The following is a 72,089-nucleotide window of genomic DNA, read 5'->3' as shown; positions in this document are numbered from 1 at the left end:
AGACCCCCCAAGCCAGTCACCTCCCAGGGCCCAGCAGCAGCGAGGCCACCGACAAGAAGGTCTGAACCTCAGTGCATACAGCATCCTCCGCTCCCAGGACTCGTGCCCCACCACAAAGGGCTTGGTTTTCTCTCGTTAGGCAGCATGGTATGCCCGCTCACAGACCCCTTGTCACACTCCATGACCTCCTCGGTTGGTGTGTTCTTTGTTTCCTCCCCTCACTTCAAAATGACTCAGGCGGCACAGCATTAAAGCCCCGCCAGGTTTTCATTTTAAATGCTACCCCTCTCTTGAGAGTCTTGGATGAGTTTTCTGGTAGGCAGGTGCTATGCTTTCAAGTTAGAAGTCATTGTTTTCGTAAATATTGTCACCTGTAGGCAGGAAAACAATACGCACAGTCTTCCCACAAAAAATCGGAGCCGTATTTTCCCAGGACACGTCCTACCAGCCCACCCATTTGGAATTATTTGTCTCCCCTTGACTTCGCTAGTCCCTCTTAGTACCTTCTCCTGCTTGCTCCCCCCACCCCACCCCTGCAAACCTAAAGTCCCAGTCAGAGTTCAATAAAATCAATTCACTGATGAAGGAAGAAAGTACTTAAAGAGACAGATTCTACCCCCACCCCAGCAGAAACTGGCAGCATAAATCACTGGAAACTATGAAGGGGCGGGGAGAAGTCTGGCGGGCTTCTTAGTCCATTGTGCATTCAGCAGGGAATAATGACCCCTAATTTATTTTAGCTACCTTACTCTTTGGTAGGGATGCCCTTAATCTCACTCTGAAGATTTCAGAATTCTTTTCTGATGTTCTTCTTGCCTTTAAACTGGGGAATCTGGCTTATTCTCTATCTGTTGCGTAGTTAATCTGCTCAAACATTTCTCCCCAGGTAACCATCTGTTCTACCTTGCGTTTTTTACCTCTTCACACTGTCAGCCTTAGCCTGCTCTCTGGCTCATTCAGTGATCTTTAATTTCTCCTCTGCCTTTATGTCTGGTTGCTTATGTTTTGGGGCAGACAATAGAGGTGATATAGGCCATTATTCATGAGCAGCGTCAAGGGTAACGTGAGAAATGCCTCATCTCCTGACCCCTCTTAGCATAAGAATTGCTGATAAAATTCTGAACTGAAAAGAGAAGTTCTTCTGAGAAAAATATCAGAGAGCTACTCACTCTGGAGCAGCTTTCTGGAGAAAGGATCTTGAGGGGAGGGGGTCTTTGAAATTTCTTTTTTGAAAAAACAACTGCATTTTTAAAATCATGCTTCACCCCAAGGAAAATATTGACCCTAGTTAAGACAATTTTCCACCAGCCATAACAACATCTGGGAATGGCAACACAAATTCAAAATAACACTGTAGCATCATGATAGCCAATAGTTTATGGGTTCATCTCTAATCCTAAAAAACTAGGGGTCTTTCACATGTAGCCAGGTGAACTCTTTTGTTTTCTCTCTTCTCAACTTTACTTGATTCAGCCTCAGAAGAGCAATGACAGGGCAGAAGGTGAGCAGTAGGGAGGAGAAACCCTAAATCCCCTACTGACTCCCTAATCACTGGCCAATTACTCAGGAGTTGCCAGTCAGAGAAGTGTGCCGACCCAATGAGATGCCTGGAACTGGTTCTTAGAGGAGCTTTATCCAATAATTATCATTTGTGTAATGAAAATCCCTGGTCTCTGCAAACACAGGCAAAAAAAGCAACTTCTCACTACCCATTCTCCGTGATCCATCTCTTCCTCAGACGAAGCTTCAACCTCTATCCTCTTGACTGATACTGCTCATTTACGTTCCTTTTGCCAGAGCAGGTCTCTCTCCAGAACACCAGACAGATACTTTCAAAGTCTCGCTAGACTTCTCCCAATGACACCCAGGAAAATAAAACTCAACATGGCTAAAAAAGAACTCATCATCAGCACCCTTTCTTCTCCCTCAATGCCTGAACTTATACAAATATTGCCACTCTGTCAGCAAAGTCAGAAACCTGGGAGTGACCCCCACTTCTTCCCTCTAAATTACTCTCCACTCCCAATAACCAGTCCTCCCAAATATCTCCAGAATAGCTCACTAACCTAGGTCACTTTTCCAGTGCCTCTGCTGTAGTCTTAATCTATAGCCTCAGTTGCTCTTGCCTAGATGGTAGTAGTATCTAAACCCTGCTTCCAATCCTTCCCCACATGAACGCCAGAATACTCTCATAAAATAAATAAACCTTGCATTTTTTTTCATTGTTTAAAATCACGAAGTGTTACTCTCTTCCTTTCATGTCCATCCCCTTAGCATGGCATACAGTCCCTTTGCAATCTGACTCCTCCTCTCTTCCTTAGACTCAACTTCTGTCAACCCCTCAGACTCTTACTGAACTCTAGCCATACAGAAGTACTTGCATTCCCTGAGTGTGTCATGTTCTCCCGCAATTCTTTCCTCTGTACACTCCATTCCCTCTATTTGCAATGTCCTTCCTCCTTCCAGCCTTTTGTCTAGCCAACACCAACTCATCAGTCAGGATTCGCTCAAGCATAACTTTGCCAAACTCTCCTGGAACTTAGGTGCTTCCGAATTCCTTCTGCATGCCAAAGCATCTTGCACTTGATTTCATTATTCATCTACAAAAATAGTTATTAAAAGCCTAGAACACTGTTTGTTTTTTATATATCTGTCTCACTCACTAGATGTGAGCTCTCTGAATACAAAGACTATACTATTCTTATATTTTCGTATCTTCAATGCCTAGCACAGTGCCTGACTTACTCTGGGTAATCAAGCACATTGATTGAATATTCTGGGCATATATAAACCCAAGATTAAAGCCAATGGTCTACTCTTTCCCTGGAAGAAAATTTCTTCTAGTTTCCCTCCAAGACCTTGAAAAACTGTAGAGTGTATTAATAAGAGCACTTGTCTTTGCATTAGAACAGCTGGCTTCTAGTCCATGTCTGTCATCAGGAATGCATAGCATCTGGAGCAAGCCACCAAAAAACAGCCAACACATGTTCAACATCAATTATGTGGTGGACACCCTGTTAAGCATGATACATACGTGATCTTATTTTTCCCTCATTGCCAACTGAGGAGATATATACTAATATCATGCACATTTTACAGAAGAAGAATTTAAGCAACTCAGATGCATGTTTGATCTTGTCTCCCTTCATCTAGATTATTGTGGGATAAAATGAGATATAGTGTGTAATGGAGCTTTATAAAGTATTGAGAGCTATACAAATATGTCACCATAATTGTGGAAAGCAATGAAGGTTGTCTGATGTTTTATGATTATAGTGATAAATAAGAAATAAAGATTTTACAAGATGAAGATCCAGCTTATAGATTTGAATTAAGAAGACTAGGCTGAAACACACTCCCAAATATTATAATATCATAGGCCACGGAACACAATGTGTACAACCTCTTCCCATTAGGCAACAGAGGAAAACCAATGTCCAAAGTTGCAGAAAGCCACACAAGTGATTTGTAGATAGGCCAGGACTCCTGAGTCAATACTACATTATTTTTTATCCAAGTTTGTAGAAAGAGAACATGCAGTTTAGAGAACGGGACTGATAAATCTGAGGCTTCCCTTTAGAGAGCCCTTGGGTATTTTAGAGCCAATATTAAACCCACACATGCTCCTGACATCTTTTCTCCTCATAGGCATTTTTAATTACCATGTCTTTCTTTACTAGGCATCCAACTAGTACCCCATGCAACAGGGCCAACACATAAAAAGTAGAAAGAACATTTATCCAGGAAACTGAGCTTAACAAGAAGCATTATGACGTACCAGAAAGAGTAAAGGGTATTGAATAAAACAGATGTGAGCCGAAATCCAAACTCTACCATTTACTGGCTCTTCGGTAGTTAAGCAGATCACTTTTCTGAGCTTTGGTTTTCCCACCTCTAAAATGAACAAAATGATGCCCAGTATTGAAGGAACAAAATCTTTGCTACAGAGTTCAATAAATGTTGGCTTCTCTTCCATTCATTAAGGGATGTTGATGCAATATGCGAGGCTTGGCCATTTTGCTAACTCAATGTAACTTTAATTCTCTACTTTTAAAAGTGATAATGTTTGTCTGGTATAACTACACATAAATGCAGCTACATCGAATATGTAAAACAAATATCATAGAACATCTTTATCAAGTGATAGATTTAATGTGTGTTTGGTGATGCTAAATTCTCCTGCATCACTTTTTCCAGAAGTGTAAAGAGGATGATCACATGTAGTGAAGAAAAATTAACATCAGTTTAATACACTTTGATGCCCAATTCTACTAAATGTAGTGAATAAGAGTCTGGGATCTGAAATCAGAATAACATGGGTTCAAATTTCACCCCGTCATCAACTAGCTTTCTGTTCTTAGCCAGTTACTTCTTCCTAGATATGGAATTTCTTTATCTGTAGAATGGCCAGAATAATGGAAGCTATGTTATAGACACGTGGGAATTAAATAAATTAATACATATAGAATAGTTAGCACCAGGCCCGACACATGGTAAGTGCTTAACAAATGCAAGCTGTTGTCAATACCTACTTTAGACACATTGTTAAGTGGGGAAGAAAAATATCAAAATAAGAGAAGCATAATCTTGATTCTATTGAAAGAGTTCTGCTTTTGTCTTCCTTTAGTTCTGCTAATTTGATAGTTGTTATACAAGACTATATCTGCTTTGTATGGGAAGTTTCTCAAAAAATTAACTGTTCACATCTCCTTCCATGTTTCTTAACTTACAGCATATACCTGGGAAACTCCCAAATCCCAGTCCATCATTCACCCATTGAGAAGCCTTTAAAATGCCTCCTCATTCCACTGACTCCTCAGTCCATGAAATCACCAAAGAAAAAATAGCAGCTTGTCCCAGTAATGCCTTATCTATAAATGACGTTCTAAAGACTGCTCCATTCATTTGAGGCCTCATCAATGAACTTTCCTTTGGTATCTATACATAACTGAACAATGTCCTCTACTTTCTCACCTGAAGCAACTGTAGTTTTGAGAAAATAGCACTCAAATTGGCATCAGGAGATTTGGAGCTCAAATCTCGGCTCTCTGCTCACTTTGACTTTGATGTAGGTACTTTACCTCACTGTGCCTCGTTTTCCTCATACGAAAAGATATATAATGACATCCAAAAAAATAGAATGTCATTCAACACTAAAAAGAAGGGAGCCATTAAGTCATAAGAAGACATGAAGGAAATATAAATGCATATTACTAAGCGAAAGAAGTCAATCTGAAGAGGCTACATACTGTATGATTCCAATGTATAACATTCTGGAAAAGGAAAACCTATGGAGACAGTAAAAGGATTGGTAGCGAGGACTGAGGGGAGGAAGGGGTAAACAGACAGAGCACAGAGGATTTTTAGGGCAGTGAAACTATTCTATATGATACTGTAGTGATAGACGCATGTCTTTACACGTTTGTCCAAACCCATAGAATGTATAATACCAAGAGAAAACCTTAAGGTAAACTATGCACTCTGGGTAATAATGATGTATCAATGTACTTTCATCAGTTGCAACAAATGTACCACTCTGGTGGGGGATGTTGATAGTTGGGGAGGCTGCGTATGTAGGGGGGAAGAGGGTATGGGAACTCTGTACTTTCTGCTCAGTTTTGTTTTGGACCAAAAAGCACTCTAAAAAATTATCTGTTTTTTAAAATGCTATGATATTATCATGAGGATAAAGCATGTAAACCTGCTTTATAGAGCATCTAGAACATTGTGTGTGCTTATAAATGTCAACTGCATTTAAACGTTCCCTGTGTATATCCTGCTAGACTGTAAATTCCAAGAAGGAAGGCACCACCTGTGATCACAGCATTCTAGAAAACACCTAGCAGAAATCTAAAAACAGGTAGTCACTACAAGTTGAGATTATAAAGATAATGATTACTCCATGATTTTGCAAACTGTATTGTATACATTCATTATCTTCTTAATCTATGCTCCCTCAAAGAAGTATGCATTTTCTCTATAATTGAGGCAGTTTCTGTTTTTTTACCCATTTCATTTGTTACCAGTGCACACACATTAAAATCCAATGAATTAGGGCTGGGACTAAAGTCAGGCGAGTGAGGTGCCTTCCTCAGGCACAAATTTAAGGTCAAGCCAAAACCATCTCAGTAATCAAGATAAATAATATTTTAATGCAGCATGATAAAAAAAAAATCCATGCTGAACACAATACAATTTTTTCTGAAGACAACGTCCGTATTACTGATTTTTCTTTTTCAGTTAGGTTTCAGTATGGCTCAGCCTGGCGACTGAAGCGGCACATGGACACTCGCCTCAAGTAGTCCACAAAGGTAAAACTTAACAAGCTCTTTTTCAGGGGCCTCAGCTGCATCAGTGACACCCAATGCATCACTAGTCCTTCATTCTGAGGACTGGTTCACTTTCATAATAACCTCCAAAACTACTCTTAAATTCTTGCGGTGGTGCCCATTAGAGGACATGGTTCCGACGGTGATTTTAATAAAAGACTAAAAACCAAGAGCCGTAAAGCTATCTGTCTCCAATTTCTAACTCTAGCTATCTTACTCTCTCCCCATAGCATTGTGGAATAGTTCGCTAGACTTTGTCATTTTTATCATAACCAAGAAAATATTCTTAGTCCCATAACACACCCTAGGTCTTTGGCTTGAGCAAAGAGTTCAATGGCTCCCTCAAGCACAAGCACCAAAGTAAAGTGAATAGCAGATGTTCATGGCTCTGCTATTTACTTCCGAAAACACAGTGACAGCAAGGAAGAACAGGGAACAAGTAGATAGGTGTGAGTGTAAGTATATTGGAGAGGTTGAGAGAAGAGCAGCTTGAAAGAAATGTCAGAGAATCTTCATGATCTCACATTTCTAGATAATACCTAGTCTCATTTGTCAACAAAAAAAAAAACCCTACAAGGACGATTGGCTGGCTCACTTTCTTTCCTGTGGAGATGATTCATCATTCCTTCAATAAATATTTCCTGTGCACCTGCTATGTGCAAGGCATTATGCTTCAAACTGTTCAGGAAACAAAGGGAAAGTGCTAGTGTTCAAGATGCAGGTCTGGCTTTCATAAGACTTGCAAACTAATATAAACGATAAAATATAGCAAGAGCCTCCTTACAATCTAGAGTTCTTTCACACATATACCATTTGTGCACTTGATCTTTATCATACTATAACAAAAGTTAGATAGGTATCTATCACCACTCTCATTTCAAAGATGAATAAGTCATTTTTGTTTATAAATGGTGAAGCTAGAATTAGAACCGAAATGTTCTGGCTTCCTCAATATAATTCAGTATGTGACAAGTTCAAAGTAAGTAGTATAAATCACCTAAGCGTTGTAGGGAAAGACTAGAAATGGTAGGATTACTTCCGAATTGTGTGGTACATAAAGGAATCACAAAGTGGATGTGAAAAAGAAGAGCAAGGACAGACAAGAGGACATGGGGAGAGAGTTGTAGTGGTGAGGATGGAAATGAAGAGGGCAGACCTTCCAAACTAAAGAGATGGACACAGGCAAAGGCACAGAGGCAGGCAATCAGCAGATGCACACTGGACATACTAAGCAGTACAGATGGCAACAGCAGAAAGTTTGTGCTTGGGAAGAAGTATTAGATAAAGCAACAAAATAACGTCATGGACAAATTGTAAAGCCTTGAATATATGGCTAACGATTTTGAACTTTCTTGGGTAGAAAAGAGAAATTTTAAAATTTTATACAGAAAAGTTGTATAAATACTAATTTTAGGAAGATTAATCCGCTTATGGATTGGATGCAGTGTGGTCTGGTGGAAAGAAACTGTGGATCAAGGAAATCCATTTGGAGGACATTTCAGGGGTCTAAGTAATAAGATCCTGACCTAGTGATGGAAATGGAGAAAAATCAAAGGGCGTTGGTGTCAGAAAACCTGGTTTCAATTCTCTTGTACCGTATTCATTCTCAAATGGACTGGGGAAAACTAGTACTGACGTGTAATTTGACGTATATTTTTATTAATCAAATTTTACAATTTACTGCATGCCAGACATTATATTAAGCATCAAGATACTGAGGTTAAAAAGACAAGTCTTTGCCTCTGAAAGGGCCATGAGAATGCTAAAGAAAGTACAACCAGCTGTCCTGGGGGAAAGTCAGGGAAGGTTTTCTAGAAGGATTGATGTCTGAGCTGATCTCGAAGCATGGCCAGAAAACAAATGAGTGAGCATATTTTGTAAAGAAGGAAAGAGAGAGAGAGTATGTAAAAAGATATTAGAGCAGAAATAGTATGTTGAGTTAAAAATTCCAGGTAATTTGGTAGAGCTAGAATAATGGTGAATTGGGGTTTTTTTCCAGCTTTATTCAGGGATAGTTGACACATAACATTGTATAACTTTAAGGTGTACAAAATGATGATTTGATATGCATATGTATTGTGAAATGATTACTACGATAAGGTTAGTTAACACATCCTTCACCTCACGGTTACCTTTTTTAATAGTTAGAACGTTTAAGCTCTATTCTTATAGCAACTTTCAAGTACAGAATACAGCATTTTTAACTATAGTCACCATGCTGTACATTAGGTCCCCAGAATTTGTGCATCTTATAGCTGGAAGTTCATACCCTTTGACCAACATCTCCCTATTTCCCCCGTACCAAGCCCCAGACAACCACCAATCTGCTCTCTGTTTCCTTGAGTTCAGCTTTTTTAGATCCCACATATAAGTGAGATCACACAGTACTTTGGTAAATTTGGATAAATGAGAGGAAGCAGGAGGAAAATGAGAATGTGGCTTATTATCCACACTAAGGTGTTGGGGCTTGCTTCTGAAAAGGAAGTGAGGCCATCACAGCATCCTAAGGATGGCATTGGCCCAATCAGAGCAGCGTCGTAGGAAGGCAATTCTGACAAGAACGTGGAGAATGGATGAGAGGAGATCAGGGCTGGAGACAGGGAGTCTGTTAGCGGAAATCTATCAGTCATCTAGGCAACAGCAAATGAGAAGGCAGGGCAGTAGAAGAAGCAGTGACAAAGTGATATTCAGAAGGAAGAATCATCTATTCCTTAAGGGATATGGCAAGATCTGCTAACCACGGAGGACAAACACCTCCTAACTTACATGTCACCTTCAATCATTTGAAGTTTCCTGGAATTTTTTGAAACACTCTCTTAATATTGGAGCCAGACCAGTCTTCAAAAGGAAAGAGTGCCATGGTGATCGACTAGTCCCATCTGCTGCAGGTGTGGCATAGGAGACAGGTGATGGACATGCTACCATATTTGTCATCTCTGACTGCCAGCCTACCCTCCCTCAGAACAAGATAAACCTAAACCCGGATAGACAATGCAATTTGAGCTTCTTTTAAGGACCCCTAGACAAGAAAAGCACGGTGTCACAAAAACTCCTGTCTCACAATGCTGACTACTAAAAAAATAATGATCTCTGAAAATTATTTTCTTCCTTCAGCCCTCTTTCCCAAGGTGAGTAATTCTCATCCATTTAGTCTTTCTTTTAGGGCCTTATTCTTCCTTTTCACATCTGCCCTGAATGATCACATCTGCTACTAACTAGTTGGATGCCCTCCACCCGTACACCCCGAATCCTTCCTTCTGAAAGAATAACTGTGACCAAGATTTGCACTCTACCACTAATGGTCCTACTTAATATTGACAATTAGCCTGACTGTCAAAGCCCTTGCCACCTCGCAGCCTGGTCAGATCACCAGTATCCTCTTGACTCCTTGTGCTCACCACCCATTATTGTGTCCTCCTGTAGCACCGCCTAACCGCTGCCTAAAATTTCTCCTCTTGCTCCCTCTCTGTAGAATTATATTCTTCCTCCATTTCCAAGTCAAACTCAAGACTTGCTTTTCTGGTAGAGACTTTCTGTTATGATATGCCACTCCACACACACACAGACACACACACACACACACAAACTACTTTTGGGTGTAGAATGTAGTCTTTACATTGTTAAAGCCACACCTCTTCTGCAGTTATGCATAGAATAAAGGAAGGATCATTTAATGGTTAAGAATTTGACCTCTGGAGCCAGACTTTGTAGAATATAATCTGAGATATGCCATTTATTGGGCCAATGACTTACAGTTGCTGTGATTCAGTTTCCTCAGTTGTATAGTGGAGGTCGTAATAGTACACTAGCTACCTCGTTGGCTTGTTGGGAAAACTGAATGAGTTAATATATGCAAGATGCTTGGAATACTGCCAGACACATGACAAGCTCTCTATAAACGTTAGCTAGTATTATTATTGTTATTGTGCAGAGGTTAAGAGCAGAGTGTTGGACCTTTTGCAATCTCAGTTTCTTTGTTTAAAGAATGGGTGGAAAGATATCTATTTTGTAAGAGTGCATGATGACGAACTGAGATAATGCGTAAAGATTTAACACATAATAATACATCAAATTGGCTATTATAATTATTGTTATTATAAACCAATACTCTCTAGGTACTAAATGAACTTGTACTCTGGGGGTGTCAGGAACCTCAGAGACTGTTCACTCCAATCTCTCCATTTTGCAGAGGGCCTGTAAGATAGAAAGTTGACATGACCTGGTAAGGTTGCACATCCATTTAGTCAGAATTAGAACTCAGTCTTGCTGACCCCAGATCTTCTTTCCACTGTATTGCATAGCATTTACTGTTTGCTTTTTTTCTCCTCTGCATACTGTGTAATCCATTCTGAAGAGTACAGTGCACCAAGGACAAGAACTATTTCTCCATACCTTTGAAGTTTTTCTTGTGTCCCTGTCCATATCCCGAACCCTCTCACCACCCGCCTGATGACCTAGTACCGTTCTCAGCGCACAGCATGTGCTCAAGCAACGCAATCCCCTAACATTTTAAAATGTTTCCTTTGAAGTCTTGCTATACAGGTGACTATTTGTAATAAAACTTTCCGTTTTATCTGTGATGAAAACAATTAACTTAGCCTTTAGTGTCACATTTGGTATTCTCCATGTTCTGGCTAGTAGTTTTCCATAAACAGTATACTATTTCATGTCCGAAACCTATGAAGGAGGCATAGATAAGAACTTTAAAACCAAGCGAGTGCTGGTTTCATGTCATATATTTATCCAAAAATGTTCCCCTCAACTGCTACCAATTTAGTAGAAGCAGAAAAAAATCAATCCCAGTCATTGAATAGTGAGTCCAAACAAACCTAGCAGGTTACAGCCTCTGAGGCTAATGAGATCCTTCTTGACCAGATTCTCCATTCCTCCTAGTACCTTCTACTCGGCATTATGCAGAGACCACAGCCTGGATTCAGGTGTCTAAGTATGTGTTTCATTGTATTCTTCTCTTCTGTTCTCTTTCCTTTCTCTCTCTCCCCCACCCCTCTCATTCTTTCCCTTCTTTCTATTCTTCCCTTCCTTTCTTCCTTCTCTCCTGCCTGCCTTCGCTACATCATGTTTTTCCCAAAAGACAATGATTAATAGCATTTCTTATACGTGTATAGTTTTTTCAAGAACTTTACACATTTCAAAATATTTCCTTGGTTTTCTCACTTGATCTTTCACATCAACCCCCCTGAAGTAAAGCAGAGCAGCCATTTGTACAACTATTAAAAAGGAAACCTAAGGAGGTCATGCAGTGAGTTAGTTACAAAGCTAGGAAAAAGACCCATGTCACTGATTCGTTGGTTCTTTGATTCATATTGAGACCTGCAATGTAAAATTCACTATGGGTTCTTACAGGGAGCTAGATTCTGTCCAGATCAGACTTCTACACCAGTGGTCCTCACCAGCAGCAGGTACTCCTTTACCACCAGCACTGGGACATCAGCTAGGTGAGATGTAGGCTTTTCATAACAGTTACTAGAAAGCACTAAGAGAATGTCTGAAAAAAGCACAAATTGCTTCTCAGAAAACACAAGATTTTCCATTTCCATCTTCATCCCTTGGTGAAACCAGCCATAGGAAATGCTGAGTGCCCTATTATCTCAAGCATTTCTCATCAAGCCAGAGATCATCTATTTCTCTCTATTGTTCCTACACATAGTCTATTACAGTGAGTACAACATTTCAGTCCATTTACTTTTGTACATGTTTTTCTTGAGCAGCTAAACTCTTACTCTTGAATATTAAGACTTAGCTCACCACCCCACATACTCTGAGGACCTAGACAGTGTGTGTGCTGAATGAATGAATGGATGGATTAACGAATTCATTAATGTGCTAATGTACTATACCATACTTCCTCCAGGATATAAGAGGAACCTGGAAGCAAAGCGAAAATTAGCATACTGACTGATGTATCCTCTTTCCTTCTGGCCCTGAAGTCTAGACTGAATGCTGGGTGGACTGATTTTCACCATCAGATTTAGTAAGGGACTCAGGGCAATACCAGAGGAGGGCTGGATGTTTGGCTCTTCACTGATTTGGAGACAAAGAAGCAAAGGGGAATAGTCCTTAATGGAGCATTTAATTATCTAGATTTTCCCTTGACATAAATTATTCTCTTTAATATCTCTCTGAATGCTTTTAAAATGTTCAGAGTAACATGTTTCCACTTACAAGTTAGGAAGTTTGAGAAAGTTTAAGTCCTTTCTTTGGCCTGAAAGAATTAGCATTGCTTCTAAAGGAAATAAACGTTCTCTAGAAGAACATCTTTTATGGTGGGGGAATTTGCCCTACACTTAGGCCAATGTTTATGCAAAATCGTCAAGCTAAGAATAACTCCTGGAGCAGAGAGAAGAGAGGATGGTACTTGGTATTTGGTACAAGGCTTTGCCATTGAATCCTTCAGTCTCCTACCATTTCTTCTGGCTCTCAGTTCAAGAATTTGAAATGTGGGGAAAGAGGCTAGTGGATGTACAGAAAGGCATCTTCTTGGTGAAGCAGAACAGTTTCCTTCCACTTTGAGCACAACCGAATATCTGACTTACAACAGACACAGGCATCAGGGCTGGAGAGAAGGGATGTTGCAACTCACTAAGACAGTCCTGAAACAGGCAGGAAGCAGGGAGATGAATGCTGGAGAATGCAAATAAGATTGTCTGTGTGTTGAAGCCCCAAGAGAAAAGAAAGGGATATGAATTATAAATTTTTTTGGCTTAATGCACAAATCTCTCCAGATGAGGCAGCCCTGAGACATATCCACAAGCAAGTGAAGGGGAAAACGAAAAAAACAGCTTTCACAGAAACCCACAAGTGAATACTTGATCTTGCTCAATTTCAATTTGTTTCTTTAGGAACTTTTTCCCACACAGGCCTAGGAGCTGAGTAGTACGTGCACAGGGTCCATCTTCCAAGGGCTCAGAGACCTCCACGTTCCATATCCAAGCCAAGAAAAACACAGACTGAGAAAATGATCACCTCAAAGGGGCTGCCTTCCATCAGCTACACTTCATATCAAGGGGAAACATGCATTCACAAAATCTGAGAGACTCAGGCTGTATATTGAGATCTTCCCTAGAAGAGTTCAGGGAGAGTTAATCAGTTCTGTTGAGCCACAATTGAGCTTCAAACCTGGGTAAGGATACAAGAGAGTTTTAGGCTCTCTCTACATTCAAAAAGACCATGGCTTTGTGTGCTTTTATTGGCACAGAGTCTCCATCATTCCAAGCCCTGAAGATGACATCCCTGTAACAGATTATTCAAAATGCAAACAACTTTGCCAGGTGAAGTGCTGGAATCCTTGAAACAGGAGCAGTGGGTCATAGAAACAGAATTCTAGAGCTGCAAAGGACTTCAGGAAATGATCCAAAGACACCTAAAGTACAAGTGACAAAATAAAAAATAATCAAGTGGGGCTACATCAAACTGAAAAGCTTCTGCACAGCAAAAGAAACCATCAAAAAAGTGCAAAGACAGCCTACAGAATGGGAAAAAATATTTGTAAATCATGTGTCTAACAAGAGTCAATATCCAAAACGTATAAAGATCTCATACACATCAGTAGCAAAAAAACAAATAACCTAATTTTAAAAACTGGGCAAAGGACCTGAATAGATATTTCTTCAAAGAAGATATGCGCCAACAGGTACATAAAAAGATGTTCAACATCACCAGTCATTAGGGAAATGCAAATTAAAACCACAATGAGATATCACCTCACGCCTGTTAGAGTGGCCATCATAAAAAAGATGAGATAACAAATGCAAGTGAGGGTGTAGATAAAATAGAACCCTTGTGTACTGTTGATGGGTGTGTAAACAGGTACAGCCACTATGGAAAATATTATGGAGGATCCCCCCCAAATTAAAACTAGAACTATCAGATGATCCAGCTATTCCACTTCTGGGAATATATCCAAAGGTAACAAAAACAGTAACTTGAAAAGATATCTACACCCCCATGTACATAGCAGCATTATTTACAATAATCAAGACATGGAAACAAACTAAGTGTCCATCAATGGATGAATGGAGAAAGAAGTTGTGGTTTATAAATACAATGGAATGTTATTCAGCCATAAAAAACGAGGAAGTCCTACTATTTGCAACAACATGGATGGACCTTGAAGGCATTATGCTAAATGAAGTAAGCCAGACAGAGAAAGGCAAATACTGTATGATCTCACTTATACATGGAATATAAAAAAAGCGAATGAACAAACTCATTGAAAAAGAGATTAGACTTGTGGTTACCAGAGGTGGAGGGTGGCGGAAGGGGGAATTGGAGGAAGATGGTCAAAAGGTACAAACTTCCAGTTATAAGATAAGTAAGTCCTAGAGATGTAATGTACAACATAATGACTATAGCTAACACTTCCGTACGATATATAGGAAAGTTGCTAAGAAAATAAATCCTAAGAGTTCTTATCACAAGGAGAAAATTTTTTTTCTTTTATTCTTTCCTCCTTATTGTATCTGTACGAGAAGAGGGATTTTAGCTGAACCTATTGTGATAATCATTTCACAATATACGTAAATGAAACCATCATCTGTACACCTTAAACTTATACAGTGATGTATGCCAATTATTCCTCAATAAAACTGGAAAAGAACAAAACAAAAAAGCCCAAAAGAAATGATCCAGGCCAGCACAGAGCATTTTGTTAAAGTGGTGTTTAAGCAATTCCCAAGACTAGGTATTGGTCTAATTTTAATAGGCCTTTACAAAGTGAAGTTAAGAGAAAGTCACTTTCTTTGCTGTGATCTTAGGCTCAATGTATGTCTTTCCTTAGACAAGTATAGCTTCAAAAAATTCACACAGTTGGGATTGTTCAACCCAACTGACCAGGCCTTGTTACAAAGTTACATTTATAGCTATTAATTCTTTTTTCTAGATTTCATACAGAAAGTGCAAACAGAACAAGACCCAACAGAAAAGTTTTTAAAATAAATAAATAAAAAGATGTTTCCTGTAAATGAATCCTCGACTCCTTAAGAAAATACTAACTGAATGTTCTTTAGAAAGTCGTAGGATATGTAAGTAATAAAAGAGAAGAGAACAATTTTGTAAGGACATGGGAAATTGATTGTCAAAGCATTATTTGAAACCTCGCTTAAATTTAGGATAATATCCACCAAAACATCTCCGTCATGGTGACGCTAACCTCTTTAAAAATGAGTCACAGTAAAATTCCATTAATTTTGGTCACACTAATTCATATTGAGGAAAATTCAAACCAGACAGCTAACCTTACTTTTATACTGCCAATTCTCTTTTAAAAGTCAGTTAGAAGCTTCTACACAGCAGAAAAGAAAAAAACAAAAGAAAAAAGTTACTTATGAAATGGGAGAAAATATTTGCAAACCACATACCCCATAAAGAGTTAATATTCAAAGTACGCAAGAACTCATACAGCCCAATAGCAAAAACTCAAATAACCCAACAAAAAATGGGCAAAGGACCTGAATAGATGTTTTTCCAAAGAAGACATAGAAATGGATAACAGGTTCATGAAAAGGTGATCAACATCATTAATCATGACAGAAATGCAAATCAAAACCACAGTGAGACATCACCTCACAACTGTTAGAATGGCTATTATCAAAAAGACAAGAGATAATAAATGCTAGTGAGGCTATGGAGAAAAGGGAATCTTCATGCACCATCGGTAAGAATGTAAATTAGTGCCGCTGTGGAAAACAGTATGGAGATTCCTCAAGAAACTAAAAATAGAACCACCAGGTGATCCAGCAATCTCATGTCTGGATAAATATCCAAAGGAAAGGAAATCATTATCTCGAAGAGATATCTGTACTTCCATTTCCATTGCACTTTTATTTACAATAGCCAATGTATGGAAACCACCCAAGTGTCCACTGATGGATGAATGGATAAAGAAAATGTGATGCATGTGTACAATGGAATATTATTCAACCTTTAAAAAGAAAGAAATCTTGCCATATGTGACAACATGGATGAAACTGGAGGGCATTACGCTAAGAGAAATAAGCAAGACAGAGAAAGACAAATACGATGTATATATGTAACCTAAAAAACAAAGTCTAATTCAGAAACAGAGAGTAGAGTGGTGGTTGCAAGGGATTGACAGAGTGGAATGAGGCAAATAGAGAGAGGTTGGTAAAAGGGTACAAACTTTCATCTCTAGGAGGAAGAAGATCTAAGCAGCTAATGTATAGTGTGATGACTATAGTTGGTAATACTGCATTGTATAATTGAAATTTGCTAAGAGATTAGAACTTAAGTGTTCTCACACACACACAAAAAGGTAAATGTGTGAGGTAATGGATGTGTTAATTAACTCAATGGTGGGAATCTTTTCAAAGTGTATATGTATATCAAATCATCAGGTTGTACACTTTAAATATATTACAATGTTCTCAATTATGCTTCAATTTTTTAAAAAAAGTCAATTAGTACCAAGAAGAAAAAAATAAAACCATAATTGGTTTAAAGCACATTAGCAGCACCCACTTACATACAAAAAAAAGTCATATTATAAATGTTTGCAGCCATTCATGAAAAGTTACATGAAACTTCTAAGTGGCAGTACTTTGTTAATTCTAAATACAGCACAGAGGAGGGCAGACAGCTCTGTTCTGGAAGACCCGATTCCGGCATTTCTCAGGCCATTTACCAGCTGTCGAGCATCGGGAAAAATCACTTGATCTCCCTGGTTTTCCATGGTTTCTCTGTAAAAAGACACTTTAGTCTTATGTTATCCAAGGACCAGAGGCCTTCTGGAGCCCTCCAGTTTTTGGGTCTCTGATGCAAGGTTCCTGTGAGTAACAAAAATGTATTTCTTTTAGATCTCTCCCTTGGTTCAAATTTCTTAATAGTTTAGATTGACCTTCCCACTAATTAATTCAAATTAACAAGGTTTTGTTGTACTATATACACTTCTTCCAGGCTGCAATTTGAAACATGTGTTGGCCAAAAGAATATATTTATCTTCAGTGCTGCTCTGAGCATAAACAGACCTGCAAACCAAACACTGTTTGATGATGATTACGCTCTTTCTTCTCATCTTGTTCATTTCTGTGGCAAGCTCTGCCATTCAGAGTCTACTGGGTCCTAGCAGCCGTGGAATGACATTCCTTGCTGGTGACTTCTTGTCTCTTGCTATTTCATAACCAACTCATAGTTTACATTTGAGAAACTTCTTGGTAACTCAGCTCCTACATGAATAATTCAAGTGAAACTTTATGCTCAAAAATCTCATATGCCAGAGTAAGATTTACTATAGGTTAAAGCAGGTTTCCTGTGTATATGATACTGTATGTTGATATTTTCACTTGAACAAGGAAGATTGCTGCCATAATATTACTTCCTTCTCAGAGAGGAAAGCCTCTATATCCAGTGAATTATAGAACAAATAAGAAAAAAGGAAAAAAGCATGGGATTTGAGTCACAAAAAAGTTTTTGGAATCCAGTTGCCATTTACTAACTGAATTTAACTCTGTGGCTTTGGGCTAATTACTTAACCTCTCTGTTTCAGCTTCTTTACCTATGAAGTGGGCATAATTATACCTGACTCACGATGAAATTTAAGGGCTAAATAAGATCACAGATAAGACAGTGCCTAGCACTTTATCCGCCACAGAGGAAGTATTTGTAAAAGTACTTCCCTTTCATACAGAAATCCAGAAGCCCAAATAATGTAAAAATATTCTCCTCTACTGGTGATAGGCAGGAACTGATCCTCAAGCCTTTTTACAAAGAGAAAGTCATTTTCAGAAAGTTTTTCATTAATATAACCAGAAGAATTAAAAATATCCACAAAGCGTAGAGACAAGAAAACAAGTTTCTTGATTCTTTTTGGCCCTGGATGTTGGCATTTGTTTCATTCCTTCTACTTGATGGCTGGCTCCTAAATGGCAGCACAGGGTCTTATCTTTGTGTCTCCCCCTGCACCGTGCAGAATCCTTGTATTTAATATGTGCTAAGTGGATATTTGTTGAGCTGAACTTATCTCAGAATTCTTCTGTCCATCACGACTTAGATTATTTTTAACTAATAGGGTATTTGAATATAAAATGGTCAACTTCTATGACCTCAAATGGGTCAGTTAGACCAGACATTGCACAAGAAAAATACTTGTCATCTGTGAATTCCAACTAAGATATTCATATTTCTTTGTCCTGTCAAAATACCCTTGTCTACAAACAGAAAAAAGGCTAGTGTTGTGAAGGCACGTTGGAGTGTCCTATTTGGTCTCTCTCTAGCTCACAGTGGGCACTCCATTCGCTGGTGACAAAAAGACTGGAACTAATTTATTACAGAATTCTGAGCTCCCAACCACTTTAAAGAGCCATGAAGCCCATATCCTCCCTTGGCCTTTGAAGCACCCACTTCCACAGGGAAGAGCTTCTGCCCTCAGCCAAATAAGTACCCTTTCATTTTCAAGTATCATCAAGACTCATGTTAATGAAATTTTGATGATGTTTGAAGATCATTCATTGATTCAATAAAGATTTGAGTGACTTCTGCATGTCGGGTAATGTTCTAGATGCTGGGGATTATTGTAGTGTCAACACACACACACACACACACACAAATACCATGCCCCCTTGTAGTGTATGTTCGAGCAGGGCAGGGACAAACAACAAACAAAAAAGTTAAATATGTAGTAAATCTGATTCTGATGATGATAAGTGCCTAGAGAAAAAGAAAAAAGTGACGAGGGACCAGGAGAGGAGAGGGGAAGTAAGCTCTTGTAAATGGCAAAATTATAGCAAGAAATAACAAAAACACTGGACCTCTATATACATATATATGTATAACACACATACATATGTATAGAGTATTCTATATATCTAGTCCTATAATACACATATATGTATATAATTCATATATGGATTATATTAATTGATATATAGAACACTCTATGCATATATACACATACCTAATAACCTCATGATGATTATTATAATAGTTATTATTTCTATCAACATCTTTCCAGAAGATGTAACAACAAGCTCAGATACAAAGGATAAGTGGAAGTTAAGCTAACGATAATAACTAACACTCATTGATCATCAGGCATTCTACCGAGCAATTCCATGTTACCACATTAATCTTCACAAGGCTAAGAAAGAGCTCATGTTCTCTTTTAACCAATAAGGATAAGAAAACAGCACAATGAAGTCATCTGAAGCCCCAAAGTTAGTGGCAGAGTTAGATGCAACTCACGGCTCTTGATACTGAGCACCCTTCACCCCAAGCCCAGTATTGTTATTTGACAGATTTAGATAAACATCTCCAAGAAATATAAGAAATTCCCTATCTTTCCATAAGATAGAGTATATTCTTGATATTCACTCTTGGAGAGATTTACTAAACTGAATCCCATCACTTCACTCTAAATTACAGTAAATTATATGTACATCCTTCTGGAGTGAAAGCACACTATATGCCACAGAACTGAATTCTTCCTTAAGCTTCTCATTCAAAAAAAAAAAAAAAAGCTGTAGTAATTTATGAAGACAAGACAAGACAAACCTGAAGAGCAAAAGAACAGTGAGCTCAAGAGAAAAGAGACACAAGACTGATCAGAGTAAGGTTGTTGGCCAAGATTGGGCAGGACTGTCAGCCAACTCTTTGTCTTCTGTTCCTGGTCACCCTAAATGCTGGACTGCCAACTCACACACGAGAGCTGGAGTCCCGGGGAAGAATAAGCAAAAATGTGTGGGCTGACTGGTGCAAATTCACTCTCAGCAGTGGAGACCAATAAAGCAAAACTTAAATTCCATGCTATTCTCAGGCAATTTAATTGCATTTTAATCATTTATCTCCTACTTTATCCAGAAACGGTAAGATAAACTAGATGTAGGAGAGAAAAAGAAAGAAGAAAAATAAGAATAATGCCAGAAAATGGTATACTATGGAGCTAATACAAAAGTACATACCACAAAGACCTTTGCATTTGCAGGGGACATGAGCGGGTTACAAATTTAGCTCTAAACTGGCTGGCAATCAATCAAAGGAGAAACCTCATCAGTTATAAGATTCAGAGTATCCGGAAGATAAAACATTTCAGTAGTCTTCATATAAAAGGAATTGTTATAGTGTCCCCTCTCCCCACAAAGCAATGTTTTCCAACTGTGACAGAAGGCAGAAGAGGGGCAAGCCCTGTTCTTCACAAAAAAAGGAGATAGGATGAAGGGAAAAGAACATGGGTTCCTTCCTCTACAGACAATCCTGATTGCTAAAAGGATTAAATGACACCAAGTTTGTAGAGTGCCTGGTAGTATCTGACCCATGGTAGAAGCTCAACAAATGGGGGTCATTATTACGAAGATAAAGATAGGGAAGATGATGGTGGAGAGGGAGGAGGAGCCGGGGTGGGGGAGGAAACTACTTTGAGACTCAGTTCTAGCTCATTACTCATTAAGTAATCTTGGCGAGGTCACTATATCTCTGAACTTCACCTATAAAATCAGGATAAAGTGGTCTATTTCACAGGTATAATATGAAAATTAAATGAGATAACGTGTGCAGAATTTTTAAAACCAAAGTTACTTTTTACCAATAGGGAACCATTGACAAGCAATCACTCTACGGTAGCACAGAGCCACATACAACCGGCCCTTAGTGAAAGCTTTCTTTCCACGATGATAAAGAGCAGCTGAGGTAGGACCGTTCACTCCTTGCATGCTCTGCTCTACTCACATTTGTTCTGTCATCTGAAGGCCTTCATACATATTGCTCCCTCTGCTCTAAACAATCTTCTTCCACTGCCACCCTTCACCTGGAGCCACCTACTCACTATTGAGGACTCAGCCTAGACTGCTCTTCTCCCAGGAGTTCTTCCCTGCCCTTCCTGCCTGGGCTCCGTGAATTCCCAAACTGCCTCACTTGTCTCTGGTGATATCGCTGTCTCACAATATTCAGTTTTCTTGTCCAGACCCTTCCACTGGTCTGTAAATTCCTTGAAGGCAAGGAATGTGTTTTTTCTTTTTTATTGTAGCTGCAACAGGGAGGCCTGTGCTAGCACAGAGAAGGCACTCAGTAGGTGTTCACTGCATTGTGAAATAATGAGAGTGGGTTCAAACACAGATGACTGGCCACATGGTTCTTCCTTTTTTCTTGGGGTGTATGAGGCTTAACTGATTGCCATTCTGTCTCATGCGAAAGTTGTAGCATCCACATGCCTAACTGGAATTATCGAGTGCTAGAAATTATGGTTAAACTTATGCTCATTCGAGTTTCAAAGCCATCTTCTAGAAAGCTTTGCAATACAAAATAAAATTTAGATTTGAATTTTTTCATCCAAAGCATTTAGAAGGGTTCAATAAATCAATTCAACAAATATTTATCTTGAACCAAGTTCTTTTTCTCTAAGCTTTTTGCAACTTTGTACAGTTCAAAAGGAATGTAATCCCATATAGTCTCCCGTCATTTGTTCATAAATCATTAATATGCTGGTTTGAATGAGCTTTTTAAGATGCAAAAAAAATCACCCTTTCATTGAAGTTGTTGAAAGCAGCTTTTCCTCTTAAATATGGAGGTCATTTTTTACAGAAGAGAAGCCTAAATATATGAAGACATTGTTGCTTCCTAATACCAAGATATTGTTGCCTATGAATTTGAAGTGCCAAATTTGACTAAATATGTTTTCCTATTATTTATTTATATTTTCAGGATATACCTAAGATTGCAATGGGCCATTCCAAACCACTCAACAAGTCAGATATCAAAGCTTTCAGAAAACATTGAAATTTTCAGCAAAAAGTGAAAGAGGAGTCAATGTTTTGGTCATCTACAGCAACAAAGAGCTGTTGAACGAAAAAATAAAATCTCTTGGGCTACTCAGTGCAGCAAACACCCAACATATGACCTTTCTTCACAGCCTTATAAATATCCTCTGCATCACAAGTACTGCCAGAACCGAATAGGGAAACTTTAAAACAGGCGTTTATAGACAATAAGCTATTATCCTCTAGGACTTCACAAACTGGCTGCCAGCCAACCTTAGATTTGGATACTCCTGGAAGGATAAAATATGACACTTAATTGGTTTATGTGAGAAGAGTAAAATATCTTAAACAAAAATATAGCTTGTGCCAGTCAAACGCTACAGGAAGAGTATTTTCACAGGAAGTCATGTTGACAGTATCAGACAGATGGAAGCAGAATATCTTAAATAATAGGTAATGATGTTTTACCTCTGGGTATTCTCTCTCTCAATCCCTTTATTTACTAGCTATGAACATGCACAATTCCTTCAACTGAACCAATAGCTCAGGTATCCCCAAACCACTGCCATTGATAGATAAGAGATCCTATCTATTTCTACAATAAATTCCCACACATATATTACCCCAAATCCATGCACAGTTGTCCTATCTCATATAGACACAATCTGTAAAAGACTCCAGTGTCAAATGATTCAACTCACTAGCTTGCAGCTAAGATTTCACAGAGGCTGTGACTTGTTTTCTGTCACATAGCAATGGCTATTAGCAGAGCTAGTTATAGAATTCATGTTTCCTAATCCTTGCCGAGGGCTCTGTTCACTACCCCATGCTGAGTCTTCTATGCCTAGTTGCTATGAATCAGAAGCTAAATCACTATTTTGAAGCTGTGTTTAGACATACACACACACACACACACACACACACACACCCCTACCTCTAAAGAGTATCTGCAATTTGCTTGATTCAGGAACAATTTATACACTTTCCTGAATCCATCCAAAAGGAGTGGAGTGAAATGTTGCCTGAATGGGAGGTGTCCGGGAAGAAGTTTCTAGAAGCAAAAAAGGGATTATTAACTGAAAGCTTGGTGATCAAACTGCTCAGGAGAAACAAAAGTAAAGTCAGAAGGGAAACCCAGGTCATAGAAGGTGAATAGTGTGCTTGCTCAGAGGAGCAAGGTGTGGGCAATAAGATCAGTGAAGAAGAGTAGAGAGTGGCTGGAGAATGCTGAGTGGCCGAGAATCCGAAAATGGCAAGTTCTGAACATGTGGTAGGGTGTTCCTTTGAGGGAAGTCCCATGCCTCTCACTGGTATTGGTAAAGGACACTATTCCTTAAGGCAGGCAATCTGCTCAGAATATACTCACTGGTCCTTGACATAGCGGAGCCTCCCTTTGTGTTCACATCTTGTCAGTGTGATTCTGTGATGAATGGAATGGTCCCTGTATCAAGAAATCCCAACTAGAAGAGCTTCTGCCTCCCCTTGCAAGCTCAGACTTGCTGCTGTTCTCATTCAGCCTTTGTTTCCTCATCTACTGAACAGAACAAAATTCAAACTCCATGGAGACCAAGGCCAAACACCAAGTCTAAGAACCACAGGCAGAAATGGAGTTTAAGGTTGCCAAGCCAAGCATTCGGAGATGGGCTGACATGAGACCAGAACAAAAGCCAGCTGAAAACAAGCAATGAGGATGCCTTTGCAATGGGTGTTTAGGCTGGAGTCAGGGGCGGAGGCAGGGAAGGTAGGCAGTGAGTGATAGGGGGTGGTCAGCATGGTAGGCACATCAAGGATGCAAAACAGGAAAAATTTTATTTGTAGTCATACCTACTGTACACTTTCAAAAGAAATCTGAACATCCAGTAAAGCTGCCTGTTATGGATAGATGTCTTCTGATTTGCAATCTGCAAAAGGATACTGTTTTTCCAATTTGAAGAATATTCTTATTAGTTCAGAGAAACTAGATAATGTGTTTAATTTTCTGTACTTCCAATGGCCCCAGTTATTGCCAGTAAAGAATTCTAAATTAACCCAGGAAGACAGTCTAGGGTTTCTTTTGTTGGTAGCTGTTCCCTTCTAAAGGCATTTGTTCCCCTGATGAATCATGGGCTCCATAATGCCCAGGAAGTCCCTCTTGCGTAAGTCCCTCTTGCCCCTAAGTCCCTTCTCTAAGTCTCTCTTGTCTCATCTGCAAAGCTGAGGTTTTGGCTCCAAAGACCTCTCAGTTCCCTCCTACTCTAACAAGCCATAAATCTGGGAATACACTCAGTTTGGCCCGAATACGTCTTTACGTAGGTATTTTATCTATCTTACTACAATAACAAGCACACGCCCCAGATGGGAAAACTATGCTGAAAAAAACACAAGGCCCTGTCAGCACAACGTATGGGTGTGGTGAAAACAGGCAACTAAACTGTGTGCAAGTCAAAAAGATGGTTAGAAAAAAAAGCAGATTCTGATAAACAACTCAAGCTCATGGAACATGGTTAAGAAAGAGAGCATATAAAATATTTTATAGATTCAGATCTATGCACTCGCTCAGACCGTGTTATAGCATGGGACAGACAAGGTACGAAAAAGAAAAAGAAAATAAGAGATGGAGAAAGATGCTCTTAGAGTGGCTATACAGTAAAACATTGCTAATGACTGTACAGCTATTGATACCAAAACTGTATCTTCATTGAGATGGTTTTTAAATTTTCTTAACCCCATAATACATGGTCAAATCACATTATTGCTCACTCCTCTCACCCCAAAATGAAATTTTGCATTATCCTGGAATGTGTGGTTTGCATTCGAGGAAAAATTTGAGTCATCGAGTGATTAGATTAGGTTTGGGTGAAAGAAAAAAGGAAAAGAAACATCCCTCCTAAATATTTCCACTCCAGATACATAAAAGAGCTGTAAGGAACACTGAAAATTTCATAATCTCCACCGCTATGTAAAAAATTCTCATAGCTTATTTCAGAGTTTGGAACGGAAACTGCTTCTCAGCCCCATTACATGATTGAAGAATCATAGGTTCGAAGAAGTCAGGTAACTTGACCACAGTCACACACCTGAAAACAGGGACTCAATGCTCTGGCTCTAGGTTTCTCTAAGTCTAAGACTACGCTGCCTGGCTTAACTCTTGTTTGGAGAAGAATGCTAGGCAACAAAGCTCCCACAGGCAGCCTCTTGGCAGACATTTGCTTCTGTTGGGGGTGAATGTGTTGAACCCCAATTGCTAAGAATAGCTCAAAGCACCTTGGAAGGAGTTTTGGTTTCTAAAGAAATCCCCACTTGGGGAGTGTTCCTTCTCGTTCCTCAGCCCATCTGTCGTTATGCATCTCGGGTAACGCATCAGAGATGGTGCAATATATGGCAACATATTGAAGGTATTATATATGTCAGAAATGTCTTCTCTCATATTTCCATTAAAAGCTCTCAGCTATGCCAAAATGTTCTCATTCCCAAATGAGGTACATTTCAGTAAATGAGATGATGGATAGAACTTAAAGAATCCTCTAAGGAAGAGGGAAAGTTGCAAAAGGAGAGTGAGAACTCGCCAAAAAAAATTACAGGCAGTCTCAGAAGAAAGGATTTATTTCTCTGATGATATACTGTCTTTTAAGGTCTAAAGCCTACAGTGTACAACTTTCAATTCATGTCATTTTCCTTTCTTTTTCTAAACTAGATTAAAAAGCTCAGAGGACCGAAAAGTGGGCAGACGTGAGTCTACGTAGGTATGCACGGGCGTAGGCATGTGTGTATGGGTGCTCCTTGTGATGGAGGGATATACTGTCCATCGGAAGAAATGTAGTGGGATTCTAAAAGTGCTCATTTCTTTTTCAGACTTCATCTAATGGCCTCAGAGCTTTGTGATATACATTTAAGCTTCAAAGGAATTTTCTGTTTCAGGGAGGATCTTTCTCCAACAAATATGAAGTTTTTTATTTACCGAATTCCCACTCTGTTTCAGACACAATGTGAGGGACTGGAGATGCAGTTGCGACTAAGATAGACCCCAGTACTGCCCTCATAGGGATCATATTCTATTGAGAAAGTCTTAGGATCATGTCTTAGGGCAGTTTTTTACATGTCTGGCAATGAGATCTAAAGAGAGTGTCCAAGTCCTAGAGACACAGGATGGAACAGCTAACTGATTAACGTCTCTAATTCGCTAGATACCCTCAATACTTACAACTTGGAATCCTTGCAAGGCCTGAGTATGTGACAACCATATTGCCAGAAAAGAGACAGAGCAAAAACTATCTGCGTCATTCCTCTTCCCATTCATCTGAAATGGCACTTGCCACTAATGCATTAGTAATTATCCACCCCTGGTTACTGTTGAGTTTTTAATCATGCTTGATCTCACTCTGCCATTGACGAATGAAGACTGTTCCCTCACATACACCTGACACTGTGCTCCCGAATAGTAGGTGCTCAATAAATAAAATGTATGATACAAAAATAGATGATACTAAAGAAATAGAAATGGTAATTTCGTGGTGGAGAGTGATGCAGTCATAATATGCCAAGTGTTTAAATCATCCTATAGTTTAGATACACCATTAAAATAAAGGCATCTTATGTGCTGTTATACAAGCAATCCTTGTTACTCTGAATTTCACCACTCCTCTTATTTGATACTTCTTTACCTTCCACCTTCATCATCTAATTCAATGGCTTTCTGTTGGAAATTCTAGAAGGGCTCAGCTGAACATACCAGCATATGCTCGGTTTACTTAATGACCATCCAAGAATACCTAGACCATCGAAGGGGGCTGGCATCAATGCAAGTTTTACATTGCCATGTATTGTAATTACCACAGATTGAGCACCCAGAATACTAACAAAAACAAAATTGTCCCCCAGCTTAGTTTTAAGGCACCCAGAGGATATTTTACTGTTGTATTTACACTTTTCACACCTTCCTCTGGTTCTGAAATCCATCTCCCTGTCACACCCTCTTGAAGTTTTCTGACTCCCAGTTGTATGAAGGTCAAATAGTCAAATCTCCCCTTTCTTTCTCCCACTAGCATTTAAGTCATAATTTCTGTGCAAATAATCAATACACTATATAGCTACAAGTTCACTGACCTCTCAACTTTATAGAAGACCCAGTAGTGTATACCTGTACTCAATAAGCCAATTTTTCATTATTATAACTCTATTTTATACTGAAGCAGAGGCACTCCTCATTAACACTGCCACGGAATGAATTTAGCCTACTCAACACATAAGGTTAATTTTATTCTTGCTACTACACTGATAGAGATTGAGACAAAGTTACATCATTTTTTTTTTTTTTAAAGATTTTATTTTTTCCTTTTTCTCCCCAAAGCCCCCCCCGGTACATAGTTGTATATTCTTGGTTGTGGGTCCCTCTAGTTGTGGCATGTGGGACGCTGCCTCAGCGTGGTTTGATGAGCAGTGTCATGTCCGCGCCCAGGATTCGAACCAACGAAACACTGGGCCGCCTGCAGCGGAGCGCGCGAACTTAACCACTCGGCCACGGAGCCAGCCCCCAAAGTTACATCATTTTTAAAAATACTTCATTCTTTATTCTGGAAATAAATAAATAAATAGTCTTGAACCATTCTTCATTCTGAGTTCCAAGGACCTTAGCTCCCCATCTTCTGATCCACACAGTACTCTCGTAAATATTTGTCCTTCCAAAGAGTTCAGACAGGTTTCCTCCTCCTAATGGCCATAATAATAATACTCCTTTCCTATTTGTAAGGGGGCTGCAAAGTCTAGAAAGTTTTGAAATTATCATCTTTTATTTCATCTTCATTACAGGCCATATGAAAAAGGCATTGTTATTTTATAGAAAGGAAAGCTGATTTTAAGCAAGTTTGGTGACTTGCTCAAGTTAAAATAACTGTAAGTGAAGAGCGAGGACTTCAGCTCCAGGGCTTTCCATTTCTCAGTCCAGAGCCCTTCCTGCCCCCCAGGCTTCTCTCCGTGCTGTTTTGGTCCAGCTTTGGCATTTGGAACACCCTGTCTCCCTAATACACATATTCCTGAGAAAAAAGGCTTTCTCCTTTCTTCCCTGTAAACTCATCACTTTCAAGAATTCCTTCCAAATTAGGAAGAAGACATAATTAAAGAAAATATAAGGGGAAAAATTTTTTTGTATATATTTTCTTTTAGAATGCTACTTCCTGGGAGACATTAACCATTTTTCAAATGATATCTAGTACTTGGCATATTTATGGAGGCTTGACACAATTTATACTGACCAAGGAATATGACATCAGACAGTACGTCCCTAAGGGAGAGGGTGTTAGCATGGAGGGCAGAATCTCCTGTCTCTAATCACTAGGCACCTTTCTGACTGGGCTTTAAAATTGCCAGAAGTCTCAGTTGTCTGGTGTATTCCAACACTGTAAAGAAAAGCCATAAGCAGGACTCTGCAGCATTGCACTTTGACTGGTTCCCTGGAGACAGCCACACTCCTCCCTCCACTGCAACATCACATCCTCTGGTGGGTCATGCAGCAGAAACTTTCATGGTCAAAAAGCAGACACTCTCTGCCTGATTTCTGAGCCCAGGGATCGTGTCTCATGTCTTTCCGGACCTTCAGTGCCTCGCCCAGTGCCAAGAATACATATAATGGACATGAAAACTTGTTGAATGATAATTATGATTTAACTTTGTTGGCAAAAGTTTTTCTACCTAAGGCAAATTAGGTAACAGCCCAACACCTGGCCTGTACAGGGCTTCCCTAGGTCTCAGACCTTGAGCCCATCACACTATAAAACCCTCTCAAACTCTCATAGGGACACAGACCACCCTAGATTAAAAGAAGTCTTGATAACTAAATGCACTGTGTAGGTCTTGTTTTTATCCTGATTCAAGCAAACTAACTGAAAAAGCCATTTGACGGCAAATAGGGAAGTTTGAATATGGATGGGATATATCAAAGACAGGTTACTGTTAGGTGGGGTAGCATTGTGGCTATATAAGAAAATATACCTCTAACTTTCTAATCGAATATTTAGGGATTGAAATGCCATGATTTCCGGAATTTGCTTTAAAATACTTTAACCAAAGAATAATTAAAATCTAAATGATGGATATGTGAGCGGCCACTATATTATTCTCTTTACTTTTATGCCTGTTTGGATTTTTTCTTAATAAGCAATTTTTACATAAATGCAAAACAATCACTCATTGCAATGGGACAACGTTACCTTTACCTACAAAAGTACTATTTCATATACGATCCAATGTTGATGTACACATAGCCTCACACATTCTCTTAGAAGAGACTTGCTTTTCTGGATATTTCAAATGCAAATTCTTTGAAGTGGATAATTTAGATATTTAGAACAATTAAAAGTGTTTTTAGCATGTACTAAAATAAAATAGAAAGCTCATACAATCCTATTAGAAGGGTGTCTACTGCAATCTGCATTCATGTCAGTGTATATCAGGGACTGATTTCAGACCAGTTAGACAACAAGCAAATTCACTGTCTCAAAAAAAACAATCAGCACTGCCCTGATCACATGCCAGTCACACAGAAAGCTGTTTGCCATTGCAAGCCTCTAGAAGTTTGTGTATTGCATTCATTTGATTTAACAATCATTTAGGATACTTACCATGAACAAGACACTATTTCATGCCCTTCCCAAACCTTAACTCATTTTATTACTAAAAATGACCTACTAAACATAGGTAAATGCTATTATTACTTTCCATTTTCCAGATGAGGAAACTGAAGTACAGAGGTGTTAACTATCACAGAGCTTTAAGTGGCAGAGTTGAGATTTGAGTCTGGCTTACAGAGTCAGCTCTTAACCATCATGACATGGCACCTCTCTATTATAATGATGAAACGAAAATAGCCATTGATGTGGGAGTTTTTAAATGATAGTGAAAATTAAATTATCCATTTTTAGTAACTTACAATAATTTTTTAAACATCCGTGAACTCTAGAGAACATACACAGGCATAATTTGAATCAAGTATCCTAAGACAGAATCACATGATTTGGGGAGAATGCAACTTGCTCAGATACAACTTTTCTCCGAGGCTCACCAGCCCTAGGACCACCTTTGCTTTCATTCCTGCCCCTTTCTCACCAGGCTGCTTTCCTCTCCTCTTCCTGTCACTGAACTTCTGCTTTGAAAATCAGCCCCATCATCATTGCCTCTGAAGATATGACCCCAACTGAGACTGGAGGTCTTGGTCTCTCCTTCGTCTGTGTTTCAGTTGTTCTATTTCTCTATCATATCATATCTCATACGGCTCTGCAGGTGGTTGTGTTTCCCACATCTCACAGTAGATTAGGGGATCCTCAGGAAGAGAAACTATGTCTTCCTCTTAATTGTCACTGGCATCTAGTAAATCTCCTGGCTCGAAACAGGCCATGGCAAATATTTGCTCCCTATATCTTAGAGGACCTCAGGGACATCTGAGTACCCTGCTGATACTTCTGCTCAAACCTTTAGAACCTTGACTGGGACTCTTATGTATCATGCTCACCGGCATCATCAGGCTAAGTACCTTGGGGGCAGAGAGGATGATGTTTCCTTTTCATATCTCTCACAGCACCTACCACAGTGCTTTGCTCATGGTTGATGTCCAAAGATAAATAATTACCAACATTAATGATCATTCCCCTGTAAATGTGTGGAAGCGCCAAGGAATAAAGTTCCAGTTGATGGAATGACAGACTGACCAAATATTTGTGATACTGTTCTCCAAAAAAATGAGGTTTTTAGCCCAAGAAGGGAGTTCACTGTGGCCACGTTGGTGCCTCTGTGTCCTTAGGTTGCTGCTGTGGCCCATTAGAACTCTGTCAGTTGAGCTGAGGTGAGAAGCTACAAGTATAAGAAGGATTCTTTTTATTCATGGGAACACAACCACATAAAAATAAACACAAAAGATTATTTCAGAGGATGATGGCAATAAAAAGTAAGAGTATGTGGAAACCACTTAAAGGGCAGCTACTATAGGATTAAGCTCAAAGAAACACGGCCAAATCCTAACTGCTATCTGACATCAACAGTCACATCATTTCCTGGTTTTTAGTTCGATCCAAGCTCAAGGTACAGCAGGACTTAAAGCAAAATGGGGAGGGAGGGATTGTAATTCATTCACACTACGGTGGTCAATTCCAGTACCAACGCTAACCACCCGAGCGAATTGTAGGTTTGAGAAAACATATAGTAAGCCTTTCCCTGCTGGCAAATGCTAGAACCCTCTAATTTCCCCTCATTCCCGAAAAAACAAGAGGTAATTTACTTGATAAAGAGAAAGCTTTGAAGAAAAAACTTACAGTAATTTACATCAGGATTTCACTTTGTGGTAAATAATTCAGAATGCTTTTTAATTTAAAAATTTCTGTTAAAATATTGTCTATCCATAACTATAAACCTGCCCTGTCCAATACAGTGGCCATCAGGCATATGAAATGTGTTTGTTGATAATAAAAATGTGGCTAGTCCAAACTGAGATGTGTTGTAAGTGTAAAATACACATCAAAATTCATCGATTTGGTGAAAAAAATGTGTAATATCTCATTAACACTTCTCATACTGATTATACATTGAAGTGATAATATTTCGGATATTTTGGATATATTAGGTTAAATAAAATATATTAATTTCATCTGTTTATTTTTACTTTTTTAATATGGTTACCATAAAATTTAAAATTACATATACGGCTCACATTTGTGGTCTGCGTTATATGTCTATTGGATAACACTACTACCAACGACAAGGCAGCAGACACCCAGTAAGACATAACTTATGCTATAAATCAGATTGTCTTCTTCAAAACCCATGCACAGCTAGAACAGTCTAGGGGCATCTTTAAGCATGCGTAGTGCAATTCACCAAGCAGAAACTGTGAAATTCACAGCCAAGTCTAAGTGAACTAAGATGACATGGGGGAGAAGTGTGGATAATACAAAAGAATAGAAAATTCCAAAACCCTTAGTTTTTGACCCTGGACATTAGAGATACGAAGTCCATTGGGAGCTCCTGCTCAGACAGACACCAATTCCTCCCAGCCCAACTCTACCATACTCAGCTCCCTGGTGAAGACTCCCCCAAAGCATCCTTCCTCAAGATGACACTAAACAGTATAGAGCTTGGTAATGGAAGACAGACATTCCTTCTGCTACTACAGTTGGGTAGTTACTGAAGATCATTAATATTTGATGCAAATTTCCAGGTGCTCTATATGGAAGGAATGGTACCCTTCGGTCCTTTCAAATGAGTAGGTATAATTTATTTCTTATGTTTCTACTAGAAGCACAAGAGGGGAAGCCCCAAGGGGAGTAATACTTACAAGATAGAAAGCGATTATCTTTCTTTTTCCTCCAACTTCCAAGACGAGGAGGAAAATTCATTGATGAGTATTTATTAGCTAATGATGAAAGAGCACTTCAAAAATGAGAATGGCACTGAAATGCACTGCATCACCCTGATCGCAGAAAATAAATGGAGACTAAAGAGAAAGGGCACTCTATGAAATGTCCTCTACAACTGGCTCCGTCTCTCATGAGCCTCTCAGATTCCTTTGTCCCTCCCACGATAATAACTTGTCTTCGTGGCCATAGCCAAGAACACATTCTTTGTTTGGCTACATAAGCTTCTAAAAATAGCAATTTATCATGGAAATGCTAAATGACCCTTGAAGATAGTGTTTTGATGGGCTATTAAGTTATTGCAGTGTCTATTTTTCTGTTACACTTTATAATTAAAGATAAAAATCATTTTTGATGCTTTTCAAATGTTAAAAGTATATCAGTTACATGTTTTTGGCATTTTTATCTTAAAAAATATGAGGAAAGCTTTCCCATGGTCAAAGAAGTTTTGCCACAGACATGCAGATAAATTTTCTCCTCATTATTGAGGTCTGATGAAAAAGAGCAGGCTAATTCAAACGGTAATCTATTTTTTTCTGTCTGTCTAACTAAGTTTGATAAATGAATTCGAAGTAAAAGAATTGGAGAAATTAGCTGGCAGAATATTTAAAGGAAACCTAATAATGCATTTCTCATTCCTTAAATATAGAACTTTAAAACTGAGAGTCCTGAGAAGTAACCTAGTTGATGTCTTCCTAAGACCAGAGAGGTTAACATGCCTGTCAAAGTTACACAGCAGGACCAGCTTGCTGTTCTCTGTCTTGGATCACATTAATTATCATTCTCCTTGACACCAAGTGGATGAATGAGTTTGTGAATGAATGAAAGAAGTGACTCAAACAGAACTTGAGTACTCTTGGGGGTACAGAAAACCAAAATGTTAGATGGGGCTACAAAGGCAGAAAAAAACGTAGGGAAGAGGGGAGCCTTTCTTCACAAAACTCACCAAAGGACCAGACTACATAGTCAGGAAGGCTTCCTAAAAAGTCAACTTTCTCAGGTGTTTCGTGTTGCTTTGTTCTGTTTTACTTTGCTGAGGAGGCTTGGCCCTGAGCTGACATTTATTGCCAATCTTCCTCTGTTTGCTGAGGAAGATTTGCCCTGCACTAACATCTGTTGCCAATCTTCCTCTTTTTATATGTGAGTGGCCGCTACAGCATGGTCACTGACATCGTGTAGGTCTGTGCCTGGGATCCAAACCCAGGCGGCAGAAGCAAAGTGTGCCGAACTTAGCCACTAGGCCACCGGGGCTGGCTCCAGGTGTCTTTTTTTTGTATTTTTTTCCCCCGAAGTATCTTTTCAACTGAGATGAAATGCACATAACATAAAATTAACCATTGTAAAGTCAGTGATTCAGTGATATTTAGTACATTCATAATGCTATGCAACCATCACCTCCATCTAGTTCTAAAACATTTTTATCATCCCAAAAGAAAACCCTAAACCCCTTACACAGTTACTCCCCATTTACCACCCCCACACCCTCACCCCTGGCAACCACCAATCTGCTTTCTGTTTCTGTAGATTTACCTATTCTGGCTATTTCACATAGATGGAATCATACAGTAGGTGACCTTTTGTGACTGGCTTCTTTCACTTAGCGTAATGTTTTCGAGGTTGATCCACAGTGTAGCATGTGTAAATACTTCCTTCCTTTTTGTGGCTGAATAATATTGCATTGTGTGTATATACCACACTTTAATCAACTCCTTATTCGTACATGAAGTATTTGTGGTGATTTTTTATCTTCAGTACTCTCTGAACACCCTACCATCAACGAACACACTCTTAAGAGTTCTCACTCAGAAGCCAGTCATCGCCTGTTCAATAAAATAGAAAGCTGATTTAATATTGCACTGAGTCATTACAACAACACTCTTTGTATAACCTGTTCTATTCTATGAAGAATTTCTAACAACAACCCTGTGAACTGAATGCTATTGTAATTATCTTTATTTTGTAAGTGAAGAGACTGAGACTTAAGAGCTTAAGTGTCTGTCCAGTGTCACAGCTGCTGAACGGCAGACCCAGGACCAGACTCCTTCCTTTCCTTTCCATCCACCCCAGCATCAGCGTTCACCCAGCTACCGCACTAACCCAGTCACAACCCACTGTAATTGATTATAAAATACTGCTACAAATTAACTTCAGAAGAAAGGTTCTCACATTCAGGACAGGAAAGCCTCAAGTCATAACTAGGTTTAGCTCTCAATATACGTTAATAAGTCAGTCTTTGTAACTCATTCAGCGTTTTCTGAAATAAACAATTGTATAAATAATTTGTAGATTCTGATATTAGCCCACCAAAAACCTAAGCCATCAGGTAGCAGAACTACATTATTATTGCATTATCAGACTTACACTTTGTGTTCTGATATTTTTATTAGAAAACACATTCCAATTTGAGAATGGTAATGTCTGAAACTCAGCACCACCACCACCCCCCCCCATAGAGTACTGCACACTGCCCAGACCCACCTCACCGCACTTTGCTCCAATAATTGTGGAAATTCCAGGAGTAGCAAGATGGAGTCCTACTGACAAGGAGGCTTAAATTAAAGAAGTTCCCAGGTGAACCTCCGAGGAGGAACAGTGGCAGATACAAGAGTTGAATAAACTTTCAGAGCAAAGAGGCAGGATATTTGGGAAGTGTGGGGAGAGGTGGAACAGAGGAGTGACAAGGTTTTTGTTTGATATTTAATGGTGAGCTATAGGTCGATTCCAAATCATAGCCCCAAATAAGTTCTAATGTTAAGTAGAGACATTCTGGAACATCATGCCATTATGATAGTGTAGACAATTGAGATACCACCAATTGTACATACATTTTAAGAACTCAAAATGATATAGAACAAGTTGTTTCCTGTTCAGTGCTTTAGAATTTGCAAAACACTTTACCACCCATTGTCTCTTGAGGTCCTCGCAGCAACCCTGTGAGTTAGGACAGATATTAATATACCCGTTTTACTGATGCAGAAATTGATCATGACAGTCAAATGCTGTAGCCATACAGCTAGTAAGTTGTGGAAGCTGAACTCAAATTCAGGCTTTTTAAATTTGTGAGTCCCGAGTTCTCTCTGCAACATCATGCCATCTCAGGTTGACTTCAAGGAAGGCACCAGTATCCTAAATCAGCTTGCAAAAGGGAAAGAAGCAGAGAAAGAAAAATTGCTCCAGGCGGGAGAAACAGCAAAACACAGCATCACACACGATTGATATGGAAGTGAATATGACTTTCTCCAGAGCATTTCTTATTTTGTGACTCACTCATTCCTTCTCAAAGTCCTACGTGCTAAGATAAAAGTTCCCTCAGAGAGGCGGGGAATGTAGTCTGCTGCATACAAGGGAACAGTACAAGTTTCTTTTCAAAGTCCAGATCTTTTCAAACCAAAATAAGATCAGTTATTCCAGGAAAATTCACAGTTACATTTTATACCTACACACTGGATATTTTTATTTATCTACAAGATTATTTCTTCTTCTTTATTACAGGCACTTAGGACAGAAACTTTCCATGAGACTGTCATTCTATATGTTTCTAAAAGAGGAATGACTCAAGTCTGGAACCTCTTTATTGAGGATCTCAGGATGTTTCAGGCTCTGAGGTGGGCTCTGAGATTGTTTGCCTGGCCATCGGGCAAGACGAAATGGGCTGCTCTTCCCCAGAGTTAGACAGTTACAGGTAGACTAGGCCCCAGCTGTGAAAGACCCAGCCCACCATCACCGCCATCTTGAAGCCCGTTATACATCCTGCTGTGGAAAAGGGAGAGGTTCTTAGAGTGCCTGTGATTTATAGACACATTTACAGGAGCTCCATTAGCCAGTCTCACAACTAATTGCTATTCTAACGCCCAGCCAATGGTACATTATAATTGATGATAATACCTGAGGAGTGATGACTTATTTTATTTTATTCCCTGTAAAGAGTGACAGAGAATCTGCATGTCTGTTGGGGTGGGGTTGGAGGCTGGTATATGGGAAGAAGGGAGAAAACGGTCACTAGTGAATGTTTTGCCTTCTTTCTAAGGTTTGTCATACCTCAGAGGAATTGACCTTGGGCATAAATTGTATGAGAGGAAGCTTTGAAGTCTGTATGTCTAGTTCAATTCTGATTCATCCCGCTAGTGTTTCTCTAAGGGGTTGGGCAAATTTTGACTCTTATGCCTCTTACTCTCCAGCTTCTGCTATTCAGTGGGTGATCTTGGCAAGATATTGTGGCCCCTTCCCTCCTGGGGTATCATGCGATGCCACGTGAATCTGGAATCTGAAGGCCTAGAGTTGAATCCTGTTTGCTATTTACTCCCCGTGTGACCCCAGCTAGGCAGCAAGCTGATCAATGAGCCAGCATTTCTTCAACTATGTACTGAAAATAATAACACCTACTGCATAGCATAGTTATGGAAATGAAATAAAATAGCATATATGAAAAAAACTTTAAAATTCTCTCCAGATATAACTTATCTACTCACTTGACAAATGTGAGTCGCGATCCAGGCAAAAATAATAAATAATCTACATTCTTCCTTGTATAAGTTTACAATCAGATTTTCTAAGAAGACATAAGTTGTTTTCACAGAAAAAAATGTGAAGTGGACATTTGAATAGTCATCCAGTAAAATCAGATGACAAAGAGGGTGACGGTATATTCTAGGCAGAGGGTAAGGGAGGGTTATGTTAAAGTGGTTCAACTTAATATCTCACGTCAGTCACTGTAATCGCAGTGCCAGGGACTGACCCACGAATGCCCTGTTGTTGAAAATCCCATAATGAAGAAAAGAATGTGAGTTCACTAGTTGCCTCCCTGCCCCTAGAAGAGTTTTCCATCATTTCATTAAAAAAGAAAAAAAACTACCACATACTGCTCAATATGGTGACTGGCTCCTGAACAGTCAAGATGTTATTTTCAAACACATTCTTTCCTTGCTTTTCTATCCCCATGGGGCCCTGCTATAATTCCTGGCCTTCTGAAACCCCGTGGCTGCAGCTTCCATCTTACTGAGCAGATTTTCAAACAAAGTCCCCTGGCTGTGTGCATAGAACTGCCCTCCAGAGCTGCAGGCGTGCCTGTCGGGGGCTCCAATGCTGAATTTATTTCCCACATCTTGGACACATCACTCTCCTCCCACCCTCCCTCCCTCCAGCCCCCACTCCTCCCTCCCCCTTCATTCCTAAATCCTACAGCCATGACAGAAATAAATTAGCTAGAGGTACAGGTCACACCTTGGAGAGCAGTAAACGTTCTGTGGGAAATCCATAGAGAAGATGGGATTCTCAAACAGCTGAAGCAGAAGGAATGATGCATTGATGGCTATACATAAAGCAAACAAAGGAGCCTGAGAGCAGCCTTCCAGGGAGGGGCTGGTGCACTCTGGGTTCATTTATTCCAATACCTGAACCCGAGATAGCACCACAGAAAAGATGTTCCCCAGACACCTGTGCTTCCAGAGCTTTTTCCCTCAGGAAGGCTAAATGTTGCTATGTTACGTATTTGTAAAATTAAAAATGATGTTCAGATTGTGGATGCTAATGCTGGGACCCCTCGGAAGCTCCCTCGAGGGCCCTAAGCTGAGTGTGCGAGACATATATCTGTTGCAAGGAAACTTCCCCTTTACGGGTGCTGACTGCAAAGCAAGGGAGAGATCATCTAGACAGTTAACTGAAGACATGTAATTCCTAAAGCCATAAGTGGGAGGAAACAGAATAAGCTGTAGGCTCCCACAGACCTCAGTTCTAGTCCTGGCATCACCACTCCAAAGCAAAAGGATCTGGGTAAGCCCGCCTTGATAAAATAGCAATCTGAAATCTACCTTCAAGGCAACTGAGAAGACTAAATGGATGATATACGTAAACACCTGGTACCAAATAGGCCCTCGGGAGGTACTAGTTGCTTTTCTTTCCCTCCCTCTGTCTGATTATGAGTAGCTTTTTAATTTCTCTTGAGTCCTACAATTTTTCTTACCAAAGATTTTTCACAAAGGTGGCCCCAGATGAAAATTTAACCCAATAATAACTTCAAGGTCTAGCAAACAGAGGTGGGTCAGGAGGGTTTTCAGCACCTCCACAATCTACATCAGCCACTAAATGTCACCCCAAATTAACAGTCTAAGTTCAAGTGGCATGCTTGCTATGCGAACACAGTGTCAAAACAAAGCTAAGCACTTCAGAGACAGAAATTCTGGAATTTCCATAGCTCTATATCAAAGGCTTATTTTTCTCCCCTATTCTCTCTTTTTTTCACTTCCACAAACTGTATTTATTGAATGATTTATTCTCTTTCTTTCTTCAGTTTGAGCCTAATCTTCCTAACACACAGCTGAATTTCAGTACTGAAACAAATATTTCTAGTGGGTAAGCCCTTATAAATTATCTAAAATACTGACTTTTTTATATTCTCAATTTTTTTCATATTTAACTATGGTAAAATATACATAACATAAAATTTACCATCTTAACCATTTTTAAATATACAATTCAGCAGCATTAAGTACTTTTACGTTATTGTGCAACCATCACCACCATCCATCTCCAGGACTTTTTCATCTTCCCCAACTGAAACTCTGTGCCCACTAAAGACTAATTCTCCATTTCCCTCATCCTACAGCCTCTGGCAACCCTACCTTTCTACTTTCTGTCTCTATGAATTTGACTACTCTAGGTACCTCATATATGTGGAGTCATACTGTATTTGTCTTTTTATGCCTGGTTTATTTCACTTAGGATAACATCCTCAAGGTTCATCCATACTGTAGCATGTGTCAGAATCTCCTTCTTTTTTAAGGCTGAATAATATTCCATTGTATATATAGACTGCATTTTGTTTGTCCATTCTTTTGTCGATAGACACTTGGTCTGCTCCCACCATTTGGCTATTATTAATAATGCTACTATGAACATGAGATATCTCTTTATGACCTTACTCTCAATTATTTTGGGTATATACCCTGAAGTCGGATTGCTGGATCATATGTAATTCCGTGTTTAACTTTTTGAGGAACTGCCATACTGTTTTCCATAGCAGCTGTACCATTTTACATTCCCACTAGCAGTGCACAGGACTTCAATTTCTCCACATCCTTGCCAATACTTATTATTGTCTTTTTTTTAAGTAGCCATCCTAATGGGTGTGGTGGTCTTCCTATCTTCTTGGGAAATACAGGGAAAATACATGTATGTCAACAATTTGTTTGGTATCCTGATTTGTTGTTCATTCTCATTGCATATAGGAACTTCTTATGGTCAACCAAATTCTGTCTGGCTACATTTTCTGTCTAATTTTACCGTCTTTTCCAAAGTCTTCCATCTTTCACTAATTCATAAAATGTAAAGTTAATTTGGGAAATTAAAGAGTTTGCAGTACTATGATATAAAGCAGTTTGCCCAGCTCAGGTAATCATGCCAACTTCCAACTAAGTAGGTGAAGGAGAAACCCTTTTCAGAACAGAAAAGATGAACAGAAAACTAGATCTCTGAGAAAAGAGTAACAACAGGTGTTTATATAGCAGTCTAAATTTTTAAAAATCACTTTAAAATTAGTCATCCTATCTGAAGAAATTCTCGTTGACATTCCAATTTTTAGATGTGAAAATTAAGGCACAGTGAGATGAAATAATTCACTCAAAGTCACGTAGCTATAAAGTCCCAGGGTCAGGACCTAAACATCAGTCATTTAAGTTCAAATTCTGTTTTTAAACTATTACCTACCAATTACTGAGGTCTTCACTTCTGAAGCTGAAAAACTTGTAAGGATCTATTTGTGGGGAAGGAGGGCGGGGAGATAATTTGGATTTATCATTCAAGTGGAACGGCTCCCCAAAGGCAGGCAGTGTGCATAGAGCTAATTAATCACTAACTCTTTATGGGACCACACTTACCCAATTTTGGACAATACATGTTGGTGGATCTAGAATTAGGCAAGACAATGACTAAGGAATTTGCAGAAATACTACTCAATAGCTAAGAGTCTACTGGACAACAGCCATTTTTTCTACTTAAAATGCTTCTTGGAGCTCTCCCTATTACATATGGCATTGTATGACCAGTTGGTTGAACACGTGAACACTCTTTGCCTAGTGGTCATGTACCCTTCTCCTCTCAGAACAGATTTCCTTCCCTTTAAACCTCCCAAGGATATTGTAAACTTTAAAGAAGTTAATGTTGGTAAAGAATAAAAATCTAGTGTCAAATACATAATAGATACTCAAGAAACCAACACCCATCTAGACTCCCCCATCCCCGCCAGAGTGACCTTCCCTTCCCAGCATGGACAAGTGGCTGAAGGTTATGGTAGGAGGCTGAAGGCTGTGGTGAGGAGTCTGAAGGAGAACATCTAAGAAATTTAAGGATTTTAAATAGACCTTTAAAATCTTTACTCATCATCCACTGCCCCTGAAGTCTGCTTCACACTTCTGCATCACCACACCTGTTTTGTCCATCTACACTTAAGTGTTCCATGCCTTCATAGGTAGCACGTATTCAGCTAGACTGAACGCGTGCTGAGGGAAGTGGCCTTAACTTCCATGTGGTTTTGGGGCCCTGTGGCTCTGTGCTTACAGTTTTCTATACAGAGATGTTCAAATACAAACCACTGATTTTGTCAGAAGTGGGCCCTTGAGCTTTCTTTCTCTAAGGGGATCTTTCTAACATAACACCACATGTAAGTCCAGGAGCTTTGGAGCCCAGATACTCCATCAACCTCAACAGCCCAATCAGTGCTGGTCAGAAGAGCCAAGAAATAGAAAATCTTGGCAATTCTATAGCCAGTCTACACATGTATCTTCACTTTTTTTTTCAATACCCACCAGACCTATGAGCCTGGGATAACCTCTGACTAGCCATTCTTCCCTTCACAGAGATTCCTCACATGGAAGAAGGCTGCTCAGCAGTATTGAAGGCCACCAAAGACAACTAGATTTGACTCATCAGTACTGCTTATCTCAGACATATCTGCCTGGATAACCTCCCTCCAGCCTCTCTCTGGATGGGGATCAAGAGACCACTGCTTTTGCCTTAATTAGCTCCCTGTGCCATTTTCAATAAATATAACTTAAGTGATACTCATCTGATGATGTTAACCCGTCAACACAACCTCCCTGAGCATCTGGGAGTTGAGTTAAGACCTGATTGGGATTCACAGCAAGAATAGCTGGCGCTTACCTTGAGTAATATAGAACACAAACAACAATAAGAACATGCACCATTCAAAACTTTGTAGCATTTACTCCGTGCAGAGCACCATGTTAAGTACTTTACACGTATCATCTCATATAGTCTTCACAGCAACCCCATGCTAGCTATCCCCATTCTACATGCAAGCAAAAAGAGATGCAGAAAAACCCAGCAAAGTTCATGTGCTTTTTCACTATACCATATAGCACACATATTGGGGTCTTACAAATAAGATTCAAAGGCAGCTCCCCAACTCCATAAGTGTGACTGTGGGTGAAGTACACAACTTTTCCAGTCTGAGTTTTCTCCTTCCTAATGGGACTAACAATATTTAAAGCCCCTGGCACTGCCACACTTCCACCTTCATGAATCATGGGCCTTCTCTTTATCTATCCTCTCTATCTCAGTAACCCAGAGGCCCCCACATAGATTCAAGATGGTCTAGAATTTCAAATTCTGAGTTGAGCAACCTGAATTCCCATCCAGTCTCTGTCTGACCTTAGGCAGCAAGTCATTTAATCTTTCAGTTTCATCATTTGTCAAATGAAAATGTCAACACTGATCCAACCTATTTTAATGAAGCATTGAAGATAAGCTAAAAGGAAAGACGGGAAAGTTCTGGGAAAGGTTTCAAGTACTTCTCAAATTTAAAAAACCATTATAGTAACAGAGTCAGTTTGAGAATTTATTGCACGAAATAACTGCCATTGTCCAAAACCTCAAAGAGAATGGGGAAACCAAGTCCAAGATATAGAAACTGACCCCAGATCATTCCTATCACTGTGTCAGCAGCATCTTAGACTGGAGCTTGAGGGCACTGTGTAGTAGTTCTAACTCAGCCACTGCTTTGGACGAACCACTGGACTTCACTACAAAATATGGATATAATACTTCCCTCCCCAAGCCCAAAGGGGAGGATGAAGGAAGGATGCAAAAGTACTCAGAAAACTAGAGACAAGAAAACCTCTAGGAAGTCAATTAGATGCATTTTTTTTAATGTGATGTCAGACTTTTTTTTCCCCCACTCACTTTCCCTTGTCACAATCTAAATTTTATCCAGATGTGAACATGGAGAGGCCTGTCTTTGTTTGTTCTCTGCCTCTTTGCATACCCTTTGGTTTTCCTTTGTGCCTTGAAAGGTTTCAGTGCTATTCTTCAAGACATAGGTCATGAAAGGGGAACAGGGTTGGGGAGGGGTGCAGTGATAGGAAAGGGGAGTCAGAGAAAAGAGTTATAGAATGCTCCAGAATATGTGCCCTCCTCTCTTTCAATACAGACAGAGCCAAGGCAGTGAAAGGGTCCCTGACTCCAGACAAATGCCCTCAGCCATGCGAAGCCTTCCAAGCGGCACTGTCCCAGAGCCCAGACTGCAAGTGGCAAACACACACACACACACACACACACACACACTCTTTCATGGAGAAGTGTGCTCTCTCATCCCAGAAAGGATTTGTTGTTTCAATTAAACTCATCAAGATCTATGCCACATGTTACAGAAGAAAGGAAAAACCAAAACAAGACGGAATTACTTTGGCTATCTCCTTGGGGATCGATCTATATCAAATAAACCACTATCTATGCATCAGAGAAGCTTTTACTTATGAAAAACAGAGGCAGGTGCAGAATTGCATCAATTGGTACTAAATCAAAGCCCTGGGAGCAGAAGGAAGTGGAGTTAGATCCATCCACTTAGTTCCTCTGCTTATGTCTGAATCACAGGATGGGGAACAGATCACAGCCCTGGCGGGGTCCAGCCTCTTCTGCCTTGTCTCCCCTGAGGTCCCTTCCCACTTTGCTCACTGCTTTAGCTGCCCAGTAAGAACAGATGGACAGAAGTTAAAGGAGCAAGGTCAGCTCATCAGCTAAGTCTTATTTCACACCCGGCTCCACCTCCATCGTCCCTTCCTGGGACATGAAGATGGAGAATGAAGGGCAGGGGTGCTGCTGCATTTGATTCTGTATGAAACTATGGTATTTTCATTTACATCCCCTGAATAGCTGGCCAGTCTGATTTACACGTTGATAATATGTGATGCTTTGTATTCCAGCAAATATTTAATCCCCGACTGATCAATATTCCTTGCCTGGCTGTTCTTGCTTGAAAAGAAATAAATCCCCTTTTTTTTGCTCTTAAAATTCTTGAATAAAATTAAACTGCTTTAGCCCAGGATGCACTGTTGCTCCAGGAAGCCATGTGGTTTCATAACCTCAGTCCTCAGATGTTTTAAAGGGGCCAACTTTGCTAACTTGCTTTTTCTGAGTTCCTAACATCTCTCTGAGTTTTTTTTTTATAAGACTACACTTTAAAGTCTGATCTACTTTTTAAAATTTAAAAGTAAAATTATTAAACTAAACTAAATCAGTGAGGATACAGCACACAATATTTTTTGCATTCATTGCTTATATTCGTCAAGAAGGTTTTGATTTAATTTCTTCATTACAGACCTTGTTTCTGCCTTTCTGAATACTGTTTCCCTCCAAAGCTACATTAAAAAAAAAAAAAAAACTACGCCTACACAGACTCAAAAACCTATACCCCTTTCTTAGAGTTAGAGTTGAACATTGTGAAAAATGCATATTAAACATAGAAAGAGAGGTCTCTCCTCTCCATAAGGGGCTCACACTGCAGCCTCGAAGCCCACAAAAACTTCCAAAAACAACAGCAACGAAAAACAAACTCTCTTTCATCTTTGGCAGCAACAAAAGCAATAACTTTCACCAAACCAACCCATGCCAAGAATTAATATAACACAGAACACATCCACATTCAGACCATTATGGCTACATCAGCTCACCACAATATTTGTTTGAAAAACACATAATTTGTGGTAAAGAGAGAGAACCTCTAATACAAAAAGAAGTTCTTTCAAATGCAAATTAACCCAAAGACATATTTTCCCTGTGTTTGGAAAATCAGTCCAACGTACGAAAAACATACTTTTTGTGTGGAAAAAAATGGTGTACACCCACTCAGTTGAAAAAGCAATTAAATTTGCTGTAGATTACCTTAATAGTTGAGAAAAGTTAACTCCTGGCTCCGCAAGTCCTTAAGGACTTTATTAGCATTCACTGATCTAAGTAGTCTTCAGTTCCCAGGTAGCAAAGTTTCTTTTCTTCTTCACTGAAACGCTCATGTGGACACTGAAGGACATTGTATTACTGAACTGATCGGAAAAGAATATTGTTTCCAATCTTCCGGCGGAAAGAAAGAGAGAAAAAGAAAAAGAAAGGGAAGAAAGAAAGAAAGAAAAAGAAAAGCAGAGCAAAATGCAGTCTAATCGAGCATTCTTCCTGGTAGAAAAAAAAAAGTAAATCCAGGAATCTGGAACGAGTTCAAACATAGCTTGACAGGCTACAGGAGAATTTACACTGAGCATGCTTAGCCCCGCACTGCTTGCATGAGACACTCTTAATGAATATTACTTCCTTCCCACTGGCTATTCCTGCTGGAAGTCCACACCCACTCCTCTTTCAGAAGTGAGGAATTTAGCTTCAGCCAAAGTCCAGAAAACACGCTTATGCAGAGACAAGGCCTCACAGATCCATAAACTCTCAGGTTGTGACCCGCAGGTCAGTTTGACAAATAGAACATGGGGGTGAATTTTTTTCTGCCCTTGGTTATGTTCCCAGCTTTGTGCCTGTCCTAAACGGCAGTTCCTCTGGAGAAAAGAAAAATAGACAGCTTTCTTTGTAAAGAACACCACGTCCTAAATGCCACTCTTAAGGCCTTTCCCAATCAAGCTTCTAAACCCAGATCAGGATGAGAGGTGTCTGAATATTAAAACACAACATGAAGATGTTTAGATTCTGGATAAAAATTTTTTTAAATTTCTACTCAAAAGGTATCCTTTCTGATAACTTACACGTCATCTCTCTCTAAAATGCTACATGCCAGTGCACAATCTGAAAAAATGTTCAAAATTCAGATTTACTCTGCCGTGCCATCTAGGTCACGGTAAAAAAAATGGTTTTATTTTTCAAACAGCGCTGTCCCTTTCCCTAAATCCTCTGTCATGTTTCATGACAGGAGACCTGGAATTCTGGAAATTTAAAAATAGACTGTTTCTCTGACAGGCTGAGAAGGCAGGATTCTTACTCTGCAAATGGAAACAGTCGGGAGCGGGGGACATAGGGGAGAGGTGGAGAGAGAACCTAATATAGACAGCATAGTAATAGAAGGGCATTTTATATTTATAATAATAACTATAATAAAATATCTTTTGCTGTCCTTCTGATATTTCCAGAGTGTTGTTTATATATTTCTGTTCTCTATCAAATTACTAACTCTATTATTAAATACTCATTTAGAATTAAAGTGGAATTATTTGCCTACACACACACATCCCTCAATTTGTGTTTGGAACAAAACAATGTCACAGAGAATCAAAAGGCAATAGATAAACACATAGACGCAGAGATTAGATTGGCGGTTACCAGAGGGGAAGGGGGAAGGGAGGACAAAAGGAGCAAAAGGGCACATGTGTGTGGTGACGGAGGTAATCAGTCTTTGGGTGGTGAACATGATGTAATGTACACAGGAATAGAAATATAATGATGTGCACCTGAAATTTATATGTTGTAAACCGATGTTACCTCAATAAACAAATTTTTAAAAAGTGTTTAAAAAGACGATAGAAATTCTCTAAGTGTACAAAGAAATAAAGTGTGCCTAGTCTCTAATAGGGAGCCTGTTTAGCTGGCATTGATTCCCTGGATTAATAAAAGGGGCTTCCATGTACCTTATGAGTAAATTCATTGCCTCTCCTTACCTGTAAGGCCTTCAGCGGCCACTCCTGAGCTGCTATTACGTTTCCCTTATCTAAGGTCCTTGTAGCATAAAATATTTCCTTGCCTGCTGTGAATAAACAAAAATTCCTCGGACATAGTTTTCTTCGTGTAATTATGAGGTTTTCAGAGAGTTTAGGTATAGAGGTTGTTTTGTTTGTTTTTATACTTTGCCTAAGGGAAGAATAAAATTTAGCCCCTTGTTCCAAGTCTGTTTATTTATGCTGTTACGGAGCAAACTAAGGTTTCAGCAGTTAGATGAAGCCCAAGAGAAATAGGGTTTTGAAAGGCTAACTAGTCCTCATGGCCTAGAGTAAAGTGAGTATAAAATAGGAAGGACATTTATGCATTTGATGCAAAGAGATTGCCCAGAGATCAGAGAGGCCCCCCCAGCACAGAGGGGAGGACCCTCTGTCCTGGTGCTCTGACCTGTAGACAGCCTTGTCTCCCTGCCTTCAGGTACACTGTTTTTTTTTTTCTTCTCCCATAAGAATGAGCACTCATCCCCGAGTCTAAGGGTGCTGTTGATGGAAACAGAGTCATGCTTTTTCCAGCTTGAATTTTAAGGTGATTTTATGTGAAGCTATGATGGTCTTTACAGTGACGTTACACTCAACCATTCAATAAACAAATACTTGCTGATGTCATACAGTGACATCACATTCATCCATTCCATTAAGAAATATTTACTCTTGACACTCATCTGGGCACTGGAAATTGGCCAGTGACTAGGCAGACATACTTTCTATCCTCAGGGAGCCTACATTCTGGTGAAAATGTAAAGAAATAAATATATAAACAAATAAATAATGAATGTATTTACAGATTTTAGTAAGTGAAGAGAAGGAAATAAAAAGGAAATGATGAGAGAAAATAAGTCATGGAAACCAAGGTGGGTGTGTCAGGGGCTGGAAGTCACAGAATCAGGAAAATGGGAAGCATATTTGGGAAAATAAGCAGTAGCCAATCCAATATGTGTTAAAGAGAAAAATAGGTGACATGGCTGGGTTAAGGTCTTGGATGCAAGAATAAGGCATTTGGATTTAATATGGTGTGGAATGGGAAGCCACTGAAGGATTTTGAGAAGAAAAAAATATAAGTAGAACTATTCTTTAAAAGATTGAAATGTTAATAGAATATAGCAGTTTGTGGACTAGGTCAGAGATTACCATGAAAAGACCATTTTTTTAACAGCATGGGTGAGAAAGAAAGAACCTAATCTAGGACAGTGCAATAGTGATGGAGAGAAGATGGTGTGAGAGGTGATATGGAAGCGGAATTGACAGACTTTGACAGCTAACTGGATATGCAACTGAGGATGAGAGGGCATTTAAGGGAAATTCCAAGATTTTTGGCCTCAGTAGCTCTGAGAATGGTGGTACCTTGGGCAGAAATCAGGAAATATGGAGGAAAAAAATTGTGTCTGGCATATGGTAAACTCAAGTATTTACTGGATTGTGGTATGTTGAGTTTAAGAGTTACAAGGATATTCAACTCACACTATTATTTTAGTCAGGAAGTATATTTAGCTATTAAAGGAAACTGATTGCAGTCTCTTACATTACCTATAAGTTTATTTTTCTCTCATTTAAAAGAAATTCAGAGGCTGACAGTCAAAAGCTTGGCCACTAGGGACCCAAGGCTTTGTATCTTTTTGATCTACCATCCTTCATGCATAGTGTACATCATCAGCTGTGCTTTATAGTCCAATACGGATGCTGGAGTTCCAACTATCACATCTGCATTCTAGCAGTTAGAAGGAAGCAGGGAGGAAGTAAAAAGTAAAAATGATGCCTGTATTAGTTTTCTATTGCTGTTTTAACAAATTACATCAAATTTACTGGCTTAACAAAACACAAATTTATTACCTTACAGTTTTCTAGGTTAGAAATCTGACATGGGTCTCATGGGGTATAACTAAGGTGTCAGTAGGGCTGCATTTCCTTCTTAGTCTACAGAGGAGAATCTATTTCCTTGCCTTTTCCATCTTGTAGGGGCCACTGCAATCCTTGGCTTTGGGCCCCTTCCTCCATTTTCAAAACCAGCCACAGTGGGTCGAATGTTTCTCACATTGCATCACTCTGAACTCTTCTTCCTCCTTCTTTCACTTTTAAGGATCCTTGTAATTACATTGGGCCCACGCACATAACCCAGGATCCAGCTGATTAGCAACCTTAATTTCATCTGCTACCGTGAAGGTAACATAGTCACAGGTTCCAGGCATTAGGACACAGACATCTGCAGGGAGCATCATTCTGTCTTTGATACTTGCCTTCAACTGGTTTACCCATCTTAACATAGAATTCTCAAAAGCCTCATCCAGTGTCTTTCTCTTACATTCAATGGCCCCTCCTACCTGTAAGGAAGGCTAAACACAATACCACCTTTGACAATAGAGAGCTCAATCCTAAGGAACAAAGGAGAATAGTTATTGGGTAGGCAATTGACAGTCTCTGACACAAATATCTAGCATGTGAGGCCAGGACTAACCCTGGACTATTATAATAACGTCTTAATTGATTGCCCTTATTCCCGTATTCTAGCCTACATGTGTTGTCTATGCAGCTGCAAGTTTGATCTTTCTTTTCTTTCTTTTTTTCATTGATGTAACGTTGGTTTATCATATTATATAGACTTCAGGTTTACATCATTATAATTTACTTCTGTGTACATTACATCGTGTTCACCACCAAAAGTCTCGTTTCCATCCATCACCATACAAAGGACCCCCTGTACCAATTTTACCTTCCCCCATCCCCCTTCTGATCTTTCTAAAGCACGTATAATTAAGACAAATTGGTGTTTTAAAATCTCCATTACCTACCTATTTTCTACGGGACATAACACAAGATGCTTAGCCTGATGTTTAGGGCCTTTCACATGCTGGCCCTAAACTACCTTTTCAGACTAATTTCCACCACTTACCACTACATAAATGGACGCCAGCCAATTTGATTTCTCACTATTCCCTGAGCATACTAAGCCCTTTCACATCTACATACCAAACACTTTGACTCTGTGCTGCCTCCATCAACCTGGCTGCTCGATTCCTAGACCTACTTTCCTTCCATGATCTTGTCTTCTACCTTTCTCGCCACTCAGTCCAATGACAAGTTCTTGATCTTGTCATTATCAATAACTGCAACCTCTCCCTAATGTTAAACAGCCAACCCATCAACTCACCATACAGCATCTTATCCTTCTTACCCTCTTGCTCTGGTATTCTAACCCCAATAATCCTTCAATCCTCCAGGAACCTATAATTTATTGATCCTACCACCTTTTCACTATCTTCATCCCAACTTTTCTCTTTGCCAAGCTTAAAGGCATGGACAACTATCAGAGTTATGCTTTTGTGCATGCCCTCAATTCCCCTGATTCTATCTCATATCATCATACTCCCCAGGTAGAGTAGATGCTGTGGTGCACTAAGCAGAGTCCTTCAGTACCAAGCCCTCAGTACAACACCCAGCAAGGAATATGGGCTTGTGACAGCTCACAGCTGAATCTTTCCCCAGGAGCTGTCTTCAGCCAATGGGAGCCACCTTACCAGTGTTATGCTCCATCCCAGGAGACATCCCACATCCACTGATTGGTCTCTGAGGCTGTACAAAAGTCAGACACTTTTGGCTTAATTTGGGACAATGCTGAAAGTGTCTGCCAGTTCTACTGCAATAGCATCATAGTTCTACCTCTTCTCTGCCCAATCCTGCTACTCTCATTCCTTTACAGGTATTTCCCCCAAGAGCATTCCCAAAAGCTTCCTACACGCAAATATCTACCTCAGAGTTGGTTTCCAGGAAATTTGACCCAAGACAGTTGGTACCATGAAGTTTTGGAAGCAGACTCCAAAACAAATTTTGGAGCCAAATCACCAACCAGCCAGTTGGCAATCAGGACACCATCACTTGTGGTAAGTGGTAATGGGTAGCTCCTAGCATGCTGTTGTTGTGCAATTGTTATAACTTCCCCTGTTGGTGAATTGGATAGGATACTGGTGTAATGAAACTCACTAGCAAGAATAATATCTCAGGAACTTGGAAGACACAGACTATGAAGTTGAATAACTGTTATTGGGAGCTATTGAGACATTGGGGAATGACAATGAAAGGCTGTGGGTGATTAATCATCAGTTAAAGGTTAAGTGTGAAAGCCAGTAGGCCTCCTTAGCAGCATTTAAAGACATTTTCTCTTCTGTAGCCAGAGAATCAGAAAGCTGAAGACCAGGGCCAGAAATTAATTATAGGTGTAGCAGAACTCCAGTGGTCGTTGAATTCTCAGCCCCCAAGAGGCTGCTACTCCAAAGTTAGAATTCTGACTAGGAAGGCATAAGACCCTGAGACTTGGGATGGGGACATCTGTGTTGATGTACTTGAAAATCTAGAATCCTGTTTCCGCTGGACTTCTGGACCTGCAGCAGTGGCCCACTTCTCCCTGTTACAAGCTGGCATTTATGCCCTTATTGAGGACAATCCAGAAGCCGTGGCTTTGCAAAAGAATATGCGCCTCCTACAGACAGCCATGAAGATGACTAATAAAGGATGGCTTTTATTAATCCTAAGGGAGAGATGATGGGTAGCCAACAAGGAAGTTGCTTAATTCATAGAACCCAAAGAAATCAAAGGTGAATGGTCAGAAAACTGAAGGTAGCCACTTCAATAAAAAAGTCAAAATCCTTTGAACAGTTTCTGGAATAGATCCAGAACCCATTGATTAAAATAAAGTCTGAGTTCCCATGAAGAAAATTTATGGAACACAGCAAATATATATGAAAATAACTTTCCCGATCCTTCCAGAAACGGCAAAGTGATGGAAAGAAAGTCATTTATTAAGAAAAGGGAAATGACTGGGTATTTTGAGGACACACTGAAAGCTGAAGTTTTTATGGCCACTCTGTTACAGCGGGGGCTTTGGGGACCACGTAGTACACAGAGTCTTGTCCTAGGTCCAAATTACAGTGGCTCCACTTATTCACAGACCCACCCAGTGATCTTTTCTCTGATTCCCAAATGTACAGTTGGAATGGACATACTTGATAATCGGTAGGATCCACACATTGGTTCCTTGGGCTGTGGAATAAGAGTTATCTAGTGAGAAATCCAAGAGACATCCTTTAAATCATATCCTCTGGCTAAGATAGTAAATCAAAACAACTCTTTATCCCAGAGGGTAATGGCAGAGATAACTCATCCCCAGGACCTAAAGAATGAGGGGTGATGGTCCCCATCATATCCCATTTAATTCTCCATTCTGGCCCCTACAAAAACCAGATGGATTGTCACGGATGACAGTGACATACAGCAAATTTGACCAAGTAGTAACCCCAATTGCAGCTACTTTGCCAGATGTGGAATCATGGTAGATACACAGCCTTAAGCACACAGTATTCAGACAGCCACTTAACTGGTAAGTGTGTTCTTTTTCTTCCTTATCAAAAAGTAGGATCAGAAGCAGTTTTCATCCATATGCAATGGATAAAAGTACACAATTTCTCCAAGTTTACCCTTCCTCTTTAATAATATTGCCTAAAAAGACCTGAACAGTTTGAACGTTTCACAGAACATCATGTTATTCCATTATATTGATGACATCTCGTTAGTCCAGCTGGAACAAGAAGTGGCAAGTACATTAGAAGTCTTAATAAGACACACGTGCTCCTGACAGTTGGAAATAAATCTTCAAAGAATTAGGAGACCACCATATGGGTGAAGTTGTTTTTGGGGGGGCAGGTTCAGGGCTTTGGATCATGCTGAAACACCCTCCTTTAAATTAAAGCATATATTATTGAGTCATGTACTTTCCATCACTAAGAAGGAAGCAATGCCTGGTGAACCTATCCACATTCTAGAGGCAGCATATTCCACTCTTGAGATGCTGCTCTGACCCATTTATTGAGTAACATAAGTCTTCCAGCTTTGAAAAGACAACCCACCAACTGGGAGAAAATATTCGCAAATCATATATCTGACAAGGAGTTAATTTCCAGAATATATAAAGAATTCATGCAACTCAACAACAAAAAAACGACCAACCTGATCAAAAACTGGGCAGCAGATATGAGCAGACATTTTTCCAAAGAACATACACAGATGGCCAACAGGCATATTAAAACATGTTCAACATCATTAATTATCAGAGAAACACAAATCAAAACTACAATGAGTTGTCACCTCACATCTGTCAGAATGGCTATAATTAATAAGACTAGAAATAACAAGTGTTGGAAAGGATGTGGAGAAAAGGCAACCCTCAAACACTGCTGGTGAGAATGCAAACTGGTGCAACCACTACAGAAAACAGTATGGAGATTTCCCAAAAGATTAAAAATAGAAATACCATACAATCCGGCTATCCCACTACTGGATATTTATCCAAAGAACATGAAATCAACAATTCAAAGAGGTTTATGTGTCCCTATGTTCATCACAGCATTATTCACAATAGCCAAGATGTGGAAGCAACCAAGTGTCCATCAATGGAAGAATGGATAAAGAAGATGTGGTGTATGTATATATCCAATGGAATACTACTCAGCCCTAACAAAAGACAAAATTGTGCCATTTGTGACAACATTGATGCGCCTTGAGGATATTATGCCAGGCGAAATAAGTCAGATAGAAAAAGACAAATACTGTATGATTTCGCTCATATATGAAAGACAAACAAATGTCTGGATAAGGAGAACACATTAGTGGTTACCAGAGGGCAACAAGGTGGAGAGAGGGCGAAATGGGTAAATGGCACATATGTATGATGACAGGTAAAGACTAGACTATTAGTAGTGAACAGTATGCAGTCTATTCAGAAACTGAAATATGATAATGTACATTCTCCCAATGTTATAAGCCAATATGAGCTCAATAAAATAAAATAAAAACAAAGTGGTAAAAAAAAAATATCTTCCAGCTTCATGTGAGCCCCAGAATAGGAATCAAGACCACACTGTAGGAAAAGCCAACCACTTGGACCATGTGACCCAGCAGAGCCTATGATATTAGATGTTTTACCTGTTAAAAAAAAAAAACATCATATGGACTTTATAGCAAGCTTTGATAGAAGAATCACAAATCAAACTCTTAAGGATCTGGAGCAAGGCTATGCTTTCTATAACAGATAACCATAATTTATTTGACACAATGCTCCTTGCATTGCCACTGGACCCTGGTAGAGATAGAGAATTTGACCATTAGACATTAAGTGACCACGTGGCCAGAGCTACCATTATGAATTGGATTCTATCAACCATCTGTAAGAAATAGAGGGGTCTATGTTTTGTAAGATCAGGAGAACCCAGTAGCAATTCGTTGTAAGATGTGATACACCAGGATTAGACATAAGCAGTACTGAAGGCACTTGCAAGCTGCATAAGCAGGTGGCCCAGACCCCTGTGTCATCCACCACTGTTGCACCAATACCTGTCTCTAAGCTCACACCTATGGCTCATGGGGTATGGGATCACTGTGACAGAGGATGAAACAATCTAAGTTTGGTTCATGGCCACATTGGTTCAGTACATGGTTGCAAGACAAACATGGAGCCCTGCTGTATTGCAACCCTACTCAAAGATGGCACCAAAGGATACTGGTGAATGGAAATTCTTACAACAGGCAGACTTCAGGTGAAGAACCTGTTCATTCATTTTGTGTGGAAATAGCAGCGGTCTGAGGTGAGAATATACATGGACTCATGGTCAGTGATGACTGACTTGGGTTGTTGTCAGAACCTAGAAAGTTTGGAAGATTGTGGATAGGAGGTCAGGGGAAGTGGTATGTGAATGGAAGTATGGGAGTAACACAAAGTATGGAAATCTTTATTGCTGGCTATGCCCACAAGAGGGCACTCACTATAAAATAAGCACTAAACAACCCAGGGGACAGAATAATTTATCCAGGCACTGTTTCTAGCCACTCCAGAGCCAGCATAATAGGCTTATTAACAGAGTAGCCATGGTAAAGAGATGGAGGCTATTCATGGGCCCAACAGGATGGAATACTACTCAACAATGCAGACCTAGTTACCAATGTTGCCAATGCTCAATCTGCCAGAAACAGGGACAAATAGCCAGCCCCTAACGTGGCCCTTTCACTAAAGGAGACCTACAAGATACTGGTGGCAAGTTTATTATGTTGAACCCCTATCATACTGGAAGAAGCAGCAATTAATCCTCATGGGAACCCCAAACCCAGTATGAGTTTGCCTGTCCTACCCAAAAGGCCTTGACACTCACCACTATCCAAGGACATACATAATATTCAATCCACCAGCAGGAAATACTAAATAGAATTGACCTGTACCAAGAAACTTTAGGTAAAAAGAGGTGTGGCAGAGGGCACATGAACATAGGCTCCACTAGTCCTATCATATACTGCACCACCTCAAACTAACAACCTGATAAAGCCACAGAGTGACCTTTTGAAAGTACAACTGAGGCACCATCTTAGAGATGATAAGCTGAAAGGACAAGGTACTATCCTTCAGGGCACAGTATGTACTTCAGTTCAATGATTACTTTATGATCCCATGTCCCCAGCATGTAGAATGCATGGGTCTGGGAGCCAAATTTACTTGCCTACCAGGACTCCCAAAAACATACCTGGGAATATGTGCTTCCTGTCCCCAACAGATTTAGAGGTTCTCATTCTCAGAATGGAAATCAATCAGGGGACATATTATGGTCCCATGAAACTTTAAGCTATGGTTGTCACCTGATCACTTTGAGCTCCTTGTACCAAAATACCAGCAGTTGAGGAAAGGTGTCACCATACTGGTAGAAGAAATTGACCCTGATCATCAGAGGAAGATAAGATGGCTCGTCCGTAAGAGAGAAATGAAGACTACGTTTGACAACTAAGTGATTTAATGTGGCATCTCTTGGTACTTCCCTGCCCAATTTTGATGGTAGATGACAAAAGCACCAGCCAAATCCTGAGAATTGCTTGGTCCTCAGGGCCAAAGACACCTCATATATGAAAATCTAGGTCATACCACCAGGTCAGACATCTAGATAAACAAACGTGCTAACCAAAGGAGAAGAGAATCTAGACTGGGTATACAACAGGGAGATGACGAATATCAGTTAGAGAAGTGGGATTAGTCCCTCTAAGCTTCTTCTTGTAAGTTTGCCTAGGAAAAGAGGCAAATCAGAATCATGGGGGAGCTCTTCCTAGAGGGAATAAACTTATGTAAGCAAGAAATGCAAAGGGTGAACTGTAGTGGATTCTGTGGTATGCCACCTGTTAGCTCCCCTTTGGACTGAGGCATGCATTACCTCAACTACTAGGAGCATTGATTGCTGTCATCTCACTGCTGAGTCCCTCTTGAAGAATTCCCCTCACCCAAAGGAAGCCTCCTTCCTCAGGGGAATCCCACATCTAAATATCTACAAAGGGGAGACAAATTCTCAGCCCCCCTTGCCTCAATTTGGGACAACTCTGAAGGTCACCCCAGCTCCATAGCTCCCCATAGGATTGTCTGAGACTTTCATTACAACTGCATTGCTGTTCAGCCTCTCCTCTGCCTAGTCCTCCTTCTCTCCCTCCTTTACAGATGTTGCTTCTGAGAGCATTCCTCAATAAATTGCTGCACACAAGTCTCTATCTCAGACTTTGTTTTCTTGAAACCCAATCTAATCTGGCAAATTCAAAACCCTGTCTAAATTCAACTTTTCACTTGCTCTATGCTTGAACCCATACAACTGAAGATAGCTGGTCTCATATTACATTCATGCTCACTAAACCTCATATAGGTCCTTAACACTCCCCAGAAATCATTCTTTTTTTCCCTAATCCATTGTTTTTTCGCTCTCCAGGACAATCATTTCAGATTTTCTCCTCTAACTTCCAACATCTCCTTCCTCACCTTCACTCTCAGCTAGTCGATCTTGCTTTCTACTTTAATGGGAAAAAATGAAGCAATTAGCAGAGAATTTTCAAAAATTCTAACCCCAGTGGTTGGCCCAGTGGCATAGTGGGTAAGTTCGTGTGCTTCACTTCAGCAGCCCGGGATTTGTGGGCTCAGATCCAGGTGTGAACCTACACACTGCTCATCAAGCCATGCTGTGGCAGCATCCCACATACAAAATAGAGGAAGATTGGCACAGATGTTAGCTCAGGACTAATCTCCCTCCAGCAAAAAGAGGAGGATTGGCAACAGATGTTAACTCAGAGCCAATCTTCCTCACACACGAAAAAAAATTCTAAGCCCAAATCTACCTACCACCAGAATCACAGTGAATATACTCTACTTTCTCTGACATTTCTGTGGATGAACTATCCATATCCTAGCAGGGCAAATCCCTCCACCTACGCACTAAATCTCCATTCTCTCTTGCCTACTCAAAAACCTTTCTCCACTAAGTCTTCTCTCTCTCCTGTATTACCAAACTTCCGCTTTCCATTAGATCAATTGTAATATCATAAAATATGCTGCTATTTCTCTGATCTTAAAAAAAATTCCATCCTCAACGCAATTTCCCCCTCCAACTACTGCCTTATTTTTCCTCTTCCTTCATCATATGACTTTTTGAAAGAATTCTCTACTAGCTCTATTGTACTGTAAAACGTACCAAATTAAAGTATTAAATTCAATGGTTTTAAATACAGTTGACTATTCTGGACTTTTCATATAAATGGAAATCAATATGTGGTCTTTCATGACTAGATTCTTTCATTTAGCATATTGTTTTCAAGGTTCATCCATGCTGTATCTTGTAGCAATGATTCATTCTTTTTATTTTTTTAATTTATTTTTGATGAGGAGATTGGTGAGGTAACATCCATTGCCAATCTTCTTTTTTTTCCTCCCCAAAGCCCCACTGCATAGTTGTATATCCTGGTTGTAGGTCGTTCTAGCTCCTCTATGTGGGATGCCACTACACCATGGCTTGATGAGCGGTGCATAGGTCCGCGCCCAGGATCTGAACTGGGGAACCCTAGGCCACCGAAGCAGAGCACATGACCTTAGCTATGCAGCCACAGGGCCAGCCCCTCATTCCTTTTGATTGGCAAATAATATTCCTTTATAAAGATATGCGACATTTTATTTATCCATTCATCTGTTGATTTTGATGGGCTTTTAGGTTGTTTCCACTTTTTGGCTATTATGAATAATGCTGCTATGAATATTCATGTACAACTTTTTGTGTTATTTTTCTTGAGGATATACTGAGAATGGAATTATTGGATCATATGGTAACTCAATGTTTAACTTTCTGAGGAACTTCCAGACTGTTTTCCAAAGTAGCGGCACCATTTTACATTCTCATCAGCAGTGTATGAGGGTTCCACTGTCTCCAAATCCTTTCCTGCCAACTCCTGTTATTATCTTTCATTTTTATTATAGACATCCTAGTGGGTGTAAAATCATAGCTCATTGTGATTTTGATGCATTTCCCTCATGGTTAATGATGTTGAGCATCTATCTTTTTATGTGCTCCCATTCTTTCTTAAACACACTCCAATCAAGTTTTTGTCCTCATCACTCCCCTGAAATGTTTCTTTACAGGCTACCAATGACCTCCACACTGCTATATCCAGAGACCATTTCTCAGTTCTCATCTCTGTTTACCTATCAGCAGCTTTTGACATTAGGGAAAACTCTCCTTGAAACACTTGACATTCTTGGCTTCCAGAACAAAACATTATCTTTGTTTCCCTCTTCCATTTCTGGCTGCACTTATTTATCTCCTTTTTCTGGTTTGTCCTGTTTTCTCTGACTTTAAATGTTAGATTTCCCCAAGGCTCAGTTAGAATGCCTTCTTTCTTACCATCTACACTCACTCCCTATATAACCTCATCTATGATCTACATAATCTCTCTTAGATTTATGACTTTAAATGCAATCTATGTGGTTATGATGACTCTCTCTATACCAAGATGACTCTCAATATTATATTTTCTGCCTGGATCTCTCCCTATTTATCTAAAACTGCCTATTTAACATCACCACATGGATGTCTAAGTGACACCACAATTTAACATGCCCAAAACTGAGCTTCTGTTGTTTTTCCCAAAACTGGTTCCTTTTCTTTCTCAATTTACAGCAACTTACTGAGGCTTACAAACTTGGAACTATTCTTGATTCTTCTTTATCTCACATCTCATTTCCAAAGTATCATGAATTTCTGTGTCTCGCCTTCTATAAATAAATAAATAAATCTAGAATTTGACCACTTCTCACCACCCCCATTGCCCGTACTGTTGTTCAAGTCAATATCATCTCTCACCTAGATTGTCCAAATAGCCTTCTAAACGGTCCTCTTGTTTCTGTCCCCGACTCCCTGCAGTCATTTCTCAACATTACAGCCAAAGTGGCTCTGTTCAAACTTAAGTCAGAACATATTTCTCCTCTGCTCAAACTCCTTTAATAGCTCTCCATTCTGCCCAGAGGAAAAGATAAAGTCTTTACTGTGACCCATATTATCTGCATCCTCTCTGCCTCTCTGATCTCATTTCCTCCTAGTCCCCACTCCATCTTTCCATTCTTGTCATTCTGACCTCCTTTCTGTGCCTCAAAGATTCCATGTCTGCCCCTCACTCAGGCCTTTACTCTGTTTCCTCTGCTCAAAGTATTCTTTTTTTTTTTTTTTTGAGGAAGATTAACCCTGAGCTAACATCCACCGCCAACTCTGCTCTTTTTTCTGAGGAAGACTGGCCCTGAGCCAACATCTGTGCCCATCTTCCCCTAATTTATATGTGGGACCCCTGCTACAGGATGGCTAGACAAGCAGTGCATAGGTCCACACCTGGGATCTGAACCAGTGAACCCTGGGCCACCAAAGCATAATGTGTGAACTTAACTGCTGCACCACCGGGCCAGCCCTCAAAGTATTCTTTTTTGTTTTGTTTTGGTGAGGAAGATTGGCCCTGAGTTAACATCTGTGCCAATCCTCCTCTATTTTGTATGTGGGATGTCCCCACAGAATGGCTTGATGAGCAGTGTGTAGGTCCATACCCAGGATCCAAACCAGTGAACCCTGGGCCACTGAAGAAGAGTGCAACTTAACCACTATGCCAACAGGCTGGCCTCTGCTCAAAGTATTCTTGCCCCTGCTATCCATATGATTGGTTCCCTTACTTCTTTCAGATCTTTACTCAAAAGTCACTTCTCAGGGAGACTTTCCTGGCCACCTCATCTAAAATATGGATCCCTCTCCCAATATTTCATCTCTCTCACACCTACTTCATTCTTTCTCTTTACTACTTATCATATGTAACTTACTCTATATTTTAATTATTTGTCTTATTTAGTTTCCATCCCCCCAACCAGAATGTGAACTCCATGAGCATGAAATCTTGTCTGTTCATTCACTGATATGTCCAAGCAACTAGAAAAGCACTTGGCACATAGTAGGTGCCCAATAAATATTTGTTGACTGAATCCCTTTGCCACATCTTCCCTCCCTAGAATGTTCTTCCTCCTCTTCTCCACCTGGAAAACATACTTACCCATTCAGACAGAAAGCAGATATTACCTTCTCTCTGTACCTGCCCCGATTTTGCTGACTTCTCTTCCCTGTCAGAGTCAGTTACTCCCTCTTCTGTGCTCGAGAGCGTATCATATTTAACCTCTGCCATTGTACTTAAAATATTGTTTTGTGACTTTCAGTATCTAATTTTCCCACAAGATAATGAGTTCCTGCAACACAGAATCATCACCTTATTATTTTTTTTTATCAGCCCGGCTGCCTGGTCTATAGTAAAATTCAATAAAAGTGTTGAATAAAGCACCAAACATGCTCTCTCTTCTTTCCATTTGCTCACTCCTCTTTTGATCCCTTACCACTGTTCAAAATGCCAGATAACTCCTCTGTGTCAGAATTACCCATGAGCCCCACTCCGTTGAGACCTTACAGGCAGTGCCTGTTCCCTGTTCCCAGATTCTCCCCTATGCCCTCCTACCCCTGGTCAGACGGCTATTCCTTCAGGGCCTTATTAAGTAACGTAACATGACAAACTAGTGCCAAGATTCCAATAACATTTAAGGAATCAACTATTGAATATTATGTTTTAAAGTTAATGCATATTTTTTAATCCAGGAGATGAAGCAACGTTGTACTGTAGGAAGGAAATTTGGGGTAGGAGACCGAAGACGGTCTTTTGGGGGTGTTATTTGGTGGCCGCCTGACTGCTGTGATTTGGAAGGTTTTGAAGGAAGATGTATTTTGAGTACTGTTAGTCATTCATCTGTGAGTGAATTAACAGATCAGATTATTTCCTGAGAACAGAAAGGTTATTCTAGAGAGGAGAACAGAGGAGACAAGGAGGGACATACTGGACATCTGAGAAGAAGAAAAAGTGGTTCCCCCAAAGGGATGAAATGGAGATCTGGGTGATGCCATCACCAAAGATAGACTTGGGGAGATCTTTGGCTCCCTTGTACTCTACTTTGCCCTTTGGTAGGATCAATCCCAGGAGAAATCATGGTCCAAAAAGTCCAATACAGATATGGCCCAGTGAAAAGAAGAGGCCACACAATATGAATCATGCAAAAATGGTTTGGAAACCAGAAAGAATATTAATTCTTGAACACACAGTCACTGAGCCCAGAAAGGTAAAAGCGTCTCCAAATATATATTAAGTATTGAGTGTTAGCTCTGTGCAAGAAGTAGGCACCAGGGCTACAAAGATGAGTAAAACAAATCCTTGGTCTGAAAGGAACTTAAAATCTAAGAAGGGAAAAAAATCATTGCAAAGTGGTAGGATAATTACTGGACAATAGATGTGTAAACACATTATAGTAGAGAGGCAGCATTCAGCTCCAATTAGGCAGCTTTGGTTATATGAAAAACTGCCACATAGTAGCTAACACTTGAGGTAAGTCTTCAAGGACAAGTAGGAACTTTCTGGGCAAATAGGGAAAGTGGTAGAAGGAACAGCACATAAAAGGCATAGAGTTATGAAACAGCCTGGCTTGGGGGAAAATATTAGAAATATGATATGGCTGGATCATAGGCTTTGAGAAGGTGTGTAGCAGTAGATGAAATTCAGAGATAGTAAGAGATCAGGTTATGAAGGATCTGGAATGCCACACTAAAAATTTTGGACTTTATCTTTTTAAATAATGATAAGAATATTTATCAAGGGACTAACATGTTCAGAATTTCATTTTTGGAAGATGACTCAGATTGCAGTGTGAAGAATCGATTGGAAAGTAAAGAAGATGGACTCAGAAAGACCAATCTGTTGACTACTGCATTTATCCCAATGGAGGTGGAGGAAAGTCTCAGTTAGGCGATAATAGCAGAGGTGGACACAATGGACAGATATATACATAGGAGACAGTCAAAAAGCATGACCACTTGGCTGTGATGGAGAAGAGTCACAAATGGCATGGTCACTTGTTTTGACAGATTTCATGGATTTGCTGATATGGATAATACAGAATGCAGAGAAGGTTTTTCAAGGGACAGTTATATATATATATATATATATGTGCTGGGGCATATTGAGTTTGATGTTGCTGTGAGACATCAAGGTGGAGGTTTAGAAGGCAAATGGGATATGGACAGTCAATCAGTAGATAGATCTAATTGAAGATATAAACTTCAGAATCACATCAACATACAGTGTTAGGTGGAATCTGTGGATATAGGTAAATTGTCCTAAGGGAGTTTGTTAAGAGAGAACCTAATACAGTATGCCAAAATGTGAAGACTGGTTAAAAACGGGAGCCATGTAAGAGACTAAGATTATCTGGAGACAGAAGAGGACAATATAGAGTATCCAGAAAAAAAAGGGAAGAGAGTTTCAATGAAGGAGTGTCAAACACATAGAGAGGCCAAGAAAGAGATCTTAAAAGCCTGGAAATGTTCATGGGATTTAACAATATAAAGGTCATCGGTGACCTTGGTGGGAATACATTTGGCGAAGGGATGGTGACTAGATGAGGCAAATGAGACACCTAGGAAACAAAATTTAAGGTGGCACACACTTTCAAAGTTGTGCAAGAACAGGATCAGCATCTAAGAGCGTACCACCTTAAATTTTGCCCCCTAGTGCCTCACTTGTCTCCTTTGGGTCACTCTAGTCCTGTCCATGCTGAAGAGTAAATAAGAGGGAAGGAAGCAGAGTCAGCAAATGTAATTTTGCTGCACTGACTCAGGCTCTCCACCTCCTTCTCCCAGAAATCACTCTGAAAGGGGAGGCTTAAATTGCCGTGTTTTGTCTCTATGAACCCCAACACAGGCCACATTTAACTGGCCCAGGCTTGGACATCTGATCCAAGGGCAGCTGATCCTAAACTCTCAGCATGGTAGGCCAATCATATTTCCTCGCCTGAGACTTTGAGCAAGGAAATACCATGAGAATTTATTAGTTGGCAATAGAAGAAAAGCTGAAGAAAGTTTGTCTTTTGGAGGCCAGAATAGCCATAACGGGCCACATATAGGTGAAAGTTAGGGGAAAACTGAGCTCTAAGTAAGCTAAGGAATCCATTGATGAAGAGAAAAATGGAATCCAGGAGTAGAGAGAAGTGGGGCCACCACAAGAGGCGGAAGGAATCACCGGTCTCTACAACCCCTTCAGTTCCAGAGAGCTCTTTGTTTCCTGTACAAACAGTTTTACATTAAGCTCCTTTTCTCTTCTGGTTATTTTGAGTTGAGTGTCTCTCTTCTTTGCAACCAGTAAAGCCTAACTAAAATTTTTAAAGGAGTCTTGTCTGTGAAAGAAAGGAAAAAGCGAAGGCAGTAACAGAAGAAGGGTTGTGTAAAACAAGGGCATTTTGAGCTCTATATAATGGAACAGACTGAAAAGATGTTAATAAGCTACTTTGACTAACTTGACCAGTTTGTCTGTCTTACTGATTTGTTCCTAAAGCAGCGCTCTGAATTGGAAGACAAAGGGTCTAAAGCTTGGCCAACTCATTCAATTATTCAATAAGTCACTTCACTTAGGTGTTAGTTTCCTTACCTATAAACTGGAGATGTAAATATCTACCTACTTATCTCATAGGATGGACGATTATATTGAAAGATTAGATACCTTATTGAAAAGTAAAACTGTGAAGTGTTAATAATAATTGTGAGTTGTATCAATTATAGGAGCAAATGTTTACCTTATCTGTTTAGTAAGATCAGCCTAAGATTGACTGAACAGCGCTATATCCACCCCATCACTCCTACCGGTCACTTGCTTCTCTCTCATAAAGCATGTGAAGCTCTTTACTTGCTCTGCCATTGCTGTCTTTTATTTCTGGTTGAGCTTTACTAAAATCCAGTAACTGGATCAACAAACCTCACCTGGAAAAGTTCAAACATGTTTGTTAACCTGAAAAAAGCTCTTCCAGCTACAACAGGCAAGAAAGTCCTTTAAAAATGATAACTGTTAGGCAGCAGTGACCATAGTAGCTATAGTAGTAAGTACTGGTGATACCAGTGGTAGTCGATGTCATCATGTGTACACTATAGAAAATTATATTTGGTAATCCGAAATTGAGCTGAACTCTTACATGTTTACTCTGTACAAAGAACTCTATGCTGACCTTTTTACCTTACTTTTTAAACCAGAATTTTTTCATGACATAGTACCGATTTTCAATATAATTTGGGAGCATCATAAACCTACTTTATTAGCATATAGATGAGAATAAGCTTGTTATAACACAGTCTCATGTACTGCACAGCTCCCTACTCCCTGCCCATGGAGGCCAAAAACTGAGTCAGAAGGATGCTCAGGGTACTGTGAAACCTCTGCAGCAGTAGCAGCATTTTTGGATTCTATTAGAATGATGGATACATTTTGCCACTTAGTATGGAGATGCACTGCATTATTCAAAGATTGAGGGCATTTTTTGAACCCTTCTGTTGGTCAACACTGAAAGTCAATCCGCTGGTTCATACAACTTGATGATACAGTCTGTGAAGCTGGTCCCATGAAACCACGGAACAGTCACATGGGTAATAGAGGAATGGCTGAGAGGCCAGCCACCTTTGGCCTCTGATTGGCTGGCTATGTGGGTGCTCTGTGCATTCCCAGGTCTTCTGACTGGCTGACGGAAGGGAGAGGAAAGCACCAACATTCAGCACCTAATACAATGCTGTAAAAGTGCCTGGGCAGTGCCCAACACTGGATCTTCTGTGTCGCTCTTAAAGAAATCCTTACCCTGGCTTGTTGAGCAACCCTCTGTGGCTGAGGTAGAGGTGGAGGATAGAGGGTAACAAGGGACCCTTCCTGCTCCATGTTTATCTGTTGAGCAAGATGCACGTCTCTGAAGAAGACAACTGGGGTGATGGGTACATGGGGGCTCATTTACTATTATCCCTACTTTCGTCAATGTTTGAAATCTTCCACAATAAAAAGTTAAACCAGAAAGAAAAGGCAGCTTCTTTCCCTATGTAACTTTTAGAGTTTGAGGAAAAGGGATTTTTCTTCCCCATATATTTTCCACCACCTCCTGGTCAATGCTTTTCATTTCACAGTTGGAAATAAGATTGGAAATAGAAACACAAATAGAAGTGGATAGTGACTAGAATTCACATTCAGATGGAAACTACTGAAAGCAGATCCATTCCCAAGAGGGAGCAGCAGGGTACCAGGCATCTGAAGGGAGAGTGAGCCACAGAGAGAAAGGGATATGGGAGATGAGAAACTGGGCATCTCAGAGACATATTTTATGGACTTCACAGTTTGGCCATCTCACTGCCTCAAAGGGTTCTTTGAGAGGGGGGCAATCTGGTACTTACTGAGATGCCCTCTTCTCACATGAGCTTGCAATCCTGCCCCATCCCTGACACAGTTATCCTGGGCTTCAGAGACAAAGTCCCTCACTGGCTTTTGACCCCTGCCCCCTTAATAATATTAGACCATAAAGTTGCTTAGCACAGAAGAGTTGCCATGACGACGACATCCATATCTCTGTAGTAGTGCCAGCACTGAGACCCGGGGGCTCGGGCACATGGCAAAAGGACAGCTTGTGAGGAACAATGGAGGGAGCCGACTGCAGATTCTTTTCATGCCTAATTACCCATGAGCACATGGCACAATGGCTTATTTAACTCTGCCTTGGCTCGGAAGGGAGACAGGTTCTTGTTCCAGTTGGGAAGGATTCCAGCCCTGGCCCTCGCCTCCATTTCAGGGAGGGGTAGGAGGAGAAGGAAAGGAAATTATTGAAATGCATAGACCTTGTCTTCTTAATTGTTTTGCATTTGCCCATCTTTCCTTGTCCCAGAAGCTAATTATACCAAGTCATGAAAATTGTTTCACCAAAAGTTTAGCTGCAAGCTAAACGCTGACAAGCAGTGCTGGGAGCAACTGTTTCCCATGCCCTGCTGGACAGTAGGATATCATTCTTTCTCAGAACTGACCCAGACAGCCAGAGGGTAGAATGACTTATTAAATCCTAAGGATGTGTAAGGTAACCCTCCTGACTTCTTTCTCACTGTTCCAGGAACCCTAGAATAGCTTCAAGCTCCACTCCATGGAATTTTGCAGACTGTAGAGGAGCAGTCTTGCCAGGACCAGGCTGTAAGATGAGCCCAGGCAGAAGAGACAGAAGGGAGATGGAGGGAAAGGAGATTGTCCACTTCATGCAGCTAGCAGGCTCAGGACTGTGCCACTTCCTCCACACAGTGAGTTCACCATTACCAAAAGTGGCTTTTTAGTCATGAAAGATGGTGGGAGAATAAACGAGGCTATTGCCTTATAGGAATTGGGAGGGTGAGTGGTTTTTGGAGATTTATACCACTGATTATCTGCTGAGTTCTCTACCATGGCAGCCAGTACATGGAGTAATTGGTTACCAAGACTGTACCCAAGTCAACCCAGATAACATTGCTTTAACCATCTGTTTGGATCCCTGCTCCAGCTCCCACCCTTATCACTTTTCTTCAAATGTGATTTGTTATTTATTATCTGATTCAAATAATAACAGGGAGAGGGTCAGTTCTTTCCAACTCTCTTTCCTGGCTTAGCAAAACCCAGTGGGTCCAGCTGTACTCCCTCTGTATATTTCCACTCAGCACTGAATGCACTAGAATAAAGATTTTGGAACCCATCATTCTGGGAGGACCCAGAGCACACTCTCCTCATTAAGGTAATAAGAAATACACTGGTGAAGGCTCACTGGCATCTTTGAGAGACTCAGTGGTGGGTGTCCTCTGTAGAACAGTATTGATAAGCCGTGTAGCCACGAAATTAAACTTCTTGATATTACATAGAGTTTCAAAAGGTCCAGAGAAAGAGGGCTCTGCTGCAGGTCCAGCCTCTGGTTCAAACTGTCTTGACACTCAGACCTCGATCCAATGGAACTAGAGGTATTGGAGATGGATAAAGATGCTGTATAGAATTGCAAGCCCCACAGGAACACTTAGAACACAGAGCTATGAATCTGGAGGAAAACCATGTCTTCTGCAGCAGGAAATTACTGCCTTTGAAGAATTTGAAAAGAAGCTCATGGGTAAATAAATGACAACAGGATACCAAGTGACTATGTGATAAGGGCTGTTCATCATAAGCTGGGTATTATTCACTCAACTGAATCAAAAGATAAAGTGGGCAAGGAGAAATTCCTGTGAAATAGAAATCGTGCGTAAGGCCTGTAGAGATCCAGAAGGCACAAGTAAATAATATGAGCAAGTGGCCAGCCGTCCATGCCCATGCCCCTGTTCCTCTTCCAACTTACACCTATGAGGAAGGAAAAATGGCTCAAACCTAGTTTAAACATGGGGCTACACCACATTTAGTGCTAGCAAAAATAGACTACTGGCACATTACAGACTCACTTGGGAGTGACACTAAGGACATTGGTGAAGAAAAATTCTCCCAGAGGTCAGAACTTTAGGCAGAAAACTAGGCCACTCACTTGACATGGAGGAAACTCTGAGGTCCAGAAACACACAGGAACTCCCGAGAAGTGGCGAATTACTTGGCTGAAAGGAACAAGACTGGAATACAGTATTTGCGTATTAGCTTCCCGCGGCTGCTGTAACAAATTACCACCAATACGGTACCTTAAAACAGCAGGTATTTATTCTTGCACAGTTCTGGAGGCCAGAAGTCTGAAATCAGTATCTCTGGATTGAAAACAAGGTGTTGGAGGCTTGAGGGGAGAATCCATTCCTTGCCTCTTACAGCTTCTGATGGCTGCTGGCATTCCTTGGCTTGTGGCCACATCACTCCAATCTCTGTCTCCATCTTCACATTGTCTTCTCCTCAGTTTTTGTCAAATCTCCCTATGCCTCTCAATTATAAAGATACCATGGTTTTACTTAGAACCCACGCAGATAATTCTGTATAATCTCCCAATCTCAAGATCCTTAATTTAATCACATCTGCAAAGGCCACTTTTCTAAATAAGGTAATATTTATAGATTCCAGAAGTAAGACCTAATATCTTTGGGGACCACTATCAGTCTATCACAATTTGGGACTAGCAGATGTCAGAAAGAGATTTGTGGGTAGAACTATGGAAATTGGCACAAAAAAATGTGAGAATTTTTGTGTCTCATGTTACTATCCACTAAAGTATATTCATTCACCTTAGAAAAGATTCTGAGTCTCCAGGGAGACAGCATGACCACCTGTAGATGTCAGCTAGCTTCTTATTTTGGCTTAGTACTGACTCACATCCGCCGCCAATCCTCCTCTTTTTGCAGAGGAAGATTGACCCTGAGCTAATATCCATGCCCATCTTCCTGTACTTTATATGTGGGACACTTGTCACAGCATGGCTTGATAAGCAGTGCATAAGTCCGCACCCGGGATCCAAACCAGCGAACCCTGGACCGCCAAAGCAGAGCATGCAAACTTAACCACAGGGCTGGCCCCTGGTCCACGTTTTTAGTAGTGTTGCCCTATAAAATTATCCAGCACTTGTTGGCAATTACATCATAAATTACATCAGATCAATTACATCAGGTCCTTTTCATCCTGAGAGGAGTAGTGGTTCTTCTCTATTCAAGGTTATACCTACTCAGAAAATGGGTTTTCTTTCCCTGCTCCTGAGCATGTTGCTTTCACCAGCACCACAATCCAAATGCCTAATCTGTTGACACGGTATGACACTCAACATTGCCTCAGACCAAGGGAAATATTTTACAGCCAAGGATGTATGACCATAGGATCCACTATGTTACCATGTACCCCATCACATAGAAAGCCAGACAAATAGCATGATGGAATGGCCTGTGTCTCAAAAAGCTGGAATACATAAATCTGGGGACCGAAGGATAGCAGTAAGATTGAGCTCTCTCAAAATCACTCCCAGTGATCCTACTTGCGGAATTTATGCTTCCCCTTCCTGTGTTATTAGTCTCTGCCACGTTAAAAGTCTTAGCTCTTTGGAGGGAAACACTTCCACCAGGCGTTTCACTGAATTCAAAGTAGGAATAGCCAGCTAGCCACTTTTCACTCTTCAGCCTAGTGGACCAGAAGTCAAAGAAAAGAATGACTGTACTGCTGGTGATAACTGAACTGGATTACTATGAAAAGTTAAAGTTGCAGCTGTACAATGAGGGGTTTCCTAGGAGCCAGGGATGCACTGAGGCTTCTCTCTGTGCTCCTATGCCTAATGATAAGAGAAAATGAGCAATTATAGCAACCATAACTCAAAAGGTCAAGATAACTTAGAGTGCAAACCCCTCAGGAGTAGAAATCTAGATTACTCCACCAGGTGGGGAACTCAGACCATCCACAGTGCTGGCTGACGGGAAGGAAAATCTGAAATGAATGGAGGAGAGGAGAGATGATGATCATCAAAGGTGGCCTTGGGGACAGCTGCTGCTTGTTTCCATAATCTTCTTGATATAAGTCTTATCCAAGATCACTACTGGCTACTATTCTGAAGGGGTCTTTGCGATTAGTTGGACATGTACCTCCCTTATCAGAAAATAAGCAACAGAATTTTGTTCTCGCAAATACAAACGCATCATATTGAAATAGTGAGCCAGATATAACAGAAGGGCCCAAATGGACTTTAATAATGCAAGTGTTACACTATTAAATACTTATTTTGTGCCACCTCAAATCCTCTCAGCCTCATCAGTTTGGGGGACCCTTGTTCCACCCCAGTTGCCAATACAACAACAAACTCTCTGTGGATATAAGTTCACTTCATCGCAAGCAGCGGACACATTGGTAACATACCCTCATATAGGCACATCCTCTTTATTTGCCTCACTCCTCTTTTCCCTTGCTCCTGCTTCCCTGAGATGAGATTGTTTCCTTGATAAAGGGAGAGGTCATAACATTTTGTCTCAGCCTTTGTTTTCTGGAAAGACCTAGGCCAAGATATTAGCCAAAGGTACTTTGCCAGTGACTTGCAGTTCATGCTATCACTGCTGTTCTGCCTAGGGTGGGTCATCAATTATTTAGACTATAAATAATAGTGCATATTCTTCCTGTTAACGCTGAACATCTTTCTTTAGCTTATTAAACAGTTAAAGAATTTCTAGACAAGTTGAAATGTGAAGGTCAGATAGAAAGAGTTTAAGGAGACAGAGAGCAGTTATAAATGTCAAGAGTTTGACATAGGAGAAAGTGAAGGGGGAAAGCTCTCTATTGTTGGAGGAATGCAAGCAATATGAAGGTTTTTGCACTGACACTGAATTGAGATCTTCTGAAGATGATGGAACATTGCATCAAAAATGCAACATTCCATCTTCCATAGAAATGTAAAGAGGATTTAGGGGAATTAGTGATGCTGAGGAAGTTTGTCACCATCTTTAACTAGAATAGATCTGTTAGAATCCTTTCCAAGATGTATAAAGAAACCTCATTTAAATCTTCTATGATAAAGGTTAAATAAACTATTTTCCCAGAGTGCATGTTTCATATATATATATATATATATATATATATATATATTAGGGGTACATCTAAATTTTAGTTTACTATAAGGCATGCATAATCACACACATTTGGAAATGGATGCCCTAGACAATGAGAAGCAAAAGAAGATTTCTTGAGCAGGAAAGTAATATATGATTAGAGGAAAGTTTTGAGAAGATTAGACAAATTCTTAAAATGTAGAAAACCATTTGGAGGTATTGTAATAATTAAAGTGGCTAATCTCTTTTCTCATAGTTTTATTTCTTATTTCTATTTTCATATCTTATTGCATTGGCTAGAACCATTTGAAAAAAATGTGAATTTTCAATAGCGTAGGCAGACATCCTTGTTTTATTCCTGACTTTAATGAGAATGCTGCTGGTGTGTCACCTAGAAGTATAAAATTATTAGTAAATTTAGAATAAGTGTACTTTATTAGATTGTGAAAGTACACTCTCTTACTGTTTTTCAAGAGAAAAAATAAAGAAAAATGAAAATCAAAGAAATAATCCAAGAAAATCTTGAGGGATTTTTTAAAATGTATTGTGTACTAATTGAAAGGACAGGCTGCATGCCAGATGAACATTACTTTAAAAAAATTTTAACTTACGATTTCCTAGCAATTCTTTAAATTACAAAGAAAAAAGAACTATTTCTATAGTCTCCATGTGGGAGAAATAAAATAGAAAGGATTAAAACGTCAGTGAAGTCTCTGACATCTCAGTAATTCTAAACAATAATACAACATCTATAAGAATTGGAGAGAAAAAATATTTTGACATAAAAATGTTATTTCATCCAAAACACCTTTCATGTGTAAAGCAGGGCAGACAGAAGCTAAGATCTCAGTCCAACTCACATATTCCCACCCTTGACTAAAAGCCAAGTCCCTAACCCAAGCAGGCTAAGCAAAACATAATACCCCATCCCTCTGACTATAGCAATTGGATATATGATCTAAAAACTCTGTCAATCAGAATCCTCCCCTGGAATGTTATTCACCAAAATCAGAAGAAAGAAAAAAGCTCTTACGCCTCCGGTCATGGAATAGAGTAATACAAACTTGGAGTTGCTGGCTCCAGTGTTCCCACCAAAGGGAAAAAAGTCCACATATATACACATATATATTGGGAGAAGGATGGAGGGAGGCAGAGAGGGAAGAAGGGAGACAGAGACAGACAATAAAACCAAGTAGAGAGAAACGGAGGTGAGAAAAAAGAAAAAGACAACATCTTGACAATGGCTGAACCTCTGGTTTTAATCCCTGTTTTACTAGGAGCTGCCTGCCCTGAAATCTCTTCCTCCTATTCTAGAATTATGCCAATGATTTTTCAACAAACTTCTTATTTTCACTTTTCCTTGTGTTTGTTTTTTCCTAAGTTGAACTGAGTTGAGTTCTTTCAATGGCAAGCTTTCTCACAGAGAATTACTACCAGGATAGGGGTATTACAAGTGACAGACCCTGAAATATGAAATTGCTTGAGTCAAAATCAGGTGGTGGGCAGCTTTTAATATAAGATGAATGATTTATTTTATTTCTATTTTCCCACTTCTCAAGTCTACTTCCAAATAATATGAAGATAATCTAGGTTGAAAAGCCACAACTTGCTATAAAATTGTTCTTGCTATATGTTCCATTTCCAATTTTTAACATTTATTTAATATTTTTATGTTAAATATGTTTTTACATTTATAAAATTTTCATATTATTTTATGTTTATATTTCGTTTTATAATAGCAATTCTGTTATGCAGAGAAGTTGTAGACTTCATGCGTCCCCTATGGTGTCTTGAGGATTAAATGATGCTGCCTCCAAGGCTGCTGTTTTAGGAGGCCTGACTCTGTTCACTGTGGAGCTAGATTAGACAGGCAAGCCTGAGTCCAAGCTGGATTTGAAGTCAGAAAGGAGCAGCAAGGCAGAGATACAGCTTTATTAAGAGAATCTCTTTCTGC

This window comes from Equus asinus, chromosome 20, assembly GCF_041296235.1.
Source record: "Equus asinus isolate D_3611 breed Donkey chromosome 20, EquAss-T2T_v2, whole genome shotgun sequence".
Lineage (NCBI taxonomy): Eukaryota > Metazoa > Chordata > Mammalia > Perissodactyla > Equidae > Equus > Equus asinus.
This window is presented reverse-complemented; position numbering follows the sequence as displayed.